A 53,106-nucleotide genomic window follows, 5' to 3' on the forward strand; every position below is an offset into this window, starting at 1 on the left:
GCAGCGTGCGAGCGGAGAAGCAGAGCTTGCGAGTGGCGTTGCCGAGAGAATGTTGATTGCGTTTTGGGAGAGTCGAGTCGTATTCTAATCATCTAGTTGTGCTGCTTTCTGTACGTTTGGCGAGAATAGCTCAGGTTGAACACCAATCGCCTTTTCTATCATCCATTCCTTTGTAAACACACAGTATATCACGATATTACATATATATATATATCGTTCTATATTATATTCTATATATATATATATATGATATACGAGTTATGTATAAAATGTTGCGGAATAACGAAGTGACAAAAGAAAATGTCTTTTTCGTCTTTCTACAAGATCTTTTGATATCGTTACTGATAACTGGATTGCGAATTTACAAGCAGAAATTTCTTTCGTATACCAAGCATTGTAAACCTCTACTTTGTATATTTTCGCGTGCTACGCGCATTCTATGTATTTTTACAATTTTAAATTTCCCATAAATCCATTAAAAATTTATAATCCAGCGATGACATTGAAATCAAAGATATTTTGTTGCCAATGATATTAGGATCAAAGATATCTTGATACACTCTTGTCGTAAATCTTCTACCATAAGGAAGATAACATTTGTCAGTAAATTAAAATGCAAAGCTCTAACTATCTAAAAACTGGAAGAGATGATTTTAAAATTAAAAAGATCCGTTAAAAGATAAGACAGGCTTCTTATATATGCGTGTGTGCATTTCTACAAAGTCTACGAGTGATCTACGGCAAAGCAGCTACCGAAGAAATAAAATTCTGAACTAGAAGATAAACTCAACTTATGAAATTGTCCACAGCGAGACAAGTAGCCTCGAGTGATCAATTAATTTCGAGCAAACCATTTTTTTTTTTTTTAACTAAAAAGCGTTCAATGTTCGCTATCTACCTGATTTGATAGATTTGCCTGTGCTACTCAAAGCCGAATTAATCGAAGTTTTAATAATTGATGTAGTAGGTAGTTTGCTGCGTAGCTCGTCGATCAACTTATCGTCTCTGGGTGAATTCTCGGTATCGCTATCGCTGTCTGCAGAGCTAACAAGGGATACCATTGTAACGATGTCCATCGTTCTGGAGTCGATCGAATTCCTTACACGGCCAGCCGATTTATTCCGTGATTTTCCATCTTCTTCGTGTTTCGAGTTGCTTCCTCCCCAGAATCGTCTTTTCGCGCTTCTGGATCGCCTCTTCGATGGCGCCGATCTCACCGCTCGATTTGACGATATCTAACGTGTTAATTCGTATTAATCGTATAAGAAAGAAACTTCGAAAGCATCGAACAAGATACGTAATAATAAATCAAGTATCTTGAACGATCGCATCCACGTAAGATAGAAGAAATATTACAAAAATTTCGCAAATGGAATGGTTTTCATGATGAAGATAAAATGTTTTTCTAATTTTTATCACCTCCGTTTTGCCTCTCTTTTATCGCAATGATGTCACGTTTCGTGGAAAGTACTACGGCGTGTCGCTTAGGAAAAGCTGTGTATTTGAGAAAAAAAATAAAATATACCTTCGTCAAAGTCGTATCTATTTTTTCTATCGCGTTATCTTTACACTCCATATCTTGCTCGCCCTGATTCTTGTTCTTCCCCGATGAATCAATCACTATGTTAATCTGAACGCGATTATTCCCCGAAGTTGATTCGAAACGTCGCTGCGGAGGCGCAGAACAGGTCCTTCTCGATTTTCCATCGATCTTCTGGCTTTCCATCGTCTTCCTCGAAGGTGGATTCCTCTCGTTCACCGAGCTGCATCTCACTTCCGACGAATTTCTCGAAAACGTAGCTTTGTCGATCGTAGAACTATCTTTGTCCTCGGTTACGGTGCTAGTCGATGGAGTCTTTTTAATCAAATTAAATCGATCCGCCTCGTTTGTTCTCTGGATCGTCGTTGTCTTATCGTCTACCGAAGCGTCTCTGCTTTCGATCGTCGCTTTAACCCGCGCGTTTTTCTCACTTACGCGAATCAATTTACTATTTGCAGCCATCTTTGGCGTTACGTTCTTCTCGCTGACCAAATCACAGCGAAACTCGATCAGGTTTTCCTCCGACGCGCCCCTTTTGTTCGTAACGTTCTCTTTGCTCTGTACGATCGCTCCGGCTGAAGTATCTTTCTCCGTAGCGGTACGATCATCGATCGACGATTTGTGCGGTACGTTTTTATCCGACATAGAATTCCATCTGAACTCCGTTGACGATCTAATTGGGTCGAGGAAGGCTCGGTTGGTACCGCTATGAAAGCTCGCACGCTTTTGTTTCGCCGATGAAAAATCCTCCTTCGACGCTTTCGTAACTGCCAGGGTCGAGTTTTCGATTTTGATCGACGGCAACGTTGTGTTTGCAACGCGATAATGCGAACAGTCGATGCTTGCCGACGACTTTCTCTTCGTATTGGTATCGTCGATGTTCGAGTCCCTCGATGTTTCCTTGAAATAGAAAATAATCCCAATAGAGGAAAAAACGAGGGAATAATTGCTTGAAACAAGATAATCCACTTGTATCGTATTAGTATATGAATAATATTTTTTGTCTATCAGCTTTACAAAACCTAGATCTACGATAATATCCAATTATACCTCGTTCAATTGTTCCTTTTCTACGTCAGCCTCTTCTCGTTCCATATTCTTCATATTTACAGAGACCTTGCTTTCTTGTAGAACCTGCTTCGTTTCAGTGGAGGATTGTAGAGACAGAAGCGACAATTCTCTGTCGCTTTTCCTCGAAGTAATCGTATCGTTGTTCTCTGATAAAAGTCTCGTTAATTTGTTAGTAATAAGCTCCTCCTCTTCTTTTTCTTCTTTCTCGTCCAGCATTTTAAAGTCGTTAAGAGGTATTTCGATTTTAGCCTCGTTGTTTTCTCGTATAGGAGATGATGGGACAGTGGTCGTAGTATGATTGGACATTTCAGACTCGCATCTTTCATCCACGGTTTCACGGGCAAGAAAAATGTTAATGTTGGCTTTATTCTTCTCGCGATTTTTCCAAGCAAGCCTCAGCCTCTCGGCCAGTTCTAATCTCGAATAAAGGATCGTTGGTTTGTCCATTCCCGCGAAATCCCTTGACCTTCGGGTGGTCGATTTGGATCGTCCAGGAATTTGACGAGCCACCACTTCAACTTGCCCAAGTTCTTCGTCATTCTTTTGGCGGTTTTCCTTCCAGGCAACGCGAACCTGAAATTCGTTGGCCACTATCATAGAATTAATTCTCAGTTAGTATCATTGGGTCGTAGACGATCTACGACGGTTTGAACCGAGTTACCTGATATCGAAATGCATCGTTTTAATTTATAACTTTGTATTTTAAAAAGACGTATAGACCATCAATGATGTTTGTTAGAATTTCAAGTATAAATTAATATCGCGTCTACTCCAAAGTTAAATAATTCCACTCAAATCTAATTCAATATATAGTCACTGGGACTACGGGTATTTATGTACCTATGGAAAATGTAAAGACGAAAGAATGCTCAATTTTGTAGAACGTATAAAAATATCCAAATTATGCAAATTATACATGCGTGTAATATATAGAATAGAGATATTCCAAGTAAAGTATACTTTATAATATCTAATAGGTAAAACAAATTTCTATGTGAGTATTCATATTTCTTTAGTATCCAAATATTCTCTTATATCCAAAGTATTCTTTTACATCCAAAGTATTCTTTTACATCCAAAGTAAAGTACACTTTGTAATTTCTAATAGGTAGAACAAATTTCTATGTGAGTATTTATATTTCTTTAGTATCCAAATATTCTCTTATATCCAAAGTATTCTTTTACATCCAAAATAAAATATACTTTGTAATCTCTAATAGGTAAAACAAATTTCTATGTGAGTATTCATATTTCTTTAGTCGTATCCATAAAAATATACATTTGTATAAAAGTTCACGGTCTGGTGCTCATCTACAATTTAACGGTACCAGTCGTACAGTATAAAAAATATAATAAATACAATATGTCAAATATAAAAATAACAAATAACAAGAAATATCGTCAAAGAAATCGAGGATACCTTAGGTCTCTCAGAGCCGGATTTACCGCTCGTTCCACGCTTGCCACGTGCGAAGGGACTCGCGCAGATTTCCAACGATTTGTCATCCTCCGCGGATCTTTGTCGTCTAATTTGTTGACGACGAAGCGCAGGTGGTTGCAAGGACAATTGTCTGATCGGTCTGATCGGTTTTTCGGATCCTGACATTCCGATGCTGGCAATCGCCTCTGAGGCTACATTCTACGATAACTTTACATTAGCTTTCTACCATATACCAAACAAAAAAAAAAAAAAATAATCGACGAAGCAATCGTATTAAATATTATCAACGTTATCGATAATTTTAAAACATACATTCGAAGCATAATAAATCGGTTAGTAAATCGCTACTCACTCGACCCATTTACGATTCATACGAAAGATCGAAACGTAAGCGCGATGGATGAACTTCCATCGTGGTGGCGGCGCGAGCAAACGCCGACTGACTAACTTCATCCATTGCCCTCTGACACGATCGTTCACCACCACTGCCATTTCACCGATTTACCTTCGTGTTACCTGCCTACCACCAGCAATCGGTGCCCGTGTACACCCACAGAGTCACTAACACGTTGTCGTTTCCACCCGCTTGCCAGTGAAGGGGTGGTTGAACGATGTATTGCTCCGTTTAATTCGAACGACGCCCGACACTACCACACCTATACTTTAATCACAGCCACACTGTGTTAGGGAGGAATGTTAGGGTGGTCGAACTCGCTCGCGTACGCTAACTCGACATGCATTGCCCTCTGATTCTCGATCAGTGGCGTAACGCGAGACGCTCAACACCCCGACGATAGCGATGGTTGCGCTTTTTCAATTATTTGTTTTATTTTGTTTCAGAGAAATACTCGATTTTGAGAGTTTAGAAGTTCTTTTGGGGAGGGGGGAGGGGGAGAAGGTTTAGAGACGTTTGCGTTTAATTGATATCTTTGCTGCCTTGGCTGGTCGTTGGACAAAACGTCCTACCCATTCATTTTGAAATACTTGAGAAAAGCTAAATCTTTTTGCCGTCTTGGCGTCTTTGTTCTTTTTCGTAGAATTAAAAATAATTGGATAACTTTATTTGAAAGGTGGAAAGCACGGTGTATATCCTTTCTTTACATCGTATCTTTTTCCCCACTGAAACGCTTATCTCGTGAATAATGGTAACGATAATAAATATATCAACGTATTTCGTAAATAAAAAAATACCAAATAGGTGGTCGTTTTAATTAAATTTTTGTCGATGAGAAATACGATTTAATATCTTAGAATCAAACAATATAATTCAAACTTGATTCAAATACGATTGTTCGATATCGTTTACGACTCGCGACTTTACGACTTGTAGTTAAAATTTAAACTAATTGTAAGCGTGTGACTGTACGTGCTTAAATTCTGTTGTCTCAATCGCTTAATAATATAAATAGTATGTTCAATATTGTGTGCAATACGAGTAATAAGAATTATCCGGATATTACATATACATCGCGTAAACATTTGCTGATTTTTCATAACACGAACATGAACAAATGTTTAACTATATACGGCCCTTTCTAATTAAATTACAGGAATTTTTTTTTAACTAATCATAGACTATTTTTAGAATAATACACAATTTAACAATAAAAACACTCTGACTAGATTTATATCTCTTCCAATATTCTTTACGAAGCACCTTTCCCATAATTCGAATCTCAAAATATCGAACAACGTTTCTTCCAAGATAAGCGTTCAGAAACTTGTATTTCACGTTCTCCGTTAACCATTCGATGGTGTGTAACGAAACGATTAATTGACGATAGACAATTTAGAAAATAATTATTTCCTTATCGTCAAAGCTTTTTGCACTCCTTTCAATTATTTCTGGGAAATGAATGATCGTAGAGAAGCTGGCTTCTCCACGCCAGGTTCTTCACCTGCTGTAAACTTTCGAAAGGTCTACAAAATTCTGGAACACTTGCTGAAATTCCTATTGTGTTATACGATCGATCTTTGTAACAAACGTTTCGAAGGAATTTTTCAGAAAAAGTAGAAGTTCGTTTCGAGAAAATTCGCGAGCGAAATCTCCTTTAGGGGGTGCGAATGATTCACGTTGTTTCGTTAACCGAGGATTGATATCACGTATAATGACACTGATGACGTGAAATTCACAGCACCGTAGCCTCGCTCTTTTCTTTCACCTTTCACCGTCAAAGGGTTAAGAATCGGGAAAATTTTCCTACACGAAACCCTGTCAGTTTTCTTGCATTTAAATAGCATTTAACGCGTGAAATTCGTTCCAGAAATAAATATACAGGATGCCCGATTATAAACAGAACGTGCAAATTACTAGTAAATTATTCACCGTGAAAAAAAAAATGCTTCATACAAGAAACGAATGGCTTTGAGGAGGACGTAATTTGCTGTAATTAGCTTCTCTGTAGATGGTCGGGTCATACGAAATTGACGTACGTTTCTCTAAACGGAGTCATACGGTTTTAAATACGATAATCGATCCGTCTTGGTATTTCCTACAAAAAAGTGTTGACCTATTTATGCCGAAAAATCATTGGTTTAGAAGATGTTTTAATCTCATTAAGTATCGCAAAGTGACTTACACATTGACAATCAAGGTGCCTCTGAACATTTAACAAAATAACATTTGTAACGATATCGATTGACGTTCTCTCGTCTATCTACTATAGCATTGTAAGAAATATACCCACTGTAATTTCAGGAAAGTTACAGGCAAGTGTACTTACTATTTAATATCATTTTGCCATATTCAGATCAAAATATCTTCCAAACTAACGATTTTTCGACATAAACAGGTACCGTTTTGTAGGCAATGTCAAGACGAATCGATTACTGCATTTAAAAATATACAATTCCATTAAAAAAAAAAACTCGCGTCATTTTCGTACGATCTCTGCTCGGCTATCTGCAGAAAAATTAATTTCCACCAAATAACGTCCCCCTTTGGAACCATTCGTCTTTTTCTATTTGAACCATCTTTTAATATATCGTTAATTTACCGCTACTTTGCGTGTTCTCTTTATAATCGACCATATGAAACATCAAGTGTGTCAATAAATGTAAAAGATTTTTATAAAATTGTCTCTTAAAACGATACCACGAATTCTAATTGTAATACCATGAATTTCACAGAGAAGAATAACTGTGATCGTACGAGGCATCACTTTTATCTCTTACACCGAAATGCCTTTGAAATTATTTTCTGATAATGCGAGTGAATTAAGGCGCGCGTGAAACGTCGCTACGTTCTAGAAATGCTTTCACGCTAAAGTTCTTTCTGCTGAAATATGTGAATTTTATATGCTAGGTTTCTTCGGACTGTTGCATCAAATCGAGCACGCGTCTCCCTCTACCGAAGGAGAGCCAGCGACTCGATATTGTTCGTCGAAGTTATTGCGATCGTGTTCGAGTTCCATCGAAAGGCTGGATCTTACTGGAACGTGTCATACGAGCAGCGAACTTGAATTTCAACCAGCAGTCACCAGGTATTATTGATCAAAACTTTACCTATCATCTGACAGCTTGTTGTCCGATGTTACCATGGCATCGGCGATCATTCGAATTCGTTTTCCTCTCGTTCGTCTCTTTCTTCCTCGCCCCATCGCGAAATCACACTTCACCGGAACCTTCACCGGGTGAGGATTTAAACGAGAAACTTTCGCCGTGGAACTCGGCCACGTCGAATCGCCGAAAATTAAGAGAGCCCAGCCATTAGCGCTTGCAACCCTAATTGCCCCTCTTATCGGCGACTTCGACGTGTTGAGGCCAGGGATGGGCAACACCGATGGATAACTCGTCCATTGGAATCTGTCTTTATTTTCATTTCCGATTCTTCGTCCTAATAAATACTTAATAAAGTTACCGCAATTGTTATTTTAATTATAATTGTACGACGGTTGCTTAATTTTCACGTGGTTATTGTTCCTATAGATCCAGCTGTCGATATCGGCGGACGAAAGAGAACTTACGAAATAAGAAATATAGAAAGACGTCGTAATTTTAAGAAGTGAATTTACTTTTAATAAGAGCAATGAACAAATATAACGATTACCACGGAACAGACGACCGTCGATCATATGGTGAAAGATTTTCAGTATAAAACATTTGAAAATTCACAGTGTATATCATGATAATCTACTTATTGTAGTTTAGTTTAGTTTCTGATTATAGATACCGAGCTTTCTATTCGTTAAATGCCAACATTGTTACGTCCAGTTATCGATATTACGATACGTTTGAGACATTCAGACTAGAAGCATATTCGATATAACGAAGAAAGATATAAGAAATATTCGATGCAACGATTGGTTACATCGTGATATCTTGATCTGATTTGCAAATAACGTACTTCCCCATCGTTGCACGATTAATACAGCTTATCGAAATAAATTAATGCCACGAACTCGCGCATTCGAAACGAATGCGTTTGGCTTAGTTTACTTTCTCCCTCGATGTCTCGTTATCATAAGGAAGCCCAATAATCGGCCTTGACGAATATAATTTCGCTTGCTTTACGATTAATTACGTAATTTAAATTACGAACGTAATTTTACCAGAACCGTGTTAAATATCGTCCTATGCGAAAAATGTTTCGACCATGCGGTTCTTTTTGGTAAAAAGATTCGGTTTTTACGATTCTACGAATCGAGTTTGTCCATCCCTGTTCCGGTTTCTGGAGAAACGACTGCCTATCGTGCTCGATCGGAACTGGAAAGTTCGACTTGCGAGGCTTGCCAAGAAATTTTCGAGGCCCCGTTTCACGATCGAGCCGTCTCACCGCGATTGATGGACGCTTGATTTGCCCGCGACACGAGAAACGGAATTATAAATTATTTCGCCAACCATCGCCTTGTACAGTCAAGACACGATTTACCTATATCCAGAGAAATGTTATCTTTTAATCTTTTGGCAAGTCGAACGCAAATGAAAGGGAAACGGCTGCTTTAACAGCGGCAATTAATCAGAAAAAAAAGGAGATGATTACTTTCGTATAAAAAGTAGAATGATTTCGATCATTCGAATTATTCCACGAATAATCGTTATTGTTTATTCTCAGTCGATTGTTAATAACGAAATTATATGTATTATAACGCGCGCAATGCTCCTATATATTAGAAACATGATTTTTCACGCAGGTATCGAAGCTCAACATCAGAATCGAACATAGAATTTGTATATTTCAAGAAAATGGCAAGCGAGACTTCTTTTACCGCTTTATTGGAGGATTCGTTTTCGGATAATGACAAAAGTACCGAGGATTATTCGTCCAATTTAAAAATATCCTTTCGAACAATGTTATATTCTCACGTTACTATTCACATTCTGATGATGCAAAACCATTTACTTCTACTAATTATCCTTGACGTAACTATGATCACGACGCTTTGGAGAACCTGACCGAGAGATACGACACGGAGTTGTTGCAACAGGCTCTACAACGATCTTTGTCCTCGTGTTCGGATAATTTGCTCGCTGAGAAAATTTTCAACGAAATACTTCCTTTCGCCTATTATCTTTTATCCGAGGTAAAGTGAATAATATTACCTTAAAAATTGATATTAATTCTGTTGCGGTCTTCGAATTTACGTATCTCGATAAGAACGTTTCAACGATCGAAGAAAGTTCTTAGCATAAAATCGAAATTCAAAATTATGCATATCGATGATGATTATCTTGCAATCTCTCCAGATTTAAGAAACGTTTTAAAGATAAATTCTAGCATAAATTCTAGCAAGAATAGTTCAAAGAACGCGGCAGAATTAATTAAGAATCTCAAGAGATGCGAACCTCGATGGATATTTGGTTCGACCAATCGTTGTATCTTTTGAAGTTTCTTCTTGTTTGAAGGCTCTGAAGAAAATTGGCGAAACGATGAATACGAACGCGGATGGACACACGGTGGAAGATACGAAACGACAATTGGTCGTGTGTCGCGAATTACTAAGTGTGTGGGAGAATTCTATGGAACGCGTTTCGAAACTCTGTAAAACATCTGCCACTGCTTTTAAATGCATAGTGGAGAACGTGCCTCTTACGATTAAACTAATATTCGAACATTGTAGAGCAAGGTGAGGCGAATGGTCAGAGACATTCTCGATTATCTTCCCTTTTTTCTAACGCTGTTATATCAATAACTTAAGTTTTTTTTTTATTATTATTTAATTTGTACTTTACAATTTCCCCAGATGAACATTCGGTAAATTTGTCTGGCTTAATCGCTAAATAACACGTGGATGGCTATCCCCAGCTGGAACTTAAACAACGTTGTTGAATCGTGGATTTTTATGCTTTTATAGAAAATTTAAAAGCGAAAATTCAAAGTAGAACGCTTGTTATTAATATTTTTTGGAGCGAATAATATCTGAGATGAAAGAAATCTCTGCTTACGTTCCATTTCTTTAATTGCATTCGTGAAAATATGAATTTGCATAAATATCCCTAGTTCAAATATTGTTTAATAATATTATTCTTGACTAAATAAGAACAGCTGGTAAATACGAATGTTTTTTTTTCACTTGTCGACCTTTACAGTAAAAAATTGTACGGTACTTTATTCGAGGACGTATCGGAGGAATTAACGAATCTATTTCGCAAGGCGAAAACGATCTTGACTCTATTCCTGGCCACTTTAGAGAACGTAATAGTCTTCGACACGGATACGGAATCGGAAACGGAACTATTGGTAAAAGGTGAGCGATCCTATTACGTCTTAACGATTCTTTAACCCGAACCATCTTTATCTTTATCGAGTACGTCAAGTAGAGGAAAGAAGATACCGTTGCTCTGTTTAATCCATTAATGGCCAACGTTGCTTTAACGAAGTATTCCATTTTCAAGTTTTCAAGTTACCAGGCTCTCATACTTTTCGATTTTCAGATCATTAGATTTGTAGATATTCAGATCTGTTATTGTGCAATAATGTTGTATTTACGTATTTGTTATATGTTATTTCAACGTTTGGTCCTTAACGGTTTAATCGTTTCACGTATGTGTACATATCTCAGTATTATTAATTCTTGCCAATTCATTGTTCTAATTAAACTCGATGTTTTTTATTCATGCGTCTCCTATTGAAAACAGTAATCGATTCGATCGGATCGTTCGTTACCATCTCGCGCGAACTGGATTTGAAAACGTTCGTGGAAACGTCGAAAATATTCGGTAAATTGGCGATTACGAATCAACATCACGTAAAACGAATAAACGCTATGAACGTCACTTTGCAGCTTACCCAATTCACAAAAGATGTATCCTCGATGCTGCTATTTTGCCAGGTAAGTTTCGAGACAAAAATTCTACGGTTACACGAAAAAATTATTTTACTTTTGTATTATTACAAAGTTGATATAATAAAATCGTTGAAATGAACCAAAGTTCGATCTGAACGTGTATCGAAATTTGTAAAACTTCGTTTTTTAACACCCGAAGAATTTAAAAAGAGAGAAAAACAGAGATTAGATTATGTTTGAAAATTTACATAGATACACGATGCGTCATATTAATCACATCTATCTATTTGTTGATTCATAACAATATAGATCGTATCTGATATTTGTTTGTATAGAATTATTTGCTACTTGATCAGTTTTAAAATATTTTTTTTTTTTTTCGTCAGCAGACGTTCTGTTTGTGGTTGTGTATTGTGTATTTTAACAATCTTAGATAATTCGCAATAACGCCTTTTTCCATTGTCTCAGATAACAAATATCTTGAGGAACAAGCTAAAAACGAAACGACTATCTAAACTAAACACAAAATGCTGCACTTGATAGATCCATAAAAATATTTGCTTTTTCCAAGTTTTTTCTATAATCATCTTTACGTAGGACTCAAGTGATCGGGTACAAGAACGAACGATAAAAGTTATTGGACACTCGTTAAAAATTTTGGACAGACTGTTTGCAGTTTATTGTTCACACATAAATAACGAAATTCTTCCGTGTGTGATCGAACTTTTGCTAAAGATGCACAGGTATATTTCTTTTTTTTTTTTTATTTGATTTCTCGATTTTTGTATCTTACGACCGATTAAAGGTTTTTACATCGTTCTTTGCGATCAGGTGCTCTCCGCTGTGTTTACAAAACTCGCAAATTGATAGCAAACTGATGGATCTAATAAACATTCAAATCTCGAAGGGATCGGAACCATTTTTGAATACCGTTTTCAAATCATCCGATTTTAAACAGGTTCGTCGACAAAATCTAACTAACAGATCAGTTTAACATAGAAAGTTCGTATCTTATTCGATATCCCTGAAATATTTTAGGCGTTCTTCGATTATAGAAATCAGGCAAATATCGATAATTTAGGCTACCATCTGTTAACGGTTAATATCATGAAAAAATTAATTTACATGCCATACGAGCAACATTGCAAATGGACATTAGGCGCCGAATCGATCATCGATGTCGCGTTAAGCAACATTAATCACTGTAAGTACTACAATTTTCGAATCCTACCTTTGGTATCTATCAAATTCGAGCAAATTTTTCATTATAGAATTTTCAACGAAACAAATCTTCTTAACTTACTTGATCTTTTAACATAAACCTCGAGAAACAGGTTTTACAGAATAAGAGAAAGCTGACGTTACACATAAAGAATTCTGATATTTTCTAATAATCTCGAGAATTATTTTATATTTGTACCGTTAAACAGTGCAGGAGGAGATTTGCGTGGGTCAAGTGAAATTACCAGGCGTACACGATATTGGAGAAAGATCGAGATCCGCCTCGATATACGAAGCCACGATAGTACCAATTTGTGGACTGATCAGTCAAATTCCTGCAGACGGATTTCACGCTGTAGAGTTGATTTTATTGAAGCATTTATTAAGCAATCAACTTTGGAGTTCTTTGCTTAGTTCGGATATTTGGTGCTTCGTCGGCCGGTTTGTAAATCGATCAATAAATTTTCACAGTTGATGTTAAGTTTCGGTCGTTCGTTCTTCGCTTCTGAAGTAAAACACTACGCCAAATACGTTCTCGATATAGTTTATCTTGTAATCAAAATGCGATCATTTAGAAAATTCTATGATATTACAATGCCTGGTCGTTGAATTAAGATCACGTACGGAAATTTCGCGCTTTTAACTACGCAAGACTATGTTATAAATAGTAAATTGTCTTCGATTATCAAGATTATTACGCAATATAAACCTAAATTCGTTCATCGAACGATACACTCGTATCGTCATAGCGAACAATAAGCAAATTCGTTCGACTTACGTGCCATGCAAGATATTTAGAATCTGTTGAAATCACTCGTTTACTCGTCTCTGATCATTACGTTACTGAATTTGGAAAAAAAAGAACTCGAGACACGTGGAAAAATAACGAGGACATGGACCAAACAGTACGAGCTATAATATAAAGAGAAGAGACGTAAATATGAAACAAAAGTTACTAAAACGAATACGTATAACATTTTAGCGAATCTTTCGATTTTGTTAAAAAAGTAAGAAATATCAGAAACTTTGGGTGGTCGTAATTCGACGACAAGGAATTGTATTTCATCAAGTTAAAACCGATTGTTTCTCCGATGTAAACGCGAAAGAATTTTCTGAACATTGTCTGCTTCTTCAACGTAACATTCTGTTTTTCAGTATTGGTTCTTTAGAACTTTGCGCTGGTCACGTGAAATACCTCTTGAACGTTTATGCTGTTTTAATGAGACGTAGCAACAGCCTCGAGATCGTTATGTTGGAGAACTTGATTGGAAGATTGTACAATTTGCTCCCGGAGGAAATGAAGCACACCGTTATAACGGAGCTCGATGATCTGGAAAATCCATGCTGGCTGGCCGTCGCGCGATTTTTGCCCCCGAAAACAAAAGCGTTCTTGCAGAATCGATTGGCATGCGTATTAAACGAGATACCGCGCTCGTTCGTCGAATTACAGCGACAGCCTACTGTACAGAATTGGAATCGTATCGTATGTTATCTTATGTTCAAGGATAAATTACATAATAAAAGGATTTGATAAATTTTCGATCTCGATCTTACGAAAATTTTAATAATCATTTTCCTCGTTAAAAGACGATGCTGATGTCGCTTATCGGAAAACTCAACTACACGGAGGAGAAAAATACCATCGATATTCTATCCCAAATATGGAACTCGATCGCAAGCACGATCGAAATTTTCGAAGGCAAACAGCTGGATGTGTTATCGGAATTTACGTCGAAACTGTTGAGTGCTACGCAGCCTGAAAAAATTCAAGACGATACTTTCTTCTCGGTATGTACATTTTTCCTCGTTTTCCTTTGCTGTATAATTAATCTTTTAAACGATCAGCTCGTGTCTTGACATGACATGATGTCCGGTCCAATAAGAACCGGTGATCTTCTCGCGTTATAACTTCGCTCAAGGTTTCACAAATAAAGTAAAAATTCGGACTTTAGATATGATAGTAAAATTTATTGTACGAATCCAACAGAGTAACGGATCAAAGTGTTATAACAAAAATGTGTCGAGTGCTGATTTGGGAGGGTTGTTATACTAGGGTTTGGTCCCTCTGAAGAGGCTATCGTCGGCTATCTATCAGACACGACTATCTTGTTACTATCTGGTTATTGTTTCGATGGCTGTGACATGCAGGATGTTTTATCTATCCGTTTCTAGCAATGCAATATACACGTACAATATAGTGTGAAGTACGGATATGCATGCGTTATTAGACAAGGACAGAACAGGACCGATGCCTGCACCGACCAGTACCGTTACAGTGAATTCCGCCTATGTAGTTGTGCACCGAGCTATTAAACTCGTTTGACTCCTATTTATAAACAAAAAATAAGTGGTCGACGGTAATGAGAAACAAAACAGGAAATACATACCACGTTATAAAACATACTACAGAAAATTATATCTTTAATTTAGTTGCAATTATGGTTCCAATCAACTATTATGAACTCGTTATTTTTTATTTATTTTTCAATGAAAAATGTTCAATGGAATATTTATCTTGTAAGAAAACGTGAAACTTCGAACGCTTGGAACGGTTGCCTGGCTTCCGTCACTCTCTAAAACAAGTGCTATAGATTAAATCCTCTTCCAACATTTTTTTGTACAATCGTCAATGTAGACAAATTTCGAAAATTACTCTATGCGTAACGTTTTATATAAACTTAAGGTTATATTTTTCTGCGATTCGCGTAATCCAGACTGATTTAATACTTTCACATGTTTCATTTATTACGTAATCGATAGTAATTCGTACCATCGATGAAATTACCTTACGAAAGTTTATTTTATCGATAAATCACGCGAACCGCATAACGAGTCACGATCTATGCTTTAATGGTTATGGTTATGGTTATGGTTAACCGATACCATAAATAATCATGTTTAATGATTTCAGATCCTAGAAGCAGTTTTAACGTCGCTGTTATGTCTCCCGCCACACGTAAAGGCAGTAGCGTCGTATTACTTGAGAAACAGTATCGATTCCTTTGATAACTGTGGGATTAAAACGGTTAATGCATTAACGGAGCTCAATTGTCGACTTTTGGAAGATGAAAATCCATGGGTACGACAGGAAGCTTTCGAAACGTTTGATTATGTAGCTCACATGTGTCCGAACGAGGATCTTGTGACTAAAATGGCAGCCGCGGTTACAAGAAAGTCGTCGTTGAGAGATTCTTTGCCTGCTTATCTTTCCGGCACGATTTATTACGAGCTTCAGGATTTTTCAGATATTCGAGATTATTTGCAACATATAGCGAAACATTCACAAAATGTTTACCATGTTTGTAACAATTACGAGGATTGTCAAAGGGACCAAAAACTCGCTAAATTGGAAATCGAGTCTATCGAAACTTTCGATAAAAACTCGCCTTTAAGTCAGCTCGATGAACACGTAAGCGAAATATGTGACGAATTGAATGATATATTAAAAAAAAGTAGTGATATAACAAATCACGTGATGCGAAGACTACGGTTAATTTGCATGAAGATTTTGGATCTGACTGAATCCAAATAAGTCGTATTCGAATACATTTTGTATAATAATTTCTAACTTTTTATGTCGGAAGAATAAGCGCGCAAAATGATCGAACAAATAAATATAAATACTCTTTTTATTTTCATTAAGAATCCTTCACAATTGTGCTAAGAATAAGAACAATTTAAATAAATCTTCTTAATAATACCTATATTGTAGAAAAATTAGGCCTAAGATCATTTTATTTCTTTAATGTTAATTTTTTGCGGACGGCGTCGCTCGACGACCGATCATCGCTGTGGACGAGAGGTATTGGTGCGCGCAGTTGAGAAAATATACACGTTGAACGTTTACGTTATTCATTGTCGAGACTTGTATCATTTTCATCGATATTTAGTTCATCATCACTGTCACTATTACTAGAAATATCGAAACGTCCGAGCCGATTCATTGTTGAACAGAGTTCGTTTCTACTGTTTAAAGCACTGTCGTCGTCTTCTTCTTGTCAGGTTCAAAATAATGTTCGTCATCACTACTGTCACTATCGAACATATTCTTTCTGAAACTTTTAGGCATCGTGCATAAGGTATTATAAAAAATATATAAAAAGCTTTCTGATTCATCTGGCAATGTCATTGAAAGATTGAAATTCGTTCTGTCTCGACTATCATCCTGTGTCACGACCGGCATACTTCAAATCCGACGAACTGACGATAGAGATAAAGATGTGGCAGCACTCGACGACAATGTATATCGCTAAAGTGCCTAATGAACCATCAACATCCCAACAGTCCTTCCATCGAAGGTTCTAGAAGAAAGAGCACGTGGCAACGATCGCGGACGCCTAGCAAATGCATGGAAGGTGGGGATGTTGAGGGATGAGAAAAGAAAATAATCGGATCCGATCGAAAGTAAAATCATAAGAGTCAGTCTTGGAAAGTCACGCCTAGAGTTCGGAAGTAGATTGTGAAGTGTATTGATGTTAGAAAAAAAAATAAAGTTTTCTTTTTTATTTTTACCTTAAATTCCTTTTTTTACTTTGTTATTTTACGTGACACCTGCATCGCGAGGATTTCTAAAGATCTATAATTTTCTTTTATCAAAAACATAATACTACTGTTTAGTTAACTATATCCATGCGTAAATATGCATAAGATTATCGCTTAGAAAAATAGACGTACGCCTGCCACTTCAAGATAACTGTCCGGAACAGATTCGAACGACTATAAAAAGACTTGGGCGGCTATTTGCCGATACTCGTCCGCAAAAGATTAAATGTATGTGTATATACAGATATATAAATTTATAAGAAATTATTAGCCCACTTTATGTCTTACATATATTACACTTTATTATATATTAACCACTTGCGCTACCAATAAACTCACAGTTGCGTGTGCCCTGCGCTACGATATAATACACGTTGAGACGACAAAGTAACCCGTCACCGCGTCTGCGAGTGCAATCTTTTAAGCAGCGCCTTAGTGCGTTGGTAGGGTCTTATATGTAGAGTTTCACACAGGTATGAATAAATGCTCATGGCAATAATAGCATTAATCACGTTATTTTTATTTCTGCGACAAATGCCCATCGACGTGGTATACACGTTGCTGGCGATTTTGGAACAAAAACATCTCGACGTACGTGGCACGTCTTTCTAGTGCAAGTAATTAAATAGCAAATTCCAATATTACAGAAAAGTCTATGAAATTGTTTTCATATTACGTAACTGTTGCACGCGAGGATTTCTAAAGATCTATAATTTTCTTTTATCAAAAACATAATACTACTGTTTAGTTAACTATATCCATGCGTAAATATGCATAAGATTATCGCTTAGAAAAATAGACGTACGCCTGCCACTTCAAGATAACTGTCCGGAACAGATTCGAACGACTATAAAAAGACTTGGGCGGCTATTTGCCGATACTCGTCCGCAAAAGATTAAATGTATGTGTATATACAGATATATAAATTTATAAGAAATTATTAGCCCACTTTATGTCTTACATATATTACACTTTATTATATATTAACCACTTGCGCTACCAATAAACTCACAGTTGCGTGTGCCCTGCGCTACGATATAATACACGTTGAGACGACAAAGTAACCCGTCACCGCGTCTGCGAGTGCAATCTTTTAAGCAGCGCCTTAGTGCGTTGGTAGGGTCTTATATGTAGAGTTTCACACAGGTATGAATAAATGCTCATGGCAATAATAGCATTAATCACGTTATTTTTATTTCTGCGACAAATGCCCATCGACGTGGTATACACGTTGCTGGCGATTTTGGAACAAAAACATCTCGACGTACGTGGCACGTCTTTCTAGTGCAAGTAATTAAATAGCAAATTCCAATATTACAGAAAAGTCTATGAAATTGTTTTCATATTACGTAACTGTTGCATTAAGTTTGACGTAAATAAGTATACAAGTGTATAATGTGTGAAGTAAATAAATATATGGTATAAGTACGTGCATAATTACATATACATATATATTTTATCTTACATATAATGATATCCTATATGAAATTAGCAAAGTGATCTAGACATTCGAATCAGTTAAGGACTACGATATTATTAAAAAATGAATTTCAACTGATATCTGTCTTATTAAAAAAGAGTGTATATCTCTATTCTTCGAATCGCTTTTCAATCTCATTGACATTGCCGATAACAGCGTATAAATCGCGAAGCAAAGCTAAACTTCCGTAGTAGTAACTTCGACAGTGAATTCATCGGTTCTGAATTCAAAGCGATTAGGTTTGTAACAATAAGTGTTTAGAACGCTATTCGTGAATTTGCTCCATATTTCAATAGTGATATGTATTTTATTATTAAGTGTGTACCTAACAAGTATGATAATTATATTTTTTAAATAGTATAATATCGATTTCTTTCGATTTATGCCATGTAACTGTTTCTTCCAAAGCTTATAATTTATGATTTTGTTGCAGTAATATTCAAAAGGAGGGATTTACATATTACAAATCAAACGCGTCATATATTTCCATTGTTTCTTTTTCCAAAAAGAAAAACACATTAATATATCTTTAAGGTCTTTTTTATTATAATCTTACATAGATTGAGAATGTTTTATTTATTAAAATATTAAATATTAAAATATTGTTATTCGTATATACAGATGCAAAACGCGGAAATGAAGAAGTGTCTTCAAAGTGATGAAATAATCAAAATATGTAACATGTTCATATCGCTACAAATTGAGGAGGTAAAGAAAGTTAACGAACAGTTACGACCAGTACGTATTCCTGCAAAGAAACTATATAATTAAATATATTGTTCATAATGAGATTATACCAAATATTTAAAAACGGAATAATGACTTAAATTTTCTATTTATATTCATATGTATTGTTATAATTTGATTTAATAAATAGGTAATTGAAACGCTAATAAATCATATGAAATCAGAGGATTCACTGTTTGAAAAAATGTACCAACAAATTATTTTCTGTGGTAGCTTCTATAAAGGTACAAAAATAGAGGCACCAAATGAATTTGATCTCAACGTTACTTTAAAGCTCCCTATCAACTATAATTACATAAATGTAAGCATGTTTTTAGTTAGTTAAGATGGGTATTAAATTATGTTTAATTTTATATTGATATATATTTTCTTTCTACTATCTAGTATTTGTCAGATCGAGCAGGTTTTGTAAAAATAATTATAGGAGATAATGTGCAAGCACGTAATACATATACATATAAAAATCTTACAAATAAAGAAATGAGGTTACACAATAAACTATAATTATTAAATATAAAGTATATGAAGAATTTTATTACACTTTTATGTGAAATATTATTGTTTTCTAGACAACTTAACAAATTAATATATAATAATTTCGTGGATCCAAATGCATTTCGTTTCTGGATTAAAGGAATTATAGACAAAGTTTTCAACAAGCTACAGAAGGTTGAAGATAGATACAGATTACTAATAAATAATTCTTATATAGTAAAAATTAAAAAAAGTGAAAGTGGGCCTGCAATCACATTAATAGTGAATATTCCACATAAAACTGAGGACATATGTGTTGATTTAGCACCATCCTTACCTTTTGATATAAATATCATTCCAAGATATATTACAAAATTTGATGAACTTGGAAGGGTTTGTGTATTTATCACAGTATTTTATTTATATAAAGGCACTTGTATTATAAATATTTTTTGTCTTTAGTGTCGAAATAAAAACTGGTTTGCAATCCCAGTACCAGTACGTACTGATTGTAATGATAGTGATTCTAGTTTGGCATCCCTTTATTGGAGAACTGCTTTTAGTCTTCAAGAAAATGAAATCCTTGCAAGATATGGTCGTGTAAAACAAGTTATACGTTTACTGAAGGTTGCTTAACAAAGTATTTCATCTTAGTATAATTATAATATTTCTGACATCATTGTATTTTTTAGAAATTCAGAAATACACAAAAGATGAAGAGTATAGCAAGCTATTACATAGAAACTACATGTTTAAACAAACTGACAGAAATAAATATGAGCATCAATACAATATCTTTGGCATATTTCTTTTTTGAAGTAATATAAACCATATTGAATCAATATACACATAAAATTTATAAAGTATTACATGTTTCCATATAAATTATTGCTGTTTTTAGATGCTTAAAGAATTACAACATGTTTGTGAGCAAGGGAAGCTAGACTATTATTGGAATGAAAAGTACAATTTATTATCCAGAATTAGCCAGATGGAAATGTATAATATAGCTCGACGTTTAAAAAACATCATTAAAGATATTGAAAAGAATGCAACGGATAAATATATATTGGCCAAATATATTTGTAAGTTATGTTGTTTAAAATGTGTCAAATTATATTAAAATACGTATTTGTTTTATGCGACTTCCTAGCGTTAAAACTTGATACAAATAAGTGGATTTTGTCCCACATGAATATGTAAAACATTTTCTTTGCAAATTCTTTGCTAAAACATTTATAAACATATCGTTTAGAGAAATAGGTAATGATTATTCACAATGATAACGTCCTGCTAGTCTGTATCAAATCTAAAGCTATTATTTTTTACATTACAGTAACCTCGGAAGAATTATTGTCATTAAAGAATAACATAAATAACCCAGGTATATATTAGTTATCATAATAAAACAATAATTAGAATAATTACGCACTGTACTAGTTACGTCATTATGTATGTATTATAGGTAACATAATTCCAACTGACGAGAGAAACAATGATACAGACCAAACAAATCAGACCAGTTGTGTAATCTTCTAATTTTCCTGCGCGTTTATCAGACCAGTTCGTAATTAAACGTGTTTACATTTTGTTTTCTTAAACATGAAGTCTTAAATGAATAAAGTTAATTTTGTATTTTTGACTTATTTTCACATGTATAATAACCTTCTATAGGTTATACATTATTATAGGATACTTCACAAATTTTCAATTTCGATTTTCTCAGAGACAAAGTGTCGTATGAAAAAATTTTATCCCATCTAATTCGACTTATTTTTTCACGTAGATATTCAACTAAAATAACTATCCCTAAGTTAAGAAAATATATACTAAAGAAATCAGTGTCTGTAGTGTGAGAAAACCTTTTTGTAATAAACAAACTCTAATATATGATAAGGTATTATTATTATTGTTATTATATACATATGTATATTCTATTACTACAAAAAATTTTTAGACGCTTTATAAATTTGTATGTACACATTGTAAAATAAATTTCTAAATTTATAGTTATATTTATCACTTCCAAAATTTGTAATATATTTACTAAAATTTATATTTTGAACTATTTTCAGAAGATAAAATAGATTTTGATATAATCCAATATATGTACACATTTAATAAATATATTTCCTTAAGTGGAATCATAAACACAATACTATCAAAAAAAAAATGTTACTCTTTCAACAAATATATTTTATTTGCTGGTATAATTAGTTAAAGGTACTGCATTGCAATCTGTCCATTCTACGAAGAAATTTCCTAATTTGATAGCACAGCGAATCATAGTAAGACAATCACCTTCTGCACTATGTGCATCTTCAGGGTTATTACCAAAAATATGTTTATAAACACTACTCAATCTAAAATTAATGGGCCGACTATTTGTAAAATCTAATTGTCTTCTTACATTACTTCCTCTTCTATCCTGAAAATTTTCATCACAGTGTTGTAATTTTATAATTTGATTCTCAGGTGTCTTTTCATTGATTTTTTGTATCTTTTTACAGTAACTAGTTTGTGGAGTGTTAAATACACTATCCAAATGAACTGTTGTTTCTTTAATCTTAGTTGGAGTGTTATTTTTGTTATGATAATTAAGATTTGCATCCATAATAGAATCTAATGCATCAGATAAAATCTTATCATAACCATCATTCAATAAAATACTAACTTCAGTACAATTGGAACTGCTAGCAATAGGTTGTACAATATCCGTTTCTTTTCTTGGATTTTCTTTACAAGAGAAAAACTCTTTGACTAGATGCATCATGTCAATGCTTAAAACATTTTCACTGAAATTCTTTAAAGAGATAAGTCAGATTATTCATGAATTTGTAAAATTATATTACGATATAATACTACATATACCTTCTCAATATTTTTGAATTCTGATAAAAATATTGGATAGTCATAATTATTTCCATTATAAGCTATAAAACAAGCTGGTGCTGCTAATCGATTTATAAAATTTAATACTAAGTTATATATGTCACAATTAAAACATGGAAATTCTTTTAAATTTTCATTGGATAAGCCTATAATAATGTAAATTTTATTTATATAAAAATAGAAAGATATAGCAGTTCGTTTAAGGTAGAATAAAAATTGTTTGCTAAAAATAATTAAATGTTAGATACCTGTCAATTTTTTAATATCCTTTGAAATAGGTACATTTGGATGTATTGGTAAAACAAGTTTCTGTAAAGCTCTTGGTAAAATATTTGTAGTATCGCATATAGCAGTTCTTGATACTGCAATTAATGACATTTCTGTGATTTTTGGCATATAATTCTTTGTAATTAATCCAGTTGTTTCCAAATCAAGAAATATAAATGTTTTTATCATTTTTAAAAAGCTTTAATAAGATCAATTAAAGTAGATGTGCAATTGGATTCCTATTTTGGAAATAAAATTTATATTAACTACAAAATTAATAATTAATTCCCTAACTTGTAATATTATCTTTGCACTAAACTTTTAATTCACAACATGCATTAAAATACACATAACCATGTTAAGTATTGGGTTGTCAACTACGTGATTACGGATTTGTCATTAAGTATGTATGTACATACAGAGAGGATGCGATGTTGGATGAAACATATGAGAGTTAAAGCTCCCTCACCGTGATAATATCGAACTAATCCTGGTATACCATAACAATAAGTATAAATTCATTTACCATTGCTAATTTCAGATGTATAAATTAGCATACATATAAAATCTTCTTTTCGTTTAAAATGGAGAGTATATAGTTAGTTGAAATACGTGCTATGATACCGTTGATCACAATGTCTACGGATTTAATGAATATCGATGGCAATATAAAAAGAGTGCAAAAAGAAACTTTGACACCATACAAAATAGCAACTGTCATTTTGATTAAAGAATATTGCAATGAAACAACAAAAGGTAATTTACTATCTTTATAGACATCATAATCTAAATTTATTATAAATATTGTAATACTATATTATTAATGTTACTATTAATATTAATATTTTGTTCCAGCAATTGTGGAAAGACGTGATTTTTGTTTAGTCGCTTTGAAATTGATTCAAGTAAGCATTAATAAAATGATTTTATTTAATATATTGTTTGTACACTAAATAAAGTAAAATGTTCTATTCACACACAAACGTACACACACACATTCATATGTATACTATTATAAAGGGTTAATATTTAATTTTATTGGAATATATTAAATAATAAATGTTTTTATCTTTTTTGTTAGTCCCCTGACATGGATCTTAATACACTTCTGAATATATTACATTCCCCTGAATATATTTTACATCGGTTTGCACATCATATGGAAGTTCAATTGAATATGTTAAGAGGAAAAGGGGTTGAAGGATTATTAGATTTATTTGATAATGTTGGACGTCTTATGAAACCAACATTGGATCATTCTCTTTCTTTACCTGCCCTAAATAAAAATTCTGTGCTTGGGCTATATATAAGGAGAGTTATAATCTTTTTTGAAAAATTACCTTTTGATCAAGTTGTAACTCTTTATGAAGCTTTGAAAAAATACTTGGATAAAAGAATTAATACGTTTGATGGTTCTGATATATCTGCAGCTTCTAAAACAGAAAATTCACATATAAATGAGTATGTGTTCATTATATTCATAAACTGTAATTTTGTTATGTGATATATATGTATTTTGTTATAATTTCTCTGTATTTTGAAAGAATTAAAACAACTTGGGGTGGAAGACAAGCTGAATTACTTGTTGCACAACAAGCACATACTATACAAACAGATGAACATAAAGCGATGTCTCCTGCAGAACTGCAAGTTCTTGTACGAGAACTTTTAAGTTGTAGTCCTTATTATGCAGAAGCTGTGAGTATCATGTAGTGAGAACACATTTTATTTATATATATTTTAAAAGATGCAGTTAAATATCTTTTTGTATTTCTTACTTTCTCATAATCTTTAATATGTTTCAGCATTATTTAAGTTATTTAAACTGTTTAAGGGTCAATGAATACTGTGGAGCTATAGATAGTCTTTATCACTGCTTTGATAGATTAGCACCTTTGGAAAACCGTTCTGCACCTGAAGATAAATCTCGCATTTTCAGATATGCAGCTTTAAATCTAGCAGTTTTACATGCTCAATTTAATCATAAGTGCGTTTTTATATAAATTTAAAAATTAAGAATTTTGTATACGATTCATGTTGTCATTTCATTCTCATTTAAGGGAAGTAGCACAAGCTGCTTTGAAAGAAGCTATCATGATGGCTCAAGAAGCTGGAGACAATGTCTGTTTACAATTAGCACATGCTTGGATGTATTATTTAACTATCAAACAAAAGTAAGTTAAAATCTCTTAACTTGCATTGATATATATTTATCACCATATTTGTAATATAATTTAGGGGACCATTGATAGAAAGGTCAGTTGGCAAGGCAAGTATGTTAGGAATAACTCACACAACTGGATTAGGTCTTATTGCATATGCTCATAATTCTGCTTTAGAAGCTAAGAGTCCATCACAAGTGTTCGAGGTATTTCTTTTATTCAGTTGTATTCAATGTGTGTTCTAATGCTTATTCAAGATTAAATTGTTCTTAATATTTAATTGCAGACTCTGATGAAATCCGATGTCTTAAATTGTCAACATTCTATGGTAGATTTAATGTCAATGACATATGCTGAAAAATCTGCGTTATGGGCATACTACGGTAAAACTGAGATGTCTTCAGTCTGTGCTCAGTTATTACTTTTACATAATACAGGGGATAAAAAACAGCATATGTTTAATGGACCATCTACTTGCCAGGTTGTCATTAATATCGCGAATATCTTAGTAGAATTCGGAGAATATTTTTTGGTTGACATCGTACTTGCTCATGCCAAGGAGAGGTTTCCTAATGAACCGTGTAATAAGGTACCATTTAGAAATCAACCCTTTGCGGACGGGGCCGCTCGACGAGCGAGCGTCGCTGTGGACGAGAGGTACTGGCGCGCGCAGTTGAGAAAATATACACGTTGAATGTTTGCGTTATTCATTGTTAAGGCTTGTATTATTTTCATCAATATTTAGTTCATCATCATTGTCACTATTACTAGAAGTATTGAAACGTCTGAGCCGATTCATTGTTGAACGGAGTTCGTTTCTAGTATCTGAAGCACTGTTATCGTCCTCTATCTTGTCAGGTTCAAATTAATGTTCGTCATCACTACTATCATTATCGAACATGTTTTTTCTGGAACTTTTAGGCATCGTGTATAAGGTATTATAAAAAATATGTAAAATACATAGAAAGCTTTCTGATTCATTTGGTAATGCCATTGAAAGATTGAAATTCGTTCTGACTCGACCATCATCTTGCATCGCGAGTTTACGTTAAACGGAAAATAAGATTTCTAAAAATCTATAATTTTCTTTCATCAAAAATATAATACTGTTTAGTTTATTATACCCATGCGTAAATACGCATAAGATTATCGCTTAGAAAAATAGACGTACGCCAGTCACTTCAAGGTAACTGTCCGGAACTGTGAACAGATTCGAACGGCTATATGCCGACACGCGTTCGCAACAGTGAAAAGACTTGAACGGCTATTTGCCGACACTCGTCCGCAAAGGGTTAATGTTATACGTAACCGAATGAATCATATAACGAAGTTTAAATATTACTTGTTTCATAGATATGGAAGTTAAGCGAGCAACTTTATGTGTTTACACAATTAATGAGACAAGAAAAGTGGAGTGAAGCTGAAGCAATAGCGTCAAATATTTCAAGTTTAGATCCTTTGGAATCTAAATTTAGGTATAGCGATATATTAAAATATGTCGTTTTATTACGCAGGATCTGTATTATCTTTAAAAATTTGAATGTTTAGGTTAGCGGAAGTTTGTTTGGAGAAAGGGGATTATCCAAAAGGTTTAGAATGTATCGACAGCATTGGCAAAGAAGAGCAATTAACGCCTCAAAATAAAATAAGAACTATGATTTTATTAAGTCAAATAATGTGCGCTTCTGTTTCACCAGAGAATGGGATTGTAGGAGTGAATTCTTTAGTACTTCTAAATACAGCTCTAGAACTTGCAGTAAAAAATCATTTATCTTATTATAAAGCATTAATAAAAATGCATCTTGCAAACATTCAGGTAATTAGATTAATTAATACATTTTTTCATTAATTTAAAGATATTGAAGATATTGATTACATTATAAATATTATAGATATTATGAGTATGATATTGATCTTTTATTAACGTTCCAGTTAATAATGGGTATGCCAACTTTAGCACTAAACTTAGTAGAAGAAGCAATTACACAAATTTTAGCGCATGGAGGATATTACGATCAAGGTAGAGCGTTTGTTTTATATACGAAATGTTTAGTTGCTACTGCTCCAACATGTGACAAGACGCGAAAGGGAGTAATCTTAAAAGCTATTAAAGCACTTTCAAAGGCGAAAAATTATTTTACAAAAGTCGAAGCATATGGAAGACTAAGAATTACATTGTGTTTAGAATCTTTACTATGTCACGAAATCGATCTTAAGACTGAACGAAATCAATGTGCTTTTGAATTTCGCCAACTAGATCAACAGCTTCTTACAAAATTAAATAATTTGTTTTTATATTGAAAACCAAAATGCAGAAAAAGAAGATAAGGACAAATATGTAGAATTGGAAAACTTCTTCATTTGTATTAAGAAACGAAACATTCAAATATACAGTATTTTCCTAAAAATCTTGCATTATTATTTATTATTAGGTATGTGTATTACGTAATAATTTAAAAAAATACTTAGGTATTGATACTAATAAAACTCTTATAATTAGATTCATACAATTACATTTTGTAAAATACAACTTACGTGAAATGTTCTGAAGATATGGAAATCTGTTGTATAATAAGGATAAGGGAAAATGAATAGTCGAACAATGACAAGTATACAATAGAAACATTTATTTATAGAATCCGCTGCGAAGCTACAACGGAATTTTTGATATTCTAAAGTTTCTTACCTACTCCTCGTGTAGGAGTTAGGTATAATCCATACGAGTTATCTTCATTCTGTTTGTTATCCGATAGCAATTTTTTCTGAAGAATCAACTCGCATGAATCACATAGTAAGTGCACACAGGACACAAATAGGTGAATGGTGACACATGAAAATCGCAGGGGTGAATTTTTATCAAAACCCCAGAAACTTCCAGCGAGTCGTCGAAGATATTAGATGATGCTTTTGTCGAGGAAAATTTGGATGTGTATAAGTGATAGATTACATCCGACATAACACGTTGAGAAACACTCACACACGTTTGAATTCTATCGACAATAGTTCTTGTGAGCAATTTTTATCTTATCCAAGTATCTCTTATTTTTTGAAAGCATTTTGTTTTGTATAACAATATTCTCCTCTCTATAATACTAACAGCAAGATTCACTTTGCGAATATGCTTTTTCTTTGCGTCATTTCGTTAAAACAGATATGTTTTCCTTCTGAAACCTTTTTCACTTCAACGACTATAATAATGTTTTTCAAATAAACCCGTGATTCTTTCAGATATGGATTTGCTCATTTTGATTCCTCAAATTATTAACGCTAAAGTGCACGTATTTTTGGTGCAACGAAGGGGGGAAGACATATGAAGATACACAGCCGGGTTTACACATAATATTTTTTTCTTTTACAGTACGACAGTGACATAGTTTAGAAGATTTCTATATTGTCACAATATGTTCTCTTTATTTTTTTCGGTGTACCGATTTACGCATAATTGATCGTTTTGTTTGGCATTTCAGAAATCATTTTTTACAAGAATTTCATGCAATTTGGTACTTCTAGTACGTCAAAAACATTATCTAGAAGTATGATCTTTTTAATTGTAACTGATCGATTTGAAACTAAATTCTTTTTCATTAAATTATTTAGTGGTGTTTTTAAACATACGTCGGAGGTATATATACTCGCACGTATACAATATCAAATTGTAGGATATAGCCTGATTTTCGACAAAACTTATTTTCTTGAAGAACACAGCGCTCTATAACTCTTCGAACGACAATGAAAATTTTAAATTCTCCCAGTGATGTACACAATTCTTCGAATTAACAGCTTTTGTATCGTAAAACTATGAAATGGAGAAAAATCTGTTTACGCTTTATTCAAAGATTGCATATTAGAATACACGTATTTCTTTTTATAATAAATTTTACAATGCGTTGCTATTACTCCTATGAAAAATAGCATTGTTACCTTGTACATGTCTGTTCTGAAACATATGTACGAGATACCAAAATATGGTTGTTATAAATGTTAAAATACAGACGATTTTATAATCAGTTTTCCTCTACTTAAAACTTAAGCCTTAAATTATTGTTGACAGATACATGGGTAATTTAGAACGTGAATTTCGTAATGCTTAATGATTATTTTAACGTTAACGATAATAAAATAAATGTTATGATAAAAACACGATCGTCGTATTTTCTTAATCGTTCGAATAATTATAAACATGGCGAATTAACAGTTTTGCAGAGGCTCGTTGAAAAATAATAATATTCTATGTTTGTGCTTTCAAGCAAAAGAAACCTACAGCCCAGCAAATTAGACATTCGAAGCTGTGTATTTCGTTCGAGGTAGGTTCTTCATCCTTTCTTTTTTCTCTCGTTCAATTGTTATCCTGATTGAGCATCTAAAAAGGGACAGATTTTGTAGGCGGGCAAGAATCAAGCAATGAGAAGCTCTCTTTCTCTTTCTCTCTCTTGGATCGCTCGTTCTGCTAGGGCTTCTCCGGTTCCGACGCGACTCAGCTCGTCTAGTCGAGCATAGGACGGCAGGGTGCTCGTGGAGAAGTAATTTGCACACCATCCGGAAACTATAGAAGGGCACGATAGAACGATCAAATCTCCATGACCGTTTGCACGGAATTGATATCGAGCGCACAACTGCCGGTTGTGTCGGGAGAATCCTGAAGGTATTCTTCGGAAGGCGTCATACCGGCTGTTCTCATGTCGTCCCTCACTTTTTCCACCTGAAACGAATAACACGTACGTGCAGTTTTCTCTTTAAAAAAAATCGCAAATCTACGCAAGATATCATTCTCATAAAAAAGTTTTACTTTTGTCCTAAGTTTTCGTAAAACAAAAATATTTCCATCTTTTCCTAGAGAAAATGGTCTTTCAGAAGAGAAGTGTTTGTTTCCCCTTTCAATTCCTTTATTTCGTTTATGTCCTTCGTTTAATAATCGATTGAGCGAAAGTTAATTAAAACTCTTGTAGAATCGTCTTGCTTCAAATTTATTCGATTTTCAGAATCAAAGAATTAAACAACAGACTACAGACTGTTTTTATTTTCGTGTCGTATAAGGAACAATTGGGATGCTCGCGGTGTAACAACCTGGCAGGAAGATTCGAATTTAGATTTGAACGCGTTCCAACCTTTTGAAGGACTCTCAGCAGGTTCAGTCCGGCGACTTTCTTTAAGTCGTACACGTTCCAGTTCCCACTTCGAAGAAGTTCGGCGAACAGTTCCGGATACTTGGAGACATCCTCCAGTCCTCTGGGTGTCCTGTCAACAGAATCGATTCCTTGTAACAAGTCGTGCCCGAGTTTGATTACGATCAAACTGGAAATGAATAGTTGCAACGTTGATCTTTGCGACTTTTCATATTTTACAATGCGCGTATCAAAATGTCCAATTTATTTCAAGTAACGTATAATAATTATAGCGATGAAAATGAATAGAGAGCAATGGCAATTTTTATATCGTAATTTTTTTACGGTTATTAACGATGGATTTGATGGATTATTAGATACACGAGGATTTTAATAATTCGAAGAGACGAGGAATTCGTATAAGATACATCTGCTCGTTTTACAAAATTTAGAAACTTTGAGTTGCAGCGCCACGCGACAACGGAACTTTCCGATGGCTTCGCGACACTCGGCAACAATGTATATCGCCGAAGCGAAGTACCTAATGAGCTATCAATATCCCAACGGTCCTTTCGCCGAATGTTCGAGAAGGCGTGCATGGCAACGGTCGCGGATGCCAAACAAACGCACGGATAGTGGGGATATTGAAGGGGCGACGAAAAGAAAGAAAGAGATTCATTCCGTTTCGAACAACGAAGTGCGAAGGGTCTAGCGTAACAGCGAAGCAAACATATTCGAGAAGCGTGATTGTTAATCGTTGATCGTTAATCGTTTAATAAATCCTTTTTGTTGAACATCAAGAGCATTTCTTGGGGCACTTACATTCAACTCCACCTCAGAGTGAAACTTTGATCATTGAATATATCCGTTTGTATACGTACAATCTATTCCATTAGATAATTATTCAAACGACTCTACTTCCCTCGCGAATAATCTCCGTTCTAATTAACATCAAGAGTTACTAAATCGATGCCAGTGTATAAATAAAAGGAACATTTGTCCAAGCACTGTTGTCCCACGTTCGTTCTATCAGTTTGTATCCAGTAATAACAGACATTAATCACGAAGATTTACATTCAAACGCATTAAATTACAGCTTATCTTTCCCACCATGAATCCAAATGAGTTAAACAACCCGTAATTCTTTCCGACGTGTACCTCAAACTCCATTCTCCTGCTCTCTGTATTTTTTCTTTTTATTTTTCTTTTTTCGATGATCGATAACCCATTGTAACGGACCACCAAGCATCCATCGTGTAACAGAATATCGAAAGGAAAAACGGAAAGTCTATGGTCTTGTAATTAGATTTACAGTGCCATTAATTCTCCGTTCATCGGTTTACGATAACTTGCACAAACACGATGAATTACCCGACACGAGCCGGTAAATGTGTTCACAGGAAGGTTTACGCCGCCGCACCCTTGTGACTATAAATCTTTTCGACCAACGTCGCCGCATCGAAAAGCTTAATTACAGCCGTGCGTACTCTCTTGATTAAACTTATGGAATATCAAATTCGACCCACGATTCACGATGTTTCCTATTCGGATATTACACCGACTTCGATGTCCATTCGTAGAAATGGCTCATAACCGGACCGCGGATATTTGTGCAGATTCGTTTTTTTTTCTTTTTTTTTATTATTCAATTTGTACTTTACAATTTGTCTAGCTGGACATTCGGTAAATTCGTCTAGCTTTATTGCTAAATAGCATGTGGATGGCTACCCCCAGCGAGATACCATCTTCGAGTTTGTATATTTTATTTCTTTAATGTGTGGTGTTTCAGTGAGGTGTTTTCTCTTTAGACTTTTTTTACGAAAGATTCGTATTTTTGTAAAGGCAAAATAATGGAACAGAACGTAAGGAGAAACTCGTCTCACCTACCGAGCTATGCCAGGTGCTAGACTCTGAGTATTCTACGTACATTTGCGTGTTACGAACATTCTGTGCATTTTTGCATATTTACATCCGTAAAGATCCACCGGTTGCTTATAACGAAGACGACTTTTCTTCGTGTTTATCTTTTTCCAGGCAAGCAGAAAAATACCGTAGGACTTTTTATGAGTTTTTCTAGACAGATATATACGTCGGGAATGAATCATATTTGACGATATAAACGATCTTTTGATTTACATACATGTTTAATTGTATTGCGGTTATACAGGGTGGTTGGTATTAGCTGTATTCGATGATAATAACGTTTCCTAAAATAGTACATACATGTTAGATATATAACACGTAGAAGCCTCAGATGGTAACAAACGAATAATTGTCATTAAATATACGATGTATACAATTTATATACAGGGTGGTTGGTAACTGGTGGTACAAGCGGAAAGGGGGTGATTCTACGTGAAAAAAGAAGCCGAAAATGTAGAATAAAAATTTTTCGTTTGAGGCTTTGTTTTCGAGAAAATCGACTTTGAATTTTCGTTCGGTACGCGTGCGGTACGTTATAACGGATCTCACTGTAGATCGTTGTCTCGATGGAAAAATTAAAAAAAAATTTTTATTCTACATTTTCAACTTCTTTTTTCGCGTAGAATTCTTTCCGCTTGTACCACCAGTTACCAACCACCCTGTATATAAATTGTATACATCGTATATTTAATGACAATTATTCGTTTGTTACCATCTGAGGCTTCTACGTGTTATATATCTAACATGTATGTACTATTTTAGGAAACGTTATTATCATCGAATACAGCTAATACCAACCACCCTGTATAACCGCAATACAATTAAAAACGTAAAAGTTCCAAGTAACAACTGCAGAAATTGTATACATCGTATATTTAATGACAATTATTCGTTTGTTACCATCTGAGGCTTCTACGTGTTATATATCTAACATGTTTGTACTATTTTAGGAAACGTTATTACCATCGAACACGGCTAATACGTAAAAGTTCTGAGTAACAACTGCAGAAATTGGAAAGTTTCGAAAGGTTTATTTATTTGCGATTGTGTATTCTATCGTGCATATGTATATGGATTTGCGCGATAGAACGTGTTAAAGAAAAAAATGTACCTACTTGTTGATACCATCGAAGTCGCCACCGACACCGATGTGGTCCACACCAATTAGGTTTTTAATGTAGTAAATGTGCTCGGCAACGTCGGAGACGGTCGCCTGAGAGCCACATTTCACGAAGTAATTATAAAACGTCACCATCACCAATCCACCGTTAGCAGCCTACAAATGAAATTCCATTATATGTTGCATCGTTCGATAAAGTCGCTCGAAGTTTCGATCGTGCTTCTTATAAAAAAAACTTATCCGAGCTTTAAATCTCATACTTTCGTGTATCTTTATCCAAAAATTTAAAATGGCTGGATGGTATCAGGCACAATAGCAGGCAAAATTTTTGGGATACGATGGAATTTGGAAATTGAAAAGTTCGAAGGATCGCGTGTTCAAGGTTCGCAAGATTAAAAAATTTGGAAACTCGAGTGTTTGGAAATCTGGATACCTGAACGTTCGAAAGTTTGAATTTTAAGCAAATTTAGATGGCTGGATGTTTACAAATTTAAATGTCCGAAGATTCGAGCGTTTGAAAACTTAGAAACCTAAAGATTCGACGCGTTCGATGAATTTTTCAGTCTTCGGTGACTCGAAAACTTGGAAAATCGAAAACTTGAAAATTTGAAGATTGGCGACTGGAACCTTTCACCTGAAATAAATAAGGAACACGCTAGCTTTCGGATCGACGAAAAGTTCGATTATTCCGCTCGAAGTCTGAAATCTTGGTCGTGCCTTGTATTGACCGCAAATTCTGACCGCAACTATCGTCACGCCTTCCTCGATCAAATCTACCGCAATGTTCTCGCGTAACCGCATTTCGTCTGCATCGTACGTACCTGTGTTTCCTCTTTTGGACAACTGTACTGTACCGTAGAAACCTGTCGCAAACGAACCTAAATGTTGGTCCAGAATGTTACGAATCTTATTTTAAAGAACGATCTGTGGCGGATCGGTATCAATAGGACGCCGACAGGTCGAGGCATCAACGCGGCGCAACACCTCCCGGGCGATCCGCGGGTACCAACCGTCAACACCAGAGGGCTACTACGACGACAACGAGTCTGTCTATCTCGCTAGCGGTCGAATATACTGGAGCACGATACAAATACTGCATCTAGCGAGACTCCCTTTACGTCTAAGGTAGGGACTACCGGGCATAGCCTTACTGACGAGTCCACCGGTAGTCCCGGGACGAAACGCAAACTCTTCTTTTCACCTATCTCCTCCAACTACACCTCCGCCGAAGATCTTTCTTATTTTCGAATAGATAACGAATGAACGTTGTTTTATTCGAGAGGAAAGAATTTATCGACGGTTTAACATCGTTAAAGTAAATGTAATAAAGTCGAACTTTTAACAGATTCTATATTGGATTCTTTTCTAAAATTTCTTTCCACGATTCAGAAACGTTATAACGATCGACGACTTGAATAAATCGTAAATTGTTCTTCTCTGATATTTTCTTACAGATTTAGCTATGTAATGCTTATTCCCTTTGATCAGAGAATTGCATAGGATATTACTGGCTTTATAAGAGAACCGAAGATCTTTTGTAACCATCGAGTAACGGAAGAGCACTTGTGAAATGCCGATCTCGGACAGTTTCAAGCTTCGTAACGAGATAACTCTCTCGTCAAGCTAAAACAATGCGTTTATACAGGTTTCTATGTCAAAATATCGCTTAATAATGTTCACTGTGTAATTTTTTGGAATATTTTAAAAATTCATCTCAATTATCGTAAAATAACTTTTACTTGATTTCCATTGTATTATTGTTATTATTATTACGATTATTATATATTATTCTCATTTTATATCGAACATATACTGTGTCTATTAGTCTGTTTAATATCGATAAAATACATCTATGTACCTATGTATGTTATGTCTCAAGAACGTGTATAGGTGTGTGTTTTACGACTATAAAATCAAATTTTCTATTCTTTTCCAAGTACGAGTTACAAAGTACGAGGCAACGAAATCCGATTAGAAATACGCAGAATGTAACAGTTAAATTTATAAAAATTGTGTTACAATTCCATCTTGCTGTATTCAGGGTTCAATTTTTGTAAAATGAAGCATTCTCCTACGCTGATTCCGCGTGTATCTGCGCAAAAACATGTCAAACATGAAAAAAATGTCAAACACGGCGTAGTTATCAAGTTGATGATGTATACGTAAGAATTAAAAGTTCTTTCGGGTGGTTTTACAGTTACGAAACGCAGCGTAGAATTCTAGCGAGACGAGGAAAAATCTGCCACTCGAGGGGATTCGAGGAAGAAAATTGCGGTTTGTGGAAAGATACGAAGCCAACGAGGAACAGGGGAACAGATAAATCCGTTAATTTCTCGCCCTACTAATTTGTCGTTTAACGAGGGAACGCGAAGAGGTTTCCTATAATGGAGCAGAAAACCCGACAATAGAAACGAATAGCCGGTGGTAAATGTTTCGTGTCACTGGGAGACCAGCTGCACAGATAATCGTCCATCCTGTGGAGAGGAAGAAGAACGATCTGGTGCGAGAGAAAGCGCAAAAACCGTCACTTTTCTTTTCAATTCGACGAAACTTATTTCGCAACAAATCTACGTAGATCGTTAACAGATCCTCGAACAGGACTTTTATTTGACAAACGTTTTACAAGCTATCGTATAGCAGAGAATATTTTTTCACTATGCACAGCGCTACGAATAATTATAAACTCAAACATATTTTCTTATGTTATTGTAGAGACATATGCGTCTTAGGATGTATAGCGGCATATGCGTCTTAGGACGTCGCGATACGCAGATGCTTCACATAGTTGTTCTGCTACAGAGGATTAACACTACACGACGCACATAATGTAATAGACAAACTCTGGACAAAGCTTTCGGTCCCCCTTCTCGACCAGTATAAATAGACGACCAAGTTCTCCACGAATAATGCTACATAAAGCCATATTAAAACCTATTTGGACCTATGGGATCCAACTATGGGGAACAGCGAGTAATTTCAACATAGAAATTCTCCAAGGATTCCAATCAAAAGCTCTAAGATCCTTAATAGATGCACCTTGGTATGTTACCAATGAAACAATACACAGCGACCTTAAGATAGCCACAGTTAAAGAAGAAATATCCAAATTTAGTAACAGATATAATACAAGAGTTAACAACCACCAAAACCCACTAGTTACTCAATTACTTGACACGACGGATCAGACTAAAAAGACAATACCCTTCAGATTTAAGCATTAGATTCAACTAGAATCAAACATACTATAAACTCTTATAATCCAAGTTACAGTACCACGCCAAAATAATTTACTTATAATTCTCAATTGATTGTAAAAAGTCTACCAAGTAAAAAAAAAAGTTCTCCACTAGTCAGTAGTAGTGCGAATGAATATCAATATCGAGTCAGTAAGTCAGTCAGTCGAGCGAACTAGTATAACGAATCAATCTTATAACGAGTATCATCAAGTGAACAACGCTTGCGATTAACTTTGTATCCTACACTTTAAAATATCTGTAAATATAGTTGATTAAATTAACTCGTCCGATTATTGATTTAACCAACAACACGTCACACCGTCCACCACGTTATTTTATTCGATTATTATTCTTATTAGTGATTATTAATCTTATTTCCAAGAAATCACTGTTCATGTCTGGACAAGCGAAATTGCTTTTGTAAGGGATAAATCGAACGCTGTAGGATGTCAGCTCCTGATTACCTCCGTTACACGGAGAATTATCGTCCCTCGTAAATGAAATAGAAGACAGAAAGCCAGTTTTTCAACAAGACAATGTTGCTATTCGTATAGCCGGTGTTAGGAAGGAAGCCGTGGTTCCAGGATTTCGTGGTTCCAGGATTTCCAACAGAATTATTATCATGGCTAGCGTCGAGTCCTCATCTGAACCCGATCGAGACCTGCGGGGAATTCTACGAAGAAAAGTTTACGAGGAGAAGTCACCTATAGAAAATATGGTTGAACTTGAATAAAGAATGAAATCCGTAGGGGATATTCAAAACGAAACTTTAAGAGTAAGTTAGTGGATAGTATATCTAACAGATTAATAGAAGCAACAAGAAGTAAAGGAAAATACACAAAACATTTAACGAAATCTACGTGTAACATTGACTTTATATCTTTTTTGCAGTGGAATACACAATTTTAAGAGAAAATTGTAATATTTTTCAGACTTCGAAAGAAGATAATTTTTGTTTGTTGCATCGTCAGTTTTGTTTTGTATTGTAACATGAAATTATACAGACAATTTCGTCGATGTTTCTTCCAATGTCATGACAAATGTGAAAATAAGGTTTGAGTTTATAATTATTCACTGCACTGTATACGTATGTCTCTATTTTTTCTCCAACAACGAAGATGATAATTCAGTTCGAAATATCTTTTAGAAAATTTTCAGAATTTTTATTATTTGTCGGCTGCCTTTTCTTCTTATTTAATACCAAAGCTCTTGCGTATCTTTCCTTTATGAAACTTGAATTTAATTTTCGTTCTGCTCCTGAAAATGTGTCTTTCCGAGGGAGGATCGGTAATTTTAATAATTTGAATATAATTAGATTTATTTTCTTACTCGTTCCGATATATTAATCTTTTTCAGCGAAATTTTTATCTTAATTTAAATTTAATTAAACGGGAAAACAGTCGAATAACGTGGCTTTTGCTTACCAGCTGCCTTAAAATGTCGTCGGGAACGTTCCTCGAGGAATTACAAATAGCGAAGGCCGAGGAGTGAGAAAAAATGACGGGTGCTTTGCTGGCTCTTAAAGCGTCCCTCATGGTTGCCCTCGCTGTATGACTAAGGTCTATCAGCATTCCCAGCCTATTCATTTCCTGAACTACTGTTTTCCCGAACGCCGTTAGACCGCCTCCTAAAACAAACGAGAACTTAGCTTTCTCCCTCTCTTTACTTACCGTCGAAACATTTATCTCCCTGATACAACGAAACTTGGAATTTTTCATTTTCCGATCGTGTTATGCTATTACTATATCTTTTTATAGCTTATATAATATAATATGATAATATAGTAACGAGTACAATAAAGATTACATAATATACTATGTTTCATTGGATATGTACGCGATAGTCGCGATATCGAATATTTTTAATTTCATTGTCATTTCAGTGTGAAAAATGTTGAAGTAATTACTTCGAGAAAAGCTCTACACCTTTTCTTTTGTATATCCGTGACTCGGAGAACACGCTGTTACGAAGAGAATAGAATTCAGTGAAAAAACTTGAAATAAAGAGAGGTGCATATTACTGTGTCCTTGAATATAAGCTTTGTTTTGGGTTGCAAGGTCTACAAACAAAAGAGCTATAGGTAGATTTCTATCGCTGTTTCTTGTATCCTTCGGCTAGAGCTACACAGCAAAGTTAACTTTTTGTTAATGTCCTTTGCCATAAATATATGAACGTGCTCTCTATCATCCTTCTTCTATTGTATTGTAACACTGAAAGAATGAGGATCTGGATCAGCATACAATATACCTGTACTTATACCTATACTTATTTCAATATATTTTTCTATTACAAATGCATCCACTCTTTCCTTTAGCAGTCAACGTCGACAAATTAAATTCACCATATTGTACTTTATTAATTATTCGACATTCGTTCATCGCTAGCAGTAAAATCACTTGCAAATCATATTGCCTTTAACCGTATTTTCTATGTGTTCTTACCAGTTAAGTTATATTCTACCAGTCAATCTCAACACAAAATAAAATTCCATTGCAAATATTTTTGTATCTAGATTGTTATATATTTATAAGAAATTTCAAGAAATATATAAAACACCCCAAACACACTCGTAATAACATTTATTGGATAAAGCTAATTTCTGTTTATTTCTCGCTTTTTTTTTTTTTTTTTTTTAATTACGTTCGTAGAAAGGTAAATTTACTTAAATATTCACAGTTCATCTATATTACTCACCATCCTCCTCTTCGTCTTCTACCGACGAACTTTTCGCCCACGGTGTGTTACAAGTGTGCGTGAGTGTGAGATACCGTACACCCAATTGATACAGTGTTCTTAAAACAGCTAAACTGCTTCCTAGGCTATGTCCACCTTCCACCCCAATCAATGAAGCTATCCTGCCTCTTTCGTGAGCATCCAGAATCTCTGAAAATTAAGTCAGTATCATCTGTACAATCTCGTTTGTAGACATAATATTGAGTTATGTACCGGGCAAACGTTTCTTAATCTTTTGAATTGTTTATTTCCTCGGTCTTGTCCCTTCTAAGTGTTAACTTAGACTGTTAATCAACTGTTAAGTGTTCGGTGCCAACCGAATAGGGAGCTCTCCCCGTTTGGTCACGCAACGATGTTCTTCGCAGAGGGGAGATCTCCCTTTTTCACTTTAGAAACGCGTTTTCTTTTCTTGTTTGTTGTTATTATCAGTTATGTTTACCTGGAACTGTTCCCAATTAATTGCGCCAACTTTTCTGCTTTTATAAAGTACAGTATATAATAAAGTACACCAATCTAGTGGTGTTAAAATTAATTAAAAAGTTACACTGTCAATTATGACTAAAAATAAAGTTACAATCGAACGATACCACACTGTAAAAAAATATTAGAATGCATTATGAATTTTTCATTTCACGTTCAAATCGTGTTATTTATCTTTAGTCACCTTCAATGTTTTTAATTTTACCTATATTTTGTTATACTTTCAATTTGATGTTTTGTATAAACAATATCTGAAATCGTTAAATAAAATCATAATTGACCGCTTAAGTAATTTTTAGATTTCTTTGTTTCTTAAGCAGTGAATATCAGTCCTCGATGAACTTGGAAAAATGCGCGGTGGAAACGCGCTCCGTTGGCTAAGTGTTAACTCATCGAGTTTGTTATATCCTCTTTTGAAGAAAGCAAAGAAAAACACCTATTTAACATAGTGTATGTCCAGCTGGACAAATTGTAAAGTATAAATTAAATAATAATAAAAAAAAAACATAATGAGAGACCAAGTGTAAAGACAAATCTTTCTTGCTAATCATCGTAGCCACTTATCTTTGCTATTTCGTTTTTTTCTTTAGTTTATCACGCTTATCACGCCTATTATATTTTTCTTTCTTTTTAACGATTCGTCTGTTTAAGAAACAGAGGGTAGCCAGGAAGCGGTGGAGTTCAGATTTGTGGCTGTTTCGGATAATCGTGAAAGATACTAACCCGTTGAAGATGCAGCGAACTGCATGTGTTGCGAGTACTTCTCTATGAGCCTCTTAATGAGGTCCACCTGCTCCAGAGTCAGCTGGACCGCGTTGAGATGCTGCGACTCGCACGGCACGTAAGCAGCCCAAAACTGTGAACAAGGTACGAGCCGGATTATTCTTTGGTTAATTAGGAACAGCAGAGAAAGAGGGGTGGGGAGAAATATCGTCGACGCTGAATACACTTGCAAGGAACGTAGGTATGCGAAAAATGAACGAAACTTTTCTCTTTTGAGAAAGTCAAAACCGCGTGTTTTCCGCACTATATCTCCTTTAGAATCTTCCACGATATTTCTAATTTCGTTTCTCCGCACGTTTTTAGAACAAAGTAATTCGTCGTTGTTTGAAAGACACGTAGCGCCTGACGTTGATGTATTGCGTCGCTATTATTTTCTTATTTTTGGATGTGATATCTCAGCAATTTCGCTGATACTCTCGGCATTTCAATTTTCATATTTTAAGGTCTTTGTATTTTATTAATATTTTAGTTTTTTTAGAAATATCTTGATTCAATTGCTTTTCGCTATACGTTACATTTTAGCGTATCACGTTCCTCTGACTTCTCTATACCATATACTTTTTAATTTTTTTCGTTCCCCTCTCATTTAGTGGTTTAAAAGACGATTTACATTTTTATATCGATTTTTATATCGTTCGACGATCAACTCGCAAGATCGAGAATATTTTGATAAATTTTTGAATTACCTATATTCCATACGTTCCCTCTTTTATCACGTAATCCATTATATCAGTCAGCTGAGAAAGTTGGGTGAACAGAGTTCGCAACACATTCAACTAAAACGTCTGATGATCGATGGGGAACGCTGCTCGAATTTTGGTTCATTATTGCAGTTTAATAAGATCGTTGTCCATTATTGTACTCCAATTTATTACGTATTACTTTATCCTGCGAAACTGTGACAAATTTTACGAGGGTGGTTCTACGCTCGTGATTCATCGTACCGCAAATATGGTATCACGTAGCGTCCATAAATAATCGTCTGCATGAAAATTCGTTGTAACTTGCGGTTAATCGGGCCACAAAGATTGCAACGATATAGTTATAGCAACTGGCGAGGTTCAATTTCGAATAAAAATGAAGATACGAATATGTCAATTTCTCGTTGTCTCTCGTCGTATCCATTTTCTAATTTAATTCGATCTCAAATTTACAGTTATTTTCAGAATTCTTTGAACGTAACGAAACGCGTCGATGGATCATAACGAATACCAAAGAATTTTTACGACGACGAAGCTTTCTAAGTTTGAAATTTCAGTGACGATGAAACTTTGGAAGTAGCGATCGATTATTTGCAGTTTTATTGGTTTCACAATTTTTAGATTCATTTCAATAATAAGACCGGACAATGCGCGATATAACATTTTTCACGCGTTCTCTGAAATATCGATTTCCTCTTAGGTTTGATATTTTCGTTGTTTTCGAACAACGCAACGAGTAATGAATTTTTATCGACGAGCGGAAGCTTCGAATTATGAATAATAAATAATAAATAAATAGCAGGTGAAACTCCGTTGCTTTCGTTAAATGATTAAACGAATCGAATCGAAATTTTTGACACGCATACCGAAGTTAAAAAACAGCTCGATAATTTATCTTCGCCTCCATCTATTTTTATTTTCATTTTGATTATTCGTAATCGAAACTCGTCTTGTCCGGGCAAGTAGGAAATTATTTTTCGCGACGGAATAAATTGAATTTGCAGAAAATTGAAGACGAGAGTTGGTCGTGTAAGACAGAAAATGCAAAGCTGATAGGAGGGACATCGAAAAAGAAAATTGTTGCGTTGTGGTTACGCAATATACGGAAGATGATGTACCAGAACATAGAACATTTTTTTCATCTTTCGTTTTCTCTTACGTATACAGTCTTCGCCTGGGAGCGGAGATTGGTTTCCTTTATGGTTCCTTGTGGCGGACTTCTGTTTTCCTTAGGGAGAAACAAGTGCAACTGGAAACGAATGAATTACACGTTCGTTGAAACTTATTTTCTGATTCAATTTTCGTAATACTCTTCTATCAGCATAGATGGACTCGTAAGAAAATAAGAAATTCGTTCAACGTTGTTAACTTGTTATTATCGTAATTCACTGGCGTGTACATATCACTTTGTTTCTACGACAGTTCTTGATATTTTCTCCGGTTGGACCTTTTTCTTTTTATTTGGAAGTAGCTTACAATCAATTTTCATTGAGAATTATAATTAAATTATTCTAGCGTGGTACTATAACGTGAATAATAAATGATTATCGTACGTTTGGTTCCAGCTGAATCTAACGTTTAAATCTAAAGGGTAATGTCTTTTTAACCTGCGGATCTAATCGGTCGTATCAATTAATTGAATAACTAGTGGTGTTACGAACATTCGCGAAGAAACGCGATCGCGAGGAAAACGCGTCAGCGAGAGACGTAAATTCTTGCTACAATTCTGATAATCGACGCCGCGAATCAGTCGTTCCCCTGTTTCGATTAAGATAACAGAGATAGTTCAAATGATTGTAACACTGAATTAACCGGGTTAATATAAGCTTCTATTTTCAACAATATTTAAAATTATAATGAACACGTCACAAATGATTTAACGATGATACAATTAGTTTGTTTTGGATTTTATTCGTCCGAATCTCTCGATACACTCCGTTTGAATCCTCATTTGCCACTGACTGCCCTTCGGTTTTGTCCTTCTCTGGGAGACGACCCCCACCACGCTCGGTTCTCGCAACCGTTCGCGCCTATGATCACGTATGCCACCTCTTCTTTGTGTAAAATAACGGACCGAAGGCGAATCGATGTTTCTAGAACTCGCTGCTTGACGACAACTATGCGTTTATCGCTATTTTGTGTATATCTCGACGGTCATGTAAGACGATCTGTCTGCGACACTATAGTACCAAGGAAGACGGTTAGGAACACGGCCTATAGTAAGCCTATAGCCTATATAAGCCCAATAGTTAGTTCTTATGTTATATCTATTACCGAATTTGGATATTTTTTCTTTAACTGTAGGTATCTTAAGGTCGCGATATATCGTTTCGTTGGTAACATACTAAGGTGCATCTATCAAGGATCTTAGAGTTTTTGATTGGAATCGTCGAAGAATTTCTATGTTGGAATTACTCGCTGTTCCCCATAGTGGTTGGACCTAAAATGGACAATAGCATTTTCCAATTCCTAGGCTTTACTTGCACTCCCTAATCTCGTTAGATCTAAAGTGCACAATATTTTTCAATTCGTTCGTTATTACGGTAGAACCACGTTCATCTGGACTCCATTTATTCGAACGAAATTCCAGTTAATGTTCGATCAGCCGAACTTCTGCCGGCTCGATTCACTTGTCTGAACGCGAGTCCCTATTATACGAAGGAAAAATAATGGGTAACGAGGAAAATCGGTGATCTCCTATTAAACGAACTCCAATTACATAAATTACTTGCCCGTCGACAAATTCAGATAAATCGAGTTTTATTCTGATTTTACGGACTAATGATGTAGCCACCTACAACTTTGACAACTCGGTGTGCAAAGTTGAATTAAAAGATATTAGGTCATACGAAAAGCTTCTTTCGTTTTATAAGGAAATAATGGTGCACAACATGTTCCGTTTTATATTATTTTATCGAATTACGTATGATCCATTTTGTTCTATCAACATAAAGATTACGACGTTCCATAAAGATTACGACGTTCGACAGATTAGGTTTCGTGTTTTTATTAAAATTTGTATTGTTTGTATTGTAAAAGACGCGTCTGTAAAAGAAAGACACTTTCCGGACAACCTAATGTAGTATCGTGGACGAAAGACCTAAGAGATATCGGGCGAACTATAAACAATGTCGCGAGAAAGCCGAAGTGCCGACTGGCCCAACGATGTAACGTCGATCCTTCGATCGAATAGTTTCGTGGGAAAGGTTTGCGTGACTCTGGCCACGAGCGGTTGCGGAACACGTGCGTGGTGGGGCTAAGATAAAAGACAAAGGGGCGCTAAGGGAGAAAGACGAATTAACAGTCAGTGTGAGTTGAGAAGTCGGAGAGTGCGAGTTGAGAAGCCAGAGAGTGTGAATCGTGAAGTCAGGGAGATAGCGTTGCTAGCTTTCTCGAGAGAATGTGGTCCGCGTAAGAGAGAGCGTTGGATCCGTGTTGACGCGAGTTGCAAATTAACTATCTAGTTGTCTTAATTATAATACGTTATTGTGATTAGTTCGCGTTAAACAATCATCGTTTCCTGTTTAACCAACATCTGTTTAATCCGTTTATTGTAAATAAACTAATTATAGCGAAGATCTTACGCTAATATATTGCAGTTTGCCAGACTCCATCAAATCTGCTTTATCCTAACGTTATTATTCTCCACAGTTGATCGTTCGTGTTGTCTCCTAAAACGCAAACTATCTTCAACCGAGTGGAAAACTAAACCGCGAAACATCGTACAATCTCGTTCTCTAAATTCCATCGTACGTTTCGTAGGTGGGGACACGCGTCGCGATTCCGCTGACGATTCTCAGGATCGTTGGTTGCTGCGACGAATGCTCGGCTGGGTGGCGCGGTAATGGCATATCCAGCGCGAACGTGGCAAAAGGAGAAGAGGAAAAACGAGAAACAGCCGAGCAGGAAGAAAGCCAACCGGCTAGGTAGCTGCTACGTAAAAAGAAGCAGTCAGAAAACCTGGAGAACCGGTAACGAGCTTGCGGTGGAAAACGCTGGTGCAACGCGCAGAGAGGGATGATATCGGGCTTGCTCGTGTTTGTGCAACGTAATATCGGGCCGTTTTCTGTTTCGCCAGCTAGTGCACACTATCGTTGCCGTGTGTTTCATTATGTGTGTCGCGTTACACGGTTACCTTGGCGAAGAAGCAACGTTTTCTGTGTCATCTCGCGGCAACCTTGTCTTTCTTAATATTGCCGCTCTCGGGGATATCCAGCTCGCTGCGCTGAAACGTTGCTTGCCGGATTTCAAACGGCTCTCACCGAACGACGAATATTGCGTCGACCGTCCGTCCGATTTCTGCCCTTTGCACGCTGTCTCGCGCGAAATTCCAAACGTTCTATACGTACGCTATCGTTCGTAAACATCGCACGGGCATAATTTCGTGGGTTTGTATGAACGATACAGAATGTTATTAATTAATGGAGAAGTAAATAGGCAGAAGCTATTTCCGATTTTCATCTTCTGCGTATTCTGACTCGTATGAAACTGCGAGCGTTTCCTATGTACACCGACGTTCCTAAGTATCGTTCGTATTGATAGTATCAAATATTGATAATTAATGGCAAACTAATTAGAGATTAAGTATTTACTACTTGCTTGCAGTTTCTGTGAAATAACAAACAAATATATCATATGGTATATGTATCCGTATGACGCGATATGAAATTTAATTAGAATTAATCAGGATAGTTTCTCTATCGTAGAGAAATGTATCGTTTTGTATGTTTCTGCGTAGTTTGACATTCAAACGAGTCGAGGACAACGTATTCCTTAAATGGTAATGCTTTTTGTTAGATAATCGTGTTCGAAAATAAATAAACTTTATCGCGACATAAATATTGTACGGCAGCTAACAAGAACAAGAACAACGTCCGAGTCTCTTAGTTTATAATTTTGCCAACGAATTATACTCTATCATAAATAAACAAGCGTTTATATTTACTTTAGAGCCGTGATATATAGGTATTTTTCAAGAAATTTTAAAAGAAACCGTACAATTGTCTGATTTTATTCGTTCTTCTTTCGTAATTTAATTTTTGTTTTGTTAATTTATGAAAGATGTTAAAAAATGAAGGTACTTAGTATGTTATAAATAATCGTGTTCACACGAATATGTATAAATGTGTGACGATACATTCTGTACATATCTGCTTTCATTAATAGTGAAAGACGAACCAAAGAAAATTTGTGTCTTAGAGGAAACTGGATATTTGGAGAAAATATGTTTTTCTGTTATCGATGCGATCCAGCTGAAAGTTTCCTTTCTTTTTGTGTAATACAGCAATATTCTCGAGATAGCTTTTATTATACCTGGTAGTAATTACTGAAAGCGTTACTTTTTATTTTCGTACAGCTTTTAAGCTCTGAAAGGTTTTAAAGCGTAGGCAAACGAGACTGGAAAAGACTTTCACGGTAATCCAATGGTAAGCAGGCTATAGAAGTTATTCTCTTCAATCGACATGGAAGGTTATTTGCAACGCTGTTTCATCGTAATGGTTCCTCTGTTAGAGCGAAATTAGTCGAATGGGATTTAATGAAGTGGACATACAGATTCTGGTAAACGGTTTTGCAATTAAGTATTCCGGATGCGGTTCTTTTCATTGTTCTTTTCAGTGTTTCCCTTTTCATTATGAATTTTCCCATATAGTGTACGTTAACATTTCATCAGCAACTTTCCCTTTGACGTTTTACGTGTCAGTAGCGTTTTATTCGATCTTTTAAATATTCATTTTGCAAATTCTAATCATCCATTAAGCACAGAAAGAGTAATTACTTCAATTGGTAGAGTAATTTTACATACAGAGAAAATACACTTTAGTTCTGAGATCAATATTCTCTGAGAAAAGGGCATATATTGCAATAAATAAATATATGGTGACAAACATATGACACGTGACACAATTTCTCTAAAATTTGCTCTTTTGCTATTGTATTTGACATTCTACTACATCCTATATGTTCCATTCAAAGATATTATTAGAAAAACACTACTAGCATATAAAAATATACATTTATTCTCTCAACTTTTTAAATTACATAAAAACTGTTAAACCTCGTCAACAACAAATGGAATGTTTTTATAGAGCTAGCAAGATTTAATAACAATTCCTCCTCTATAAGTGATGATCTATTGCAACATCCTCGTATCCTATCAGCGGTATTGTATTTGTCATTCTACTACATCCTATATGTTCCATCCAAAGATATTATTAGAAAAACACTACTAGCATATACAAATATACATTTATTCTCTCAACTTTTTAAATTACATAAAAACTGTTAAATCTCATAAACGACAAATGGAGTGTTTTTATATAACTAGGAAGATTTAATAACAATTCCTCCTTTATTAGTGATTATCTATTGCAGCATCCTTGTATCTTAGCAACAACATTGTATTTGTCATTCTACTACATCCTATATGTTCCATCCAAAGATATTATTAAAAAAATACGACTAACATATAAAAATATACATTTATTCTTTCAATTTTTGCAAATCATATAAAAACTGTTAAACCTCATCAACGACAAATGGAATGTTTTTATAGAACTAGCAAGATTTAATAACAATTCCTCCTCTATAAGTGATGATCTATTGCAACATCCGTACGTTTCAATGTTTTTGGATATAACACATATAAGTAATTCCTCCTGAATAAAAGATAACTCAAATTTAATCAAATATTAAACTGTCAAAATTGTATATTAATATTCTATGTTATATTAGATTGTCCGGAAAGTGTCTTTCTTTCGCAAACGTGTTCTTTACAACAGTGAACCTTCGTACAAACTTGAAACCAAGTCTATGAAATATCGCGATGTTTATCTCAACAATACAAAATGGATCGTACGTGATTCGACAATATAAAACAAAAAACGTTGTGCGTCTATTATTTCCTCATAAAACGAAAGAAACTTTTCGGACAACCTAATATATATATGTAATATCGTGATATAATATATTTACAAGGAATGGATGATACAGATGTTAATCGGACAGAAAAAGACGATTGTTGTTCAACCTGAACTATTCACACCAAACGTACAGAAAACAGCACAACTAAAACGTATAATGAACAGCACAACTAAATAATTAATCAACGACTCGGCTGTCATAAACGCAATCAACACTCTCTCGGCAACCCAACTCGCAATCACTGTTGATTCGTTTCTCGTCCCTTAGCAACCGCTTGTAGGCCCCTTTTTCCAAAACTACGCGATCGAAAACAAACGCCTCGGCTCTCGCGACATTCCACGCGGTTCACCCGCCAACTCCCAGGCCTCTCACTCACGATACTACATATATAAAAATCTTATATTCCTTTATTTTATATTTTATAACGTATTAATCCAACATATGCTGTCACAAAACTTAGTTACGATTAGAAAACGGTCAAACGACTAACAATAAACGCCGTACGATTGTAAATTTTCGTGCGACAGTGTATACGAACCACCTGTTCTCTTCAACTGCGAAACGTTCCGTTTCCTATCGCACTTTCGGACGAATAGGTTAAACACGCGAGAGGTCAAATGTCCTGCCGCCCGCAAGTCACGATCGAACTTATAAACGTGCTCCGGGCGCTTCAGATTCAACGACTGATCAATACGTTAAATCTGTTTAGTTCGCTATATCTTTGATATTCTGTCCCGATAAATCGCCTTGATACCAAAGGATTATGCTTGTTTTACGGAACCACATCTTCGGCGCAAATAATCCGATCAGAATTTTTGTTTGACGCCGGTGATCCCTGTTCAAAGGATCAGCCAACTCGAGGGGGAAAAAACGTTAAAGCTATCGCGAGATATAGGGGAGATATCGACGATAATAAGCTACAGTTTGCCAAAAGAGGGTTGTTTTATAGGGTGGATTAAGGTCGAAGGATAAACTTCTTGTACGATTACGTATTTTACTAATCTCCTTCGCGAATCTTATTTTCCCCCATCTATGGGCGTATCGAAGATGAGAATTGACACTAAAACTACCACACCAGTTAAATTGACTGGTTTTACAATTTTATTTTAAAATTACTACTTCGTGTCATATTTTTTTTCCCCGCAATGATGTAATGACTTTCGCAACGATAACTAAAAGGCTAATATAACGAGTTTTATTTTGTTTTTTATGTATTCAAAGTAAAAATAACTTTGTAGCAAGGCTACTTATACCAATACCAGTGAAAATGAATGGTACTTGTCAAAGTGTAAAAGGGTCCTGCGATCTGTTTATCGAACCCCAATTAACCAGTTTCTTCGTTTTCTACAACTTCCCACAAGTTTTTAAAATTTGTACCGCGTTTCATTCGATATGGTGATATCGCTTATCAGGAAAATTCCGCATCGATCGTTAGATGCTAACACTAGCAATACCACACCAGTCAAAACGACTGGTTCTACAATTTTATAAATGTGTCAATAATCCTTGTTTAGGGATTATGGTCCCAGATGGATTAAAAGACCAGTCATTTTGGCTGGTTCTAGTAGTTTTAGTGTTAGTATAGTGTATTAGTTCGTTGGTCACGTACCAGGGTGCATTTATAATGGATCTTAAGCGTTTTCGATTGCAAGCATTGAAGTATTTCAATGTTGGAATAATTTACTTGATGTTCCCCATAATTTGGGGATTCCGTAGGACTAGACTACTGTTGGTTTTATTACGCGGTCTTATGGAGGGTAATTTTATCCTGTGTGCTTAGGATTTTTGTATCGTGGAAGAAAAACCAGACTCCGGTCGCCGGGATTCGAACCCGAGTTCCGAACGTTCGTAACCAAAAACGCTAACCATTGCGCTGCCGTCGTCCGACACTAGTTAGTGTCGAGTAGTGGTATTTACTGTCGAGTACCGCCACAAGCCTTTGTTTCCACGATGCTACATATATTTTTAGATTGATTACAAATACTACAGGTATAATCGTGATTACCTGTCTCGTTGCAATGCTAATAAAATTTTTAAATGTTTTATACAGCACATACGATATGAACGTAAAAGTTTTGCATGGTAATCGTTCAACTACTATCGAAACTGTGTGCAAGCAAAATCGTTTTCGTGAGATCGAGGAAGTTTGGGAAAACTGTTCATGCACCGAGGCAGATCGGCCCTGCAAAGAGGTTGCTGATTAATTACAACGTTCCTTCTAGTTGGCCAAATAAACAACTGAACGAATTTCACGGGGTAGCTAGCCGGCTTGTTTTATTATTCTCTTCTTTTGCCTAAGTTTTTCAGTTCACAGAGAAATATGCGCGAACGTACTGCGAAAATATTTCTCCTTTAATTTTCCGTAATTCTTTGGTTACGTGGCTGTAAGCATGTTGCTGGGTAAATCGGCTGGCTTGTACACAACGTGTACGTGTGTTTGTGCACCATGGTCGAGCGTGACGAGTTTCCAAGGCTTTGTGACGTTAATCGATGCATTCAACTTGTCCCAGACGAGTAACCCGAAGTAACCCCTGTGTTTAATTATATGGTAAACACCGATTTATTCTTCAGACACTTTGCTATTTTTAAACTTTGATATTTTTAAGTCTGGAGCAAAGGAAGTGGTTGATCGGGTAATAGAAGAGTCGAACTTTAAACGCAAATTCTCTTCCCTATTCGTTTATCGAATACGTTTGTTGATATTTATTTATTTATTTACCGCTTCGAGAATTTAATTCTCGAATCTTTTTTTTCTCCAGATAATTAACTAGAAAAAAAGTGAACAGAAACGAACGTTTGAGCGGATCTGCGAAGGCGAAGGGAGACGATCGTCCTTGTCACACGTCTTTTTAATTCCATCTGTGTAAAATTATTTTGATCAACTTTCACGAATCACGCGTTAAATCGATGCGTTAACGCGTCGATATGTTATCATGAATCGGATCGAAATCCTTTCATTGTGCCAATAACAGTCGCTTCGTTTAATCAAATTGTTTGGAACATACACCAAACCAAAGCAGATAATATACGCAGAATGGAGCAGCAAGAGACACGGATAGTTCGGTCCCTGAAACGCTCAAAATTAAATACCTAACGTAATATTACAGTGGCTAAGAAATTATTGAACTTAATTTTCCAATTAAACGTCTTTTAATCAGGTTCTACGTTTCATTTTCATAGTATGAAATTTTCGATAGTCACACGAGGTTGCTACAAAATAATACGAAATTTAACATGCTTAGACCTAACCAATTAGGTCTGTTTTTCGAATACCATAATAGACGCAATGGCGTGTAAATATCTGTGGCGGCACTCGACAGCGCAAATACCGCCACGCGCAAATACCGCCACTCGACGTAAACAACTAACGGACAACGGTAGCGCAGTGGTTAGCTCATTAGGTTACGAACGTTCGGAACGCGGGATCGAATCCCAGCGACCGAAGTTCGATTTTTATTCCACGATTCTAAATAGGAAGAAAATATAGCAGTACCCCCAGCAGCCACATCTACAGCCACCAGCCACAAAATCATCACGGACACGACTTATACACCACATATTATCTTTCGTAGCCAACCGTAATTATCAAGCACCGTCGATGGATAATCGGGCTATTTGTAATTAAGATAATTACCTGACCGCCGACCATGCCTTGACGTAGCCTAACCAAGTCAGTTTGACTCCAGGCGCTCTTGCTCCAAGGCGCGACCTGTCGTAGATCCTTGTCGAAATCGAATTCGGCCAGTTGGTTGTGAACGAAGTTTCTAATGTTCCAGGGCAGATCATTGTGGCCGTCGATCAAAGGCACCTCGGAAAGAACCTGCCGCACGGTCTCCAACCTTTCCTTGGGCGATGTCAGGTGTGCAGTCTCGCCATCGGCTGGTCGTGGGCCAACTTTCCCTTTCCCGACCCAGCTTCCGATTGACAGTATGATCACGCTTGCTGTCCAGACACCGCTCTGACCGCCACACTGGAACACCGGTTCGATTATCGGTGGTTAGTCAGCAATTATCGAAGAACATTCCAATAACTGGGATAATAGTAAGTTAGCTCGAAGGTTGTGGAATTCCATGGGCGGAGGAAAATATTTGAATGTTTGATTCATTCCCGGTCAGAGGAATGTTGGAGCTTTTGATGTCGGATGATTAATAGATGGCGAATAATCTATAGAAATTCGTATGTTTTCCAGTACGATAGGAAAAATGGAATTTAAACTGCGAGAAAGGAATTTGTCTCGGCTGTAAAATATCTAACTTTGGATGCGTTTTTATATCAGGTTGTCCGGAGAGTGTCTTTCTTTTACAGACGCGTGTTTTACGACAACGTATCTTTATACGAACATGAAACCTAATCTGTCGAACGTTGCAATCTTTATCTTGATAGAACGAAATGAATCATACGTAATTCGATAAAATAATATAACACGGAAAATATTGTGCATCCGTTATTTTCTTATAAAACGAAAGAAACTTTTCGAACGACCTAATACATCGTATGCATTCTATTCCTCTACCTTTAAGTTTCTCGTAAATACATGAAAATCCACAACGACAGATGTTTGTGCATTTACAGGCTGCGATTTAAATACGTAAGAATGTACAGGAGGTAAAGCAAATTTTATTGTGTTTTGTATTGTTTGTGGTATTTTAAGTATTGAAATAAGCGAAACATAGCTAACAGTGTATAGATTAAGTAACGTATATGTATAGTGTATAGAGAAACGAAAATATATGTCGGGTGTACATTAGAATTAGGGTTAGGGGCGTAAAGCGAATCTTCGTTTGGATTACACGTCAAAGTTATTATGCAATAGAGAAGACATTGGCTAGTGCAAATACGATTACCATAGAACCGGACAAGTAACCGTGGTGATTAGATACTCGAGAGACTAATGACAATGATCCTAGGTTCAATAACGAATCCGCGGACAACGGGACGGTAGTCGTACGCACTCGCAAAATCTAAGTCGGATTCTGTGTTAATATTCGCTGACCGTAAGGAGTCAATCCTTTTTGTCGATGAGACCGCAAGAGAGAATGACTTT

General features: G+C 35.5%; 6 protein-coding genes across 14 annotated transcripts; 3 read left to right on the forward strand and 3 right to left on the reverse strand.

Moving 5' to 3' along the window:
* Positions 1 to 221: 221 nt before the first annotated feature.
* Positions 222 to 5,107, reverse strand: LOC100743705. The gene is made up of 5 exons (XM_033320694.1): positions 4,405 to 5,107; positions 4,032 to 4,250; positions 2,591 to 3,184; positions 1,526 to 2,440; positions 222 to 1,235 (listed from the first exon to the last, which is right to left on the reverse strand). Exons 1-5 carry the CDS (start codon positions 4,411 to 4,413, stop codon positions 891 to 893), a joined length of 2,082 nt encoding a protein of 693 aa, XP_033176585.1. The 5' UTR covers positions 4,414 to 5,107; the 3' UTR covers positions 222 to 890.
* Positions 5,108 to 7,361: 2,254 nt separating this feature from the next.
* Positions 7,362 to 16,321, forward strand: LOC100743344 (uncharacterized protein C1orf112 homolog). Of its 3 annotated transcripts, XM_003489466.4 has the most exons (13): positions 7,362 to 7,534; positions 9,185 to 9,326; positions 9,428 to 9,574; positions 9,897 to 10,117; positions 10,581 to 10,738; positions 11,130 to 11,323; positions 11,876 to 12,021; positions 12,110 to 12,236; positions 12,317 to 12,482; positions 12,709 to 12,940; positions 13,655 to 13,982; positions 14,087 to 14,287; positions 15,411 to 16,321. In XM_003489466.4, exons 2-13 carry the CDS (start codon positions 9,237 to 9,239, stop codon positions 16,029 to 16,031), a joined length of 2,631 nt encoding a protein of 876 aa, XP_003489514.3. In that variant the 5' UTR covers positions 7,362 to 7,534; positions 9,185 to 9,236; the 3' UTR covers positions 16,032 to 16,321. The 3 variants fall into 3 exon arrangements, with proteins under 3 accessions (XP_003489514.3, XP_033176588.1, XP_033176587.1); XM_033320696.1 differs by lacking the exons at positions 7,362 to 7,534; positions 9,185 to 9,326 and having other exon boundaries at positions 9,509 to 9,574; positions 9,880 to 10,117; XM_033320697.1 differs by lacking the exons at positions 11,876 to 12,021; positions 12,110 to 12,236; positions 12,317 to 12,482 and having other exon boundaries at positions 12,714 to 12,940.
* Positions 16,322 to 17,495: 1,174 nt separating this feature from the next.
* LOC100743943 lies at positions 17,496 to 21,361 on the forward strand. 6 transcript variants are annotated; one of them, XM_033320701.1, is made up of 11 exons: positions 17,496 to 17,514; positions 18,955 to 19,055; positions 19,143 to 19,259; positions 19,399 to 19,569; positions 19,653 to 19,753; positions 19,838 to 20,135; positions 20,205 to 20,369; positions 20,435 to 20,560; positions 20,644 to 20,827; positions 21,079 to 21,126; positions 21,208 to 21,361. In XM_033320701.1, exons 3-11 carry the CDS (start codon positions 19,143 to 19,145, stop codon positions 21,279 to 21,281), a joined length of 1,284 nt encoding a protein of 427 aa, XP_033176592.1. In that variant the 5' UTR covers positions 17,496 to 17,514; positions 18,955 to 19,055; the 3' UTR covers positions 21,282 to 21,361. The 6 variants fall into 6 exon arrangements, with proteins under 6 accessions (XP_033176592.1, XP_033176591.1, XP_024223406.2 ...); XM_033320700.1 differs by lacking the exon at positions 17,496 to 17,514 and adding an exon at positions 17,954 to 18,157; XM_033320699.1 differs by lacking the exon at positions 17,496 to 17,514 and adding an exon at positions 18,204 to 18,305.
* A 556-nt stretch (positions 21,362 to 21,917) lies between these two features.
* LOC100743466 (three-prime repair exonuclease 1) lies at positions 21,918 to 23,307 on the reverse strand. Of its 2 annotated transcripts, XM_012385617.3 has the most exons (5): positions 23,221 to 23,307; positions 22,883 to 23,140; positions 22,614 to 22,780; positions 22,417 to 22,545; positions 21,918 to 22,170 (listed from the first exon to the last, which is right to left on the reverse strand). In XM_012385617.3, exons 2-5 carry the CDS (start codon positions 23,088 to 23,090, stop codon positions 21,940 to 21,942), a joined length of 735 nt encoding a protein of 244 aa, XP_012241040.1. In that variant the 5' UTR covers positions 23,091 to 23,140; positions 23,221 to 23,307; the 3' UTR covers positions 21,918 to 21,939. The 2 variants fall into 2 exon arrangements, with proteins under 2 accessions (XP_012241040.1, XP_012241039.1); XM_012385616.3 differs by having other exon boundaries at positions 21,918 to 22,545.
* A 211-nt stretch (positions 23,308 to 23,518) lies between these two features.
* On the forward strand, positions 23,519 to 27,471 carry LOC100743589 (anaphase-promoting complex subunit 5). Its single transcript, XM_003489468.3, has 11 exons — positions 23,519 to 23,657; positions 23,757 to 23,806; positions 23,983 to 24,362; positions 24,446 to 24,599; positions 24,707 to 24,888; positions 24,962 to 25,075; positions 25,140 to 25,269; positions 25,350 to 25,652; positions 26,417 to 26,538; positions 26,612 to 26,879; positions 26,996 to 27,471. The coding sequence occupies exons 1-11, from the start codon at positions 23,519 to 23,521 to the stop codon at positions 27,362 to 27,364; spliced, it is 2,211 nt and encodes a 736-aa protein (XP_003489516.1). The 3' UTR covers positions 27,365 to 27,471.
* Positions 27,472 to 27,666: 195 nt separating this feature from the next.
* Positions 27,667 to 52,050, reverse strand: LOC100744062 (dipeptidase 1-like; the record flags this gene model as incomplete). The annotated part of the gene is made up of 7 exons (XM_033320695.1): positions 27,667 to 29,762; positions 30,169 to 30,298; positions 33,204 to 33,364; positions 37,869 to 38,071; positions 39,139 to 39,327; positions 40,381 to 40,513; positions 51,697 to 52,050. Coding segments are annotated over 7 exons (1,302 nt in total), but the record flags the coding sequence as incomplete, so codon positions are not given.
* Positions 52,051 to 53,106: the final 1,056 nt, after the last annotated feature.

Source organism: Bombus impatiens, unplaced genomic scaffold (assembly GCF_000188095.3).
Source record: "Bombus impatiens unplaced genomic scaffold, BIMP_2.2 scf_0325, whole genome shotgun sequence".
Taxonomy (NCBI): Eukaryota; Metazoa; Arthropoda; class Insecta; order Hymenoptera; family Apidae; genus Bombus; species Bombus impatiens.

Excerpts from the sequence above, each read along its gene's own strand:
- LOC100743466 (XM_012385616.3), bottom strand. The coding sequence starts at position 23,090 with ATGATAAAAACATTTATATTTCTTGATTTGGAAACAACTGGATTAATT. Across the intron at positions 22,781-22,882 it reads GGATATTAAAAAATTGACAG|GCTTATCCAATGAAAATTTA; the intron begins GTATCTAACATT and ends ACATTATTATAG. Across the intron at positions 22,546-22,613 it reads AATTCAAAAATATTGAGAAG|AATTTCAGTGAAAATGTTTT; the intron begins GTATATGTAGTA and ends ATCTCTTTAAAG.
- LOC100743943 (XM_024367638.2), top strand. The coding sequence starts at position 18,198 with ATGCTCATGGCAATAATAGCATTAATCACGTTATTTTTATTTCTGCGA. Across the intron at positions 20,828-21,078 it reads TATATTGGCCAAATATATTT|TAACCTCGGAAGAATTATTG; the intron begins GTAAGTTATGTT and ends TTTACATTACAG. Across the intron at positions 21,127-21,207 it reads GAATAACATAAATAACCCAG|GTAACATAATTCCAACTGAC; the intron begins GTATATATTAGT and ends TATGTATTATAG.
- LOC100743344 (XM_003489466.4), top strand. The coding sequence starts at position 9,237 with ATGGCAAGCGAGACTTCTTTTACCGCTTTATTGGAGGATTCGTTTTCG. Across the intron at positions 12,483-12,708 it reads GTTAAGCAACATTAATCACT|TGCAGGAGGAGATTTGCGTG; the intron begins GTAAGTACTACA and ends ACCGTTAAACAG. Across the intron at positions 13,983-14,086 it reads TACAGAATTGGAATCGTATC|ACGATGCTGATGTCGCTTAT; the intron begins GTATGTTATCTT and ends CCTCGTTAAAAG.
- LOC100743589 (XM_003489468.3), top strand. The coding sequence starts at position 23,519 with ATGATACCGTTGATCACAATGTCTACGGATTTAATGAATATCGATGGC. Across the intron at positions 24,363-24,445 it reads GAAAATTCACATATAAATGA|AATTAAAACAACTTGGGGTG; the intron begins GTATGTGTTCAT and ends GTATTTTGAAAG. Across the intron at positions 25,653-26,416 it reads CTAATGAACCGTGTAATAAG|ATATGGAAGTTAAGCGAGCA; the intron begins GTACCATTTAGA and ends CTTGTTTCATAG.
- LOC100743705 (XM_033320694.1), bottom strand. Across the intron at positions 3,185-4,031 it reads CCGGCTCTGAGAGACCTAAG|GTTCGCGTTGCCTGGAAGGA; the intron begins GTATCCTCGATT and ends AACGAATTTCAG. Across the intron at positions 2,441-2,590 it reads AAAAGGAACAATTGAACGAG|GAAACATCGAGGGACTCGAA; the intron begins GTATAATTGGAT and ends TTCTATTTCAAG.